Source organism: Theropithecus gelada, chromosome 4 (genome assembly GCF_003255815.1).
Source record: "Theropithecus gelada isolate Dixy chromosome 4, Tgel_1.0, whole genome shotgun sequence".
NCBI lineage: Eukaryota > Metazoa > Chordata > Mammalia > Primates > Cercopithecidae > Theropithecus > Theropithecus gelada.
In genome coordinates, this window is record NC_037671.1 from 95,607,731 (window position 1) to 95,679,819 (window position 72,089).

Sequence of the window (72,089 nt, forward strand, 5' to 3'; positions counted from 1 at the left end):
GACCCGCTTCAGGGATGACTTTCTTACTGCAAATAACCCTCATGACTTAAGGGAATAAACATATCCTTTTTGGAACAGTTTGCAAACGTCTCACATGTTGGTTCAGCCCTTTCTTAAAGTTGTCAGATGCTTCTAGTTTTTCTTCTTCATAAAATCTGGAAGAATTGTTTTTATATTTGCCACTTGTACAAGGCTTACTAATAAAATTAAGAAAAACTCATGAGTATCAAAATGCTAGACATGTAATAGTTTTATGAATAGCATAATTTATGTATATACAGAACATTACTCTTGCAGTCAGCTTATTAACGTTTTGAATAGCATTAAGGGAATTAAGTAGTACATAATTAATTTACATTTATTAGGAAGTAATGTTGATAGCATCATAGATAAGCGAGCTATAAATTTAATCAAGGAAAGCAGAGGAATTTGATGTAAATTTCTCTATGAACTACTAAATTATATATGAAGACATCAAATAAGTTTGTTACGATGGAAACAAAAGTTCACTATCCTATTTAAGAAGAATGTATCTGAAATAGAATGCTATTCACCCTTTCACATCACCATTCCAAATGGAGTATTTGGAAATTACATATGAATTATATAACTCTTTTAGCCTCACTCCATGGATGATGAGCAAATAATAGCACTAAGATTACTGGGAGAAAACACGAAATAAATAAAGACCCAAGCCTAGGGCATCTCAACCTCTTCCCAAACCCTAAACATTTTCTCCCTTTATGGAACTTCTCAAAATCAGTTTCTTGAACTATACCCTGGCATCACATTAGGGAGAGAGAGATCAGACCTTCACTGACGATTCAAATTCTACTACTTTTAAAACAAACTGTGTGGCTCAAGGGAGGCCCAGGTTAAAGTGGAGGAGGCTGACAAAGCCCTTAGAAACCAATCACTGGATAACGTGGCTTCATTGGTCAGATTCAACAAAAGCTGAAGTTGTCTCTGAGCGAGGTAATAAGGCCACCACGTTAGGATAGCTGAATGATTAGACAAAATTCTCTATTTTGGGCTTTCTAGAAATAGTGTCCCAAACCATATGACCCCAGGATGTATTCTAAGTACAACTAAGCACAGAAAAATGAGGGGAAAGAAAACTAAAAGTCGTTACAACATCGGACGTCAGCCTAGAAAGTGCACATTTATTTCATTTTGTCTTAATTTTGCAGCTAAGAAAACTTAAAGTCATATAGAGAAAAAGAGGAAATGTATTCATACTTAGATATCTCTGGCTTTACAACCTATACCTTCTTTCCACTACGCTACACTGTATTTTCTTATCTGGCTTAGACAATCCTTATCTGTTTCCAAAAATACGTGACTTGCATATCAGCATTCTGCCTTCTTCTGTAGATTATGGCAGAATTTGGCTGCGAATCTGGTTGGGTGGCATAGGTGGAACTTTCCTACAGCGGATAGGTCCAGGTGGACACAGGCCCAGGAAGCAGCATTCTTTTTTGGGTTACTTGCCTCTATGTTGTCTTGCTCACGGCTATATCTCCATTTCCTAGAGGAGTATATGATAGAATGCTCAAGCTGTTCCTTGAAAGGATAGATTAATCTTTTTCTCCAATTCCTTTACAGGTCTCACAGGTGCCAAGTTTATCTGCTTTCAAGACAGCCAGTGGCATAGCGAATGCTTTAACTGCGGGAAGTGCTCTGTCTCCTTGGTGGGTAAAGGCTTCCTGACCCAAAACAAGGAAATCTTCTGCCAAAAATGTGGCTCCGGGATGGACAGTGACATCTAGGAGACAGTCCTTTCCCACCTAAAATCCACTTTGCCTTTGTTGTCACTAAAGCCAGAATTCAGTTGCAGTCTTATTTTTGACTTAAGTTTTAGAAAATATTAATGTAGTTTAGAATGGAAAAGTTTTTGCACACAGTTTGATCGAACTGTATTCTAAGGGCACAAAAAGCACAGTAGAACAGAAATGAATATATGCTAAATCACAAAGACAACTCTCCTTGCAAAATACTGCACTCTGCTGTTAGAAACATAGGAAAATATCTCTTCATAATCAAATATATGACATATACCTAGGAGCTGTGGATGTAATTACTGAAGAATGAGGTTTTTCACACCTGAAGAGTAAAAGAAAAACTAAGAGCTCAAACTGAGAGGTATGCATGAGACTAGTGTTTGCATTCCTGGTTATACGTAATGTGATAAATTAGCTATGAATGGTAAAAGAACAAAAGTGATCAGAGTAAATTCATCAGCAATTATCACATTTAAGAATTGTTATGATTTAAAAATCATTCTTTTTTTGTTCACACATACTGACTTTAGAATTAAAAAACAAAGCTACAATTTGTCCTCATACACGTTTCCACAGCTTGCTAGCTCCGTGTTTACTCAATGGAATATGAGAATTGAAGACTTTATGGCTTTCATAATCTGCATAGGTATAAAGGGGATCATTTCTACCTAGGGATAGCCAAACCATGGATTTCAACACATTTTGTATTAAATGTGTTTTCAAAGTCCACAGTGATTTTTCTAAACGCTTACAGATTCCATGAAATAACAGTCATTCTTTCAAGTGGAGTTAACCAGGATAATCTTTGTCCCTAAAGGCAAACCTTTAAAATAAATAGATCATTAAATCATCACTTGTGGAAATGAGTTTTAGGGAAGGGATTGAGTGTTGGAACATGACTTTCATCCAGATATCTAAAGACATAATAGAATGCATAATTAGCTCTGTGCCTCATGCATTTTGCCTTCTAAAATTACATAGATGGTTAATGGGCAGACATAAAAGTGGGCTTTAAAGAAATCTAGTAATAATAAAAACTGAAAAAGAATAATTCACTGCTGATAATTCCGAACCTGCAAAGCAGCACAATAATGTGCACTGTAGGGGAGCCCTCCCCACTCTTCCCCTACACCTGTGCCACCCACCTTACCCCAAGTCAATCGTGCCCCCAGCTTCAATCTGCTGCATAACCAGGAGGTGCACTCCTAACCCTAAGCAACCGTCCTACAAGTCAGTCAGTGTTTATTGATCACACAGGAAGTAAACAGCCTTAGTTGGAAGTCCAGCACCAGGTTTATCTTTATACCAGACTTTAACTGATCGTGACCCTACCTTGCTGCCCCTGGATATTTTCCACATTACTTGGGACAAATGGAGAGCAACTTCTGCTCTCCATGATCAGTTATCACATTGGTTATAGCATCTCTTGGGTGGAGTAGAGGGAGGTCAGGAGAAGAAGCCCACATAGATATATAAGTGTCTTCTCTCAGATTATAGATTAGAGCATTAAAGGTTTTGATTAAAATCTAATTATAAGATACTGCTGATCACAATTACCAAAATAGCATCACAGGAGATTCAATTAAAATTGTCATGGAAACAATATTTGAAATAGTTTAAAATGCAAGAACATTCAGGGATGTTAACAATTTAGAGATACTAATAAATGTTCTGCTAGATAGACTATTTGAACACTATAAATGTATTTTGGGGTTAACAATGCCAAGATACGTTTTCATATTCTCATTGCAAAATACAGGCAAAACTAGCAATATTTTTTCTGCATTATATGAAATTTCACAGGTAAAACTAAATCTATGATACAGAAAATAATAGTACATTACACATAGTGAAAACTAAGCCACTTAGGTTTAGATAGATATATAACATGTAACATCTTCTCTGTTAACCAATTATAGATAAGTATACAACATGTAATGTTTTTTTAGTCATAAATAATTGGAAATGTTTAGGTATTTTACTGTGTGTGTGTGGGGGGGGGGGTGAGTATGCACATGATGAGACTTGTATTCTAGCCTTACAATTAAAATTCACAGAATCATTTCCTAAAGATTTTATTATCCTTTCATAAGTATAAATATATGTACTTTTACATATGAATAGTTCTGCATTTAGAAGGTATCCTACACATTAAACATCCATTAAACATGTACTATACTATGCCAAAAGTTAGAGCTTACACTGTTGTGGTTCTGGAGTGATAGGAGGATGGATCAGGGTATGGAAACGCAGAAGTGCGTGATGCAGAGATCCTTGCCTACAGGTTAAACAAAGCACCACTGTAGACACAGGACACATATACAAAACAACTAAGAAAAAAGACTTCGTTAGGTCTTTGTGTAATACACACAAAGATAAATGTAAAAATTATATAGTTGATTTATACAGTTTATGTGACAAAGAGAAAAACTCTCTTAATGGACTTATCCAAAGATGAAATGGACTGCCTCAGGAAACAGTGGGTTCCCAGTAATTCAAAGGTGACATCTGCATAGGCAGGAAAGAAGTTAAAAGCAAATCCCATGTGCCAATAACAACCAGATGGCTTGGAAGTAGCAGAGACTGTGCCAAAGAGCAGGAGAAAATAAGACTGCTAAAAGAGAAAGAGTCAGAGGAAGGGAGATATTAACTCTTAGGATAAAAAGTGTATATAACAGGCCATAGAAAGTTACCAACTGTTCTTAAGTAAAGGAAGAAAGTAATTATTGCAGTGTTTGAGGGAAATTATGCTATTGATTCTTTGTGGAATAGAACCAAAGAAAGCAAGGTTCCAAGGATTAACTTTCTTACTGCAGTAATAAGTTTGGTTAATGGCTACAAAAGTGAAAAGAAAGAGGAAAAAGGCATTGAAGGCCAAGAGTTATATTTGTTGGCAAAGTCAACAAGTCAAAATATTTTATTTTGTCATGTTGGGGATTAAAGATGACAAAAGAAGCAAAAATATATTTCTGCTTCAATAATAATGACTAGGATGCCCAAGGGTTCAATTTTAACTTGGCATTTTATATAAGTGTTAAATTGGGACAAACGAGCTCCACTGGTTAAGTAAAATGTGGTTATGTTACAATTCAGGCTTCAAAGCTCACATCGTTGCTATAACTTAAAAAAAAAGGAACACTAGATTGTTCATTGGAGTAAAATATTGGCCTACCATTATGAAAAATGCATAACACTAATCACAAATGGTTAAAAAAATCACTGCCAAATTTAATATCACAAATGAAAAGTCAATCCAAAAACACATTTGATGTTAGCAATACCATTTTTGAATTTAAGAAAAAAAATTTTTAATCTACTTGGCATATTGTTAATTGTTTTTTAAATAAGAAAATGGTTGTTTGGCCGGGCGCGGTGGCTCAAGCCTGTAATCCCAGCACTTTGGGAGGGCAAGGCGGGCGGATCACGAGGTCAGAAGATCTAGACCAGCCTGGCAAACACGGTGAAACCCCGTCTCTACTAAAAATACAAAAAAACTAGCCGGGCGAGGTGGCGGGCACCTGTAGTCCCAGCTACTGGGGAGGCTGAGGCAGGAGAATGGCGTGAACCCGGGAGGCGGAGCTTGCAGTGAGCCGAGATCGCGCCACTGCACTCCAGCCTGGGCGACAGAGCGAAACTCTATCTCAAGAGAAAAAGAAAATGATTGTTACAGTGTGTTCTAGATATATTTAATCAAGCACATAGCCTGTAATACATCTATAGATAGATGTTTATTATGATAATGATACAGTTTTTGCTAATTTTATACATTGGTTTTTAGAAGTCTCTTATACTGAATAAATTTACATTTTACATAGTCTATATTACTCATATTATTTTTAAAGATTTATTTTTTACATTAACTGTTTAGTAAACAAAATAGGTGTGGAATAAATTCTGTATTGTTTCTACTTCTATTACATAAAGGAACATGATGACTTTTACCTTCTATTACCCATCTGTTTTTACAACATTCAAGTTGTAACTATATATTCAGATACCATTTCAGGCATAAAACAGAATTGTCTGGCCCAAACAAAATCTCTCTTCTGTTAAACTAGGAGATCTATGGCTATGCTCTGACAGTAATAAAATGTTAAAATATTCTAAACTAAAAAACAAAACAAAACAAAAAAAACCTCTATTACTTCTGTGATTCTGAAAATATTTTATGAAAAAAAAATCCCACTTCAATTGAATTTTTCTACTTTGATGCAGGTAGTCTGTTGCTAATTTCTTATTTTTATATGTAAGGAATTGCTAAAACTCTTGGTGGCTTTAAACCCTTATTTATTCTATCTAAAGCAAAATTTATGTCTGTTACACAAATCTTCATGAAACTTTAATCCATATTATTAGTATCAGTTAGTTACTCTCCAGAATTAATCTTGGATGCTGAATTCTTTTAACGTCCAAACCTGTTCCACAAAGAATATTTGGAAGAACACCCTCATCAAACGTTTCTAGTTCACTTTTTAAATCACATGGTTTTGAAAAGTAAAGATCTTATGGGGACCCACAATATAAACCTTATGTCTTGGAGTAGTGTCTCTTCAATGAAAGAGTCAGAATATCACTAGAAATTACAGTTGTTAGGTATTACTTTTATCCTAAACCTCTTCTTCCAGGAGTATTAAGTCTTTAGATCTTCATTATCCTACCAGAAACATTGCAGGACTGACTGAAATGGGATCACCATTAAAAAATGTATGGGAACTTTGAGGTCCTCTTTTCAGGAAGAGGTAAAGGAGAACTGTCAAGACTTGGGAAAATACATCAGCAGGATAGATATGGCCTTATGACTTCTCAGAATTTACTGAATCTGTATTGTGTTATGTCAACATTTTAAAAAGGATATCAAGGAGAGAGGATATCAAGTCTTCATTTGAACCATCCATCTCAAAAGAATTTAGAAATGAGTCCATCCACTCAAGTCATCCATGTGGCTTCTTAGATGGTACCAAAAATGTATCATCCAGAGAGAATTAGAGAAGTTTTGTATGATAATTAAAACCATTCTAAATTTCTTTGGCTGATAAGCTTTAGACCAAATACTCTATTCAATATGGAGGAAATCAAAAAGGAGAGAAAAGAAACAAGAGATTCAGACTCAAAGTTGGAGTCTATAAAAGAAATAACAGAGTTTACATGTATTTGAAATGACTGGATTTTATATCACTGTGGTTGAGAAAGGGAACAGCTCGCTGTGATAGAATTATGATCTGTGTCACCGAGGAGCAAAGAGTATTTGGGTCAAATATTTTCCCACGAATGTTAACAAACTTATGGAGTGGATGTCCGTAAACGGTTCTCTAAATGAGGAACGTTAATGAGCTCAGCAGACATTCATCCAATGACTCAAACAGTGACATTAAATGCTATTCCTGCTGCACATAAAAACAAAAAGTTTTATATTTATGGAATTCCACACACTGAATCCTTAAGGCTTACTCCTTCTTTAACAAATGACATCGTATCCCTTGTTTGCCTCTGTAGCATCACTGATAAGTCTGCTTATTTGAGAGCTTCAACTGAACCTCTCAAACAGGAAATGAATGAAGGAGTATGGATAGAAGAAAAATGGAGAAAAAGAGTGTGGTGATAAAAATTTTGACATTTCTGAAATAAAATAAAAAATTAAATTTTTAAAACTTTCGTTTTCCCTATGTAATAAAAACTTTCCAAAACTACAAGATAGTTACAAGAGGCAAAATATATGAACAAAAAAGGAAAAGTTTGATAAAATTTTGGGCTTAAGGACTACAGTTAGTCTTCTCCCCTCCATGGAAATTACTCTCTTAGACACCACCAACTAATATGTAGCCACAAAAGTCAATGATTGCTTCTTCAACTTTCTGTCTGCTATGAGATAGGCACTTGCTATTGCTGGCTTCCTCAAGCTTCTTCAAAATCTTTCTGCCAGTGGCATCCATGACACCATTCTCTCCTATGTCTCCCAAATCTTTGCCTCTTTCACTGGCACACCATCTTCTATCAATTTCTTAAAAACAAATATTCCTAAATATTCTTGACCTCTTTGCTCTATATTTTCTCTATTGGTGAATTTGAATTTATCTAATTCCATGATTTCAATTGCTTTCTCTGGATAGCTGAGTTCCAAATATACATCTTCTGCCTTGAATTCTCTTCTGAGTTCCAGACCCAAGTTTCTCATTGCCTTTTGGACATCTCAAACCAATGTCATGCAGACACCTAAAAATACTTTATTATCCTTCCTCCAAATTCTACTTATTGTCCTCTGTTCCTCATCTTAGTTAATGCATCATCCAAATAGAGCTTTTTGAATTCAAGTCTTGGGCACATGAAAAGTAGTCATTAGGGAAATGCAAATTAAAATCGCAATGAGATACCATTTCACGCAGACTAGAATGGCTATAATAAGTAAGACAGACAGTAACAAGTATTGTTAAGGATGTAGAGGAACAGGAACTTTCATATATTGCTGGTAGTAATGAAAATGTTAGGAAATGATCCAGCTACTTTGGAAAACAGTTTGATAGTTTCTCAAAAAGCTAAACATAAAACTACCATAAAGCCCAGAAATTTCACCCATATCTACCCAAGAGAAATGAAAATATATGTCCACACAAATGTTCACAGCAGCATTATTCATAACAGCCCAAACTTGAAAAAACCCAAGTATTCAACTGATAAAGAGATGAAGGAAGTATGATACAGCCATATCATATATTATTATTCTACCATAAAAAGGAATGAAGTATTGATGCATGCTACAACATGAATGAACTTTGGAAATATTGTGCTAAGTGAAAGGAGTCAGACAAAAAGGCCACATACTATATGATTCCTTGTATACAAGATGCTCAGAACAGGCAAATTTACAGAGACAAAGTCGATTAGTGGTTTCCTGGGGTTAGGGGCATGAATGGTAATTAACTGCAAATGCTCATGAGGAAACTTTTTGGAGAGAATGAAAATATTCTAAAACTAATTTATCGTAATGATTGTACCCCTTGATAAAATTACTAAAAATCATTGAATTATAGACTTGAAATGAGTGAATTGTATGATATGTAAACTATAGCTCAATAAAGCTGGGTATTTTTTAATCTTGGCTTTTCCCTCTCACCAATTCCTTACATCTGAGTCCTGTAAGAAAAGCCACAATTTTTTCATTTTCCCTTGCAGACTTATTTTGTTTCCCCAAAATACCATTCACTTTAATTTTTATGTGCTCCTGCCCATGCTGTTTCCTCTGCTTAGGATTCTCTTCCTCTCTCGCCTGCCTGTCAAAATTTTAATCAACCTCTAAAGCCCAGATCAAAGTTGCCTCTTATGTGAAATCTTTACTAATATCCCTTAGCAAAATTTAATCATTTCCTGCAACTTATTTTTTATAATTCTGTGAGAAATTTAAACAACTTGGTTTATATTGCAGTTAGGAGTGATAGGCAACCTGGTTAAAAAAGATGGTTTTTGGAGTCAGAAAAGCTGGGTTCAGATCCCAGCTCTGTCACTAGCTTATTATATGGCATTGGTTAAGTTACCGAACTCTCAACTTTGGTTTCTCAATTTTCCAGTATAAACCTCAAAAAGTTTGATGTGAATATGAAATGAAATATATGCAAACTGCTTTACATCTACCTGGAACATATTCAACATATTATAAAGTTATTAAAGTGTCAATTATCTTCACCTTCCTTCTCACCCCCACTCCACCCTAGATCATGTGTTTATTCATCTTTGATAAACTCTGTGCTTAGTGAAGTGTCTGGCACTTGGTAGACAGCCAATAAATACTTTCTGAATTAAATTCTAGTTGTGAAAATATTATTGCTATAATATTCTCCCAGTGTCAGTTATCAACAGTCATCATTAATATGTAAATCCCTTTTGCTATTGGCCTCAATCATGTTGTATAGAGTTGCCCATGGAAGAAGCAGCTGGATGGCAAATTAATGCCTGTAGTTTCAAGTATCTTCATTGAAGTTTTTATTTTGATACCACTGTTTCCTCTGTCCATATACTATTAATCTATAGAATATGCCTTTCTCAACCAACAGACACAGGGTATCTGGAGACACTTAATTTTCAGGTGCTTTGGAAAATAACTGCCTGTATTTGAAGTTTCCTCTAGGGCCCTCACAGTAGATGTTTTAGGCATTGCATAGCTTTTTGTTAAGCCAGACCATCCTAAATATGTCTGCCAAATTTGGAGTCAATCTGTCCAAGTTTTGTGTCATTTGCGTACAGACAGCTAGAAATGCAGTTGTACTTACTTTGCTTAAATTGCAAAATGCGGGGGCGGAGCAAGATGGCCGAATAGGAGCAGCTCCAGTCTTCAACTCCCAGCGCCAGCGACACAGAAGACCGGTGATTTCGGCATTTTCAACTGAGGTACTGGGTTCATCTCACTGGGGAGTGCCGGACGATCGGTACTGGTCAGCTGCTGCAGCCCGACCAGCGAGAGCTGAAGCAGGGCGAGGCATTGCCTCACCTGAGAAGCGCAAGGGGGAAGGGAATCCCTTTTCCTAGCCAGGGGAACTGAGACACACAACACCTGGAGAATCGGGTAACTCCCACCCCAATACTGCGCTTTGAGCAAACAGGCACACCAGGAGATCATATCCCACACCTGGCCGGGAGGGTCCCACACCCACGGAGCCTCCCTCATTGCTATTACAGCAGTCTGTGATCTACCGGCAAGGCAGCAGCGAGGCTGGGGGAGGGGCGCCCGCCATTGCTGAGGCTTAAGTAGGTAAACAAAGCTGCTGGGAAGCTCGAACTGGGTGGAGCTCACAGCAGCTCAAGGAAACCTGCCTGTCTCTGTAGACTCCACCTCTGGGGGCAGGGCACAGAAAACAATAACAAAGCAGCAGACACCTCTGCAGACGCAAACGACTCTGTCTGACAGCTTTGAAGAGAGCAGTGGATCTCCCAACACGGAGGTTGAGATCTGAGAAGGGACAGACTCCCTGCTCAAGCGGGTCCCTGACCCCTGAGTAGCCTAACTGGGAGACATCCCCCACTAGGGGCAGTCTGACACCCCACACCTCACAGGGTGGAGTACACCCCTGAGAGGAAGCTTCCAAAGCAAGAATCAGACAGGTACACTTGCTGTTCAGAAATATTCTATCTTCTGCAGCCTCTGCTGCTGTTACCCAGGCAAACAGGGTCTGGAGTGGACCTCAAGCAATCTCCAACAGACCTACAGCTGAGGGTCCTGACTGTTAGAAGGAAAACTATCAAACAGGAAGGACACCTACACCAAAACCCCATCAGTACATCACCATCATCAAAGACCAGAGGCAGATAAAACCACAAAGATGGGGAAAAAGCAGGGCAGAAAAGCTGGAAATTCAAAAACCAAGAGCGCATCTCCCCCGGCAAAGGAGCGCAGCTCATCGCCAGCAACGGATCAAAGCTGGACGGAGAATGACTTTGACGAGATGAGAGAAGAAGGCTTCAGTCCATCAAATTTCTCAGAGCTAAAGGAGGAATTACGTACCCAGCGCAAAGAAACTAAAAATCTTGAAAAAAAAGTGGAAGAATTGACGGCTAGACTAATTAATGCAGAGAAGGTCATAAACGAAATGAAAGAGATGAAAACCATGACACGAGAAATACGTGACAAATGCACAAGCTTCAGTAACCGACTCGATCAACTGGAAGAAAGAGTATCAGCAATTGAGGATCAAATGAATGAAATGAAGCGAGAAGAGAAACCAAAAGAAAAAAGAAGAAAAAGAAATGAACAAAGCCTGCAAGAAGTATGGGATTATGTAAAAAGACCAAATCTACGTCTGATTGGGGTGCCTGAAAGTGAGGGGGAAAATGGAACCAAGTTGGAAAACACTCTTCAGGATATCATCCAGGAGAACTTCCCCAACCTAGTAGGGCAGGCCAACATTCAAATCCAGGAAATACAGAGAACGCCACAAAGATACTCCTCGAGAAGAGCAACTCCAAGGCACATAATTGCCAGATTCACCAAAGTTGAAATGAAGGAAAAAATCTTAAGGGCAGCCAGAGAGAAAGGTCGGGTTACCCACAAAGGGAAGCCCATCAGACTCACAGCAGATCTCTCGGCAGAAACTCTACAAGCCAGAAGAGAGTGGGGGCCAATATTCAACATTCTTAAAGAAAAGAATTTTAAACCCAGAATTTCATATCCAGCCAAACTAAGTTTCATAAGTGAAGGAGAAATAAAATCCTTTACAGATAAGCAAATGCTTAGAGATTTTGTCACCACTAGGCCTGCCTTACAAGAGACCCTGAAGGAAGCACTCAACATGGAAAGGAACAACCGGTACCAGCCATCTCAAAAACATGCCAAAATGTAAAGACCATCGAGGCTAGGAAGAAACTGCATCAACTAATGAGCAAAATAACCAGTTAATATCATAATGGCAGGATCAAGTTCACACATAACAATCTTAACCTTAAATGTAAATGGACTAAATGCTCCAATTAAGAGACACAGACTGGCAAACTGGATAAAGAGTCAAGACCCATCAGTCTGCTGTATTCAGGAGACCCATCTCACACGCAGAGACATACATAGGCTCAAAATAAAGGGATGGAGGAAGATTTACCAAGCAAATGGAGAACAAAAAAAAGCGGGGGTTGCAATACTAGTCTCTGATAAAACAGACTTTAAACCATCAAAGATCAAAAGAGACAAAGAAGGCCATTACATAATGGTAAAGGGATCAATTCAACAGGAAGAGCTAACTATCCTAAATATATATGCACCCAATACAGGAGCACCCAGATTCATCAAGCAAGTCCTTAGAGACTTACAAAGAGACTTAGACTCCCATACAATAATAATGGGAGACTTCAACACTCTATTGTCAACATTAGACAGATCAACGAGACAGAAAGTTAACAAGGATATCCAGGAATTGAACTCATCTCTGCAGCAAGCAGACCTAATAGACATCTATAGAACTCTCCACCCCAAATCTACAGAATATACATTCTTCTCAGCACCACATCGTACTTATTCCAAAATTGACCACGTAATTGGAAGTAAAGCACTCCTCAGCAAATGTACAAGAACAGAAATTATAACAAACTGTCTCTCAGACCACAGTGCAATCAAACTAGAACTCAGGACTAAGAAACTCAATCAAAACCGCTCAACTACATGGAAACTGAACAGCCTGCTCCTGAATGACTACTGGGTACATAACGAAATGAAGGCAGAAATAAAGATGTTCTTTGAAACCAATGAGAACAAAGATACAACATACCAGAATCTCTGGGACACATTTAAAGCAGTGTGTAGAGGGAAATTTATAGCACTAAATGCCCACAAGAGAAAGCAGGAAAGATCTAAAATTGACACTCTAACATCGCAATTAAAAGAACTAGAGAAGCAAGAGCAAACACATTCGAAAGCTAGCAGAAGGCTAGAAATAACTAAGATCAGAGCAGAACTGAAGGAGATAGAGACACAAAAAACCCTCCAAAAAATCAATGAATCCAGGAGTTGGTTTTTTGAAAAGATCAACAAAATTCACAGACCACTAGCAAGACTAATAAAGAAGAAAAGAGAGAAGAATCAAATCGACGCAATTAAAAATGAAAAAGGGGATATCACCACCGACCCCACAGAAATACAAACTACCATCAGAGAATACTATAAACACCTCTACGCAAATAAACTGGAAAATCTAGAAGAAATGGATAATTTCCTGGACACTTACACTCTTCCAAGACTAAACCAGGAAGAAGTTGAATCCCTGAATAGACCAATAGCAGGCTCTGAAATTGAGGCAACAATTAATAGCCTACCAACCAAAAAAAGTCCAGGACCAGATGGATTCACAGCTGAATTCTACCAGAGGTACAAGGAGGAGTTGGTACCATTCCTTCTGAAACTATTCCAATCAATAGAAAAAGAGGGAATCCTCCCTAACTCATTTTATGAGGCCAACATCATCCTGATACCAAAGCCTGGCAGAGATACAACAAAAAAAGAGAATTTTAGACCAATATCCCTGATGAACATCGATGCAAAAATCCTCAATAAAATACTGGCAAACCGGATTCAGCAACACATCAAAAAGCTTATCCACCATGATCAAGTGGGCTTCATCCCTGGGATGCAAGGCTGGTTCAACATTCGCAAATCAATAAACATAATCCAGCATATAAACAGAACCAAAGACAAGAACCACATGATTATTTCAATAGATGCAGAAAAGGCTTTTGACAAAATTCAACAGCCCTTCATGCTAAAAACGCTCAATAAATTCGGTATTGATGGAACGTACCTCAAAATCATAAGAGCTATTTATGACAAACCCACAGCCAATATCATACTGAATGGGCAAAAACTGGAAAAATTCCCTTTGAAAACTGGCACAAGACAGGGATGCCCTCTCTCACCACTCCTATTCAACATAGTGTTGGAAGTTCTGGCTAGGGCAATCAGGCAAGAGAAAGAAATCAAGCGTATTCAGTTAGGAAAAGAAGAAGTCAAATTGTCCCTCTTTGCAGATGACATGATTGTATATTTAGAAAACCCCATTGTCTCAGCCCAAAATCTCCTTAAGCTGATAAGCAACTTCAGCAAAGTCTCAGGATACAAAATTAATGTGCAAAAATCACAAGCATTCTTATACACCAGTAACAGACAAACAGAGAGCCAAATCATGAATGAACTTCCATTCACAATTGCTTCAAAGAGAATCAAATACCTAGGAATCCAACTTACAAGGGATGTAAAGGACCTCTTCAAGGAGAACTACAAACCACTGCTCAGTGAAATAAAAGAGGACACAAACAAATGGAAGAACATACCATGCTCATGGATAGGAAGAATCAATATCGTGAAAATGGCCATACTGCCCAAGGTAATTTATAGATTCAATGCCATCCCCATCAAGCTACCAATGAGTTTCTTCACAGAATTGGAAAAAACTGCTTTAAAGTTCATATGGAACCAAAAAAGAGCCCGCATCTCCAAGACAATCCTAAGTCAAAAGAACAAAGCTGGAGGCATCACGCTACCTGACTTCAAACTATACTACAAGGCTACAGTAACCAAAACAGCATGGTACTGGTACCAAAACAGAGATATAGACCAATGGAACAGAACAGAGTCCTCAGAAATAATACCACACATCTACAGCCATCTGATCTTTGACAAACCTGAGAAAAACAAGAAATGGGGAAAGGATTCCCTATTTAATAAATGGTGCTGGGAAAATTGGCTAGCCATAAGTAGAAAGCTGAAACTGGATCCTTTCCTTACTCCTTATACGAAAATTAATTCAAGATGGATTAGAGACTTAAATGTTAGACCTAATACCATAAAAATCCTAGAGGAAAATCTAGGTAGTACCATTCAGGACATAGGCATGGGCAAAGACTTCATGTCTAAAACACCAAAAGCAACGGCAGCAAAAGCCAAAATTGACAAATGGGATCTCATTAAACTAAAGAGCTTCTGCACAGCAAAAGAAACTACCATCAGAGTGAACAGGCAACCTACAGAATGGGAGAAAATTTTTGCAATCTACTCATCTGACAAAGGGCTAATATCCAGAACCTACAAAGAACTCCAACAAATTTACAAGAAAAAAACAAACAACCCCATCAAAAAGTGGGCAAAGGATATGAATAGACATTTCTCAAAAGAAGACATTCATACAGCCAACAAACACATGAAAAAATGCTCATCATCACTGGCCATCAGAGAAATGCAAATCAAAACCGCAATGAGATACCATCTCACACCAGTTAGAATGGCGATCATTCAAAAGTCAGGAAACAACAGGTGCTGGAGAGGATGTGGAGAATTAGGAACACTTTTACACTGTTGGTGGGATTGTAAACTAGTTCAACCATTATGGAAAACAGTATGGCGATTCCTCAAGGATCTAGAACTAGATGTACCATATGACCCAGCCATCCCATTACTGGGTATATACCCAAAGGATTATAAATTATGCTGCTATAAAGACACATGCACACGTATGTTTATTGCAGCACTATTCACAATAGCAAAGACTTGGAATCAACCCAAATGTCCATCAGTGACAGATTGGATTAAGAAAATGTGGCATATATACACCATGGAATACTATGCAGCCATAAAAAAGGATGAGTTTGTGTCCTTTGTAGGGACATGGATGCAGCTGGAATCCATCATTCTTAGCAAACTATCACAAGAACAGAAAACCAAACACCGCATGTTCTCACTCATAGGTGGGAACTGAACAATGAGATCACTTGGACTCGGGAAGGGGAACATCACACACCGGGGCCTATCATGGGGAGGGGGGCGGGGGGAGGGATTGCATTGGGAGTTATACCTGATGTAAATGACGAGTTGATGGGTGCAGCACACCAACAAGGCACAAGTATACATATGTAACAAACCTGCACGTTATGCACATGTACCCTACAACTTACAGTATAATAATAATAAATAAATTTAAAAAAAAAAAAAAAAAATTGCAAAATGCATTCTCTGTGTTTCTCAAAAAGGCAGCCAATTTTACTTTAACCTATGCTGAGTATGTGTAGCTGTGGACATATTAAATTATTTTATCATACCAGAACAGCATTTATAGGCTGCCTCAATCCTCCCATGGTACAGCATTTCATTTCTCTTGTTCTTCCTTATTAAGCATTTTTTCTTTTTTCTTTTTTTTTTTGACACTTTCACCTCTCCTGTTCCAGTGTTCTCCTTTTCTTAATGTGCACTAATTCCTAGTGGATATAAGTTTAGGATATTAACATAATTACTTTGGATGGAATTCTAGAAAATAAACATCTAGGCATTTCTTTATCCATTTACCTGGTCCTTAACTAACACCCACATTTTTCTTGCCTTATGCCCCAATATTAAACTCAATATATAGCTTCTAAGAACAGAAATACAAGTCCACAGCTAGAAAATGTTCAGAGACAGATATTAAAACTGTGAGAAATAAAAACACTCTGGGTATTGAAACTTTAATTCTCATTCTTGGGTTTTTCATAAAATCTTCTATTATCTCTCATAAGGAATATGTTTCTAGCTGCCAATATGAGGCTTTTGTCAGTTTGTGAGGAGAGTAATATCAAAACCCACAACTACTTTGATTCTCAAAAGAAATATTAAGGACCTTTAGTTTGTAATCATAATGTACAATAATTGTTGAAAATCTTCAACTAGTTATCTTCTTTGTGAATAATTGTTACCTTAAAGTGACAACAATCTCCCCTTCAAATACATCTGAAGCAAATGCAGGCAGGTATAGGTGGCTTTGTCTTAGCTTTCTTTACCTCCCCCAGTAAGAACCTCCAGCACTCACCGTGTCCCTAGGAATGTGACATGCACTTGCCTTCATTTTCTACAATAATCTAATAAACTTGTATTTTAAATTATTCTCATTGCACCGATGAGGAATTTGAGGTTAAAAGAGGGAAAATAATTGGCTCCAGTCATTACAATACGTGTAGATCTGATTCCAGAGTCTATGATATCCGTGACGCTAATAACACCTGGTGCCTCCACTTTCTGCAGAAAGCCTAGTGTTACCATTTCCCCTTTCCCACATACCCACTTCCTGCTGGTCCCAGGTCCTGTTTCACTTGTTAAATGTCTGTTAAGACTGTTTTCTCCTTTTCACTTCCATGGTTCAAGCTTCATTAGTTCTCATCTAGATGCTTTAAATTATCTCCTATCAAAATATGCTTTTGTGTCTCCATGGTCTCATCCTTTTATCTGTCCTACACCTTTCCTCCACCAGATCAATACTTCTTAATTAGCATCTGATTATTGCTTCATCTTGCTCAGCAGCCTTTACTGGCTCTCCATTAGGTCCCCTCCAAAATCTGGCCTCATCGTTCTTCCTAGGCTACTCTATCAGTATTTTTCCCCACTAGAATAGGTACCTTTGAGGATGGAATCTTTGTCTGCTCTATTCACCATCAAATATTCATTGCCTAGAACAAAACCTAGTACAGAGAAGGTGCTGAAATAAGTGTTGGGTGAAAGAATTAAGAAACATTCTGCTTTAGCCATATCTTATTATTTATTGCTCCCAAAATAAATACTGCATTTTCTTCAACTTTGTTCTTTTGCTCAAAATAGTCTCCTACCTGGGTAGCCCTCCCTATCATTGCCATTCATGCAATTAATTCCCTATTAAAATTTAGCCATTTATCACTCATAAGTCAACCTTTCCAAGGGGAAATATTCACTCCCCTCATATGTATTTTGTTTATGACAATTCTTGTCTCATATTCATTATATTTGCTTTGAATTATATAGTTAATTATCCTATAGTCATCTGAAACTATTGATTCAAAAATAGGGCACTGTCTCATTCAGCTTTGTATTTCCCATAATGTTGAGTATAAAATAAACTTAAATAAATGTTGAGTTTTAAAATTGAATTGAGTCACAGGACAAGTCACTTCTGAATTTCTTCCTCAAAACTGGTAAACATTGATACACATGTAAACAATCATGATAAAAGCATTAATAACACTGAACACCAAGGAACTCATGAATTTCATCCTTCCAGTAGCCTTATGCAGTAGATACTATCATTACCGGATAGGAAAACTGGAGCACAAAGAAGTTAAGTTCTCCAAGATACCACAGTTATTACAAGAAGGCCAGAGTTTTAAGTAAGAGCTTTGGCTTTAGGGCCCAGGCTCTTAACCTTGGACATTACGACCTCCAAAATTAGAAAGGAGAAACTTTAGAAACAGCCAAATATAAGCACATTGATCTGTATTACAGGCCTTTAAGTAGGCAAACATTTAGAAATGGAGCATGCTGAATTTATATTTTGTGTGTCCACATTTTTTAGCAACTTTTTTTTTTTTTTTTTTTTTTTTGAGACAGGATCTGGCTCCGTCACCCAGGCTGGAGTGAAGTGGTGCTATCTCAGCTCACTGCAACCTCTGCCTCCCGGGTTCAAGCGATCCTCCCACCTCAGCCTCCTGAGTAGCCAGGACCACAGGTGCATGCCACCATGGCTGGCTAATTTTTGTGTTTTTTGTAGAGATGGGGTTTCACCATGTTGACCAATCTTGTCTCCAACTCCTGGGCTCAAGCAACCCATCCTCCTTGGCCTCCCAAAATGCTGGAATTACAGGCTTGAGCCACTGTGCCCCACCATTTTAGCAACATTTTAAAAGGAGGCATAATATCTTTTTACATTAAAAGAATCAATCAATAAAATCAATGAAAGGATAAATTCCAGGAACTGTTTGTGGAAAAGTAGTTGTTTTACTAACAACAAAAAAAAGTGGCAGGATGCTTAGAAGTCATAGTTTTGTGAATATGCTGATTTTTTTTTTTTTTTTTTAAAAAGGAAAGGTATGGTTTATTCTTCGAATTATCCACTAGATGGCAGAAAATTGTTACTGTCCAAAGCACTATTACTGGATTGGTCCGGGCTCCTTTCTAAGCTCCAGAAGTTACGCAAATTGCTTTCACCTCTACCCCTGCAATGCTGGCCTTTTCACAAGTGGCATGTTAAAACACACCAGTATTTTTAAGCTGGGAAAGAAAAATCAGAGGTTTTCACAGTTATAAATATTAGGTATGAACATACTAATTATATGTTTGTATTATTCTGCTGTAACATAGAAGGAGCAGATGCACAGACATGTTGGGAGAAGGGCTGAGAGCCCACATAGAATGACCTATCCAGATGCCAGATACTAGAGTGAAGCTGAAAAGCCTCCAGTAGGACAGTTTCCTGTAACTTGTAAGTCATGGTTTTCTTCCCTTTGAGAACATTAGATTTGCCTGGGGACCCTACCCCAGGCCCAATTCTCTGGTGGTGGAACCTGGACATTGGCATTTTTTTTCAAGCTTTTTCAACTATAAAATAAGAGAATTAGACTACACAATCATAGTCTTTTCTTCAAGCTCTAACATTCTAGGATTGAAGTCTAACAGCATATTTATTACTATCAGCTTCATAAGCACAAGAACTAATTCTGTTCTGGATCCTTTATGAACATAAATTTAGTTAATTTACACACAATGAAAGACCTTAGGGAAAAACTAGATGCAGAAAGGTTTCATAACTTGCCCAAGGCTATGCTGTAAGAGAGAATGTCAAGACTTGAGATTTGACCCAGCACAGCCTGAATATATAACATCATGCCAAAATTCCCATAAATAGTTGAACAACTTATGAACAGTATCCATCTCTCCATCTATAACTAAAATTATACCTATACTTACCATAATGGTCTCTACCTTATTATTTAATCTTGTAGCTGCTGAGCTGGTTGAAAAATTGGCATAACATATCTGTGAACAGTGATGTAACAAAGACCAACTCTAAAACAATCAGTACATTTGGGAGTACTATTGTTTTTCTGGGTGAAATTGTACTTGAACTCAGAAACTCTGATATTTTGCCAAAAAAGAGGGTACTGAAAATGTACCTAATAGAATTTTCAAGAGAATTCTAATTGAGTAAATCTTATAAACATCTTTTGACATATATTTTGACTCCAGGGCTCATAGAGACTAATAAAACCAAGTTCTGTCCATAATCTCTCTGCTCTTTTTAGAGCCCCACCTTGTTTCTGCCATATGAATATATAGGTCCCTTGATCCAGCAGGAAGGGCTTCTGCAGAAACATATACAAGTTTCGTATAAATTCTTCTACACTCATCCTGTCAAACTGAATTCCCTGAAGCTTTTACTTGGAAAGTTAAAACTTTTTGCCAACACTGCTTGCTAAATGAAGAGCTAGGGGACCAGAAGTGAGTAGTGAGTATAATGTACAGTTGCCACGTAGTTCTGAGTGATTTGCCTTTCAGGAAAGTAATAACGTTCAGAGAACTGACTGACTCTAAGGGTGACCATTATATTATTTTTGAGCTTTTTATGATGGAAAATTTCAAACATATTCAAAAGTAGAGTGAGTGGTATAATACACACCCAAGTAGCCATCACCCAGATTCAAACATTATTATCTCCCACTCAATCTTTTTGCTATACTTCCACGTATTCCCTCCTACTCACACAAGCATTATTTTGAAGCAAATACAAGACATATTATTTAATCTATAAATATTTTGGTATGAATCTCTTAAAGTAAAAGACTCTTTTAAAGACGAGATAATCATTATCATTATATGATATTTAAAGTAATAATTATATTTGAAGAATGCATTTTATCCAGATCCCATTTATTATTGAATGCCCTGACCCTGGGGAGTGTGAGTGGCATTGAGGAATTAAATTTTATTTCCAGAAAGTGGTTTAGCAGGCAAATTTTAATCAAAAAGAGTATAAAGGGCCTCGTGACTGCATCAAAGTTTACCCCATTTTCCCTTAGCACTTTTTCCAAACTTTAGACTATGTTTTGTTCTTGTCCAATAGTTGTAATTTCCTTAGTAACAATTTAGTTTCAGAAAAAAGTTGTTTCTTCTGATTAAATATCAGCAGCATATACTGTGTGAAATACCGAAATATAGTGATTTAACAAGCCACGGAAGTTTCCTCTATGTCCCAAAGGCTGTAGATTGAGTGGTAATTTTTAACCTGTAGAGAAACTTTCATCATAACTAGGGACAATACAATGGAGGGAGACTGACTTTGGAGAAGGGCACAAAAAAAGGAGGTAACCACGACAACAGATACAACAGATATTTGGACTCGGACTTTCCCTCTCAAAGAAAATTGGATCAGCATTAAGTCTGTCTCCCCAAAGTTTTTAAATCTGTAGCCAATTGGTCCATGAAGTCCTGGAGGTAAGGGCCACAGCAAGTAATATTTCTCCTGTGGTATGTGTAGACTTTCTGAAATCAATAAGAGGCTTTTTCTAAACCATTGTCTCAACTAGCACTGGCAGCCACCCAGTAATTATCTGGGAAAGCCAGGCATAAATACTGGCCTCACCATGCATAGGGGTATAGAAGGGAAAGGAGATAATTTAAAATTGAAGACTATCTTGGAGATTCCTAAAGAGCCGTAATGGTTAATTTTATTATTGGAATGGGGCTTGGCACTTGGTTATAGCTCTCGTCCCTGGAGTGCACTTTCAGTAGCAGAAATCCAAACATGAGGAGAAGTCAGATACAGCAGACCACATGAAAGTGATATTTCCATCAGTCAAAAATTAACTGAAAATTATGCGCTGATCTAATTTAGCACAGTGAAAAGTTCTATCCTAAACAGTTGCACAATTTGATAGTAAACATCTGATGTTTTCTTTCAAAGGCCTATTTCAAATCCATCAATCTATCATTGTACTGATTCATGGTCAACTTTCTCTTTACTTCTTTAATTTAGGAGTCTGGTTTTCTGATCTTTGTCTGGCACTGTCCTTCTCTTTCCAAGTATGCTGTCAAAGCATTCTTAGCCATTCTAATTGTCTTGAGTAATGATTTCCATATATACTTCACACCAACATCTTCTCTTCTTTTGTCCAATAGCCACTCCCCTTCCTTGTTTTATGTCTGGATAACAGCCTAACACATCTTGCAGAGCCAATGATAGAAGTATTGCTTTCTTTCTTTCCTTTTTCTTTTTCTTTTTCTTTTTCTTTTTTTCTTTTTCTTTTTCTGAGATAGAGTCCCGCTCTGTCACCAAGGCTGGAGTGCAATGGCGCCATCTCGGCTTACTGCAACCTCCGCCTCCCAGGTTCAAGCAATTCTCTGCCTCAGCCTCCTGAGTAGCAGGGATTACAGGTGCCCACCACCAAGCCCAGCTAGTTTTTGGGTTTTTTTTTAGTAGAGACGGGGTTTCACCATGTTGGCCAGGCTGGTCTTGAACTCCAGACCTCGTGATACACGCGCCTCGGACTACCAAAGTGCTGGGATTACAGCCATGAGCCACCGCGCCAGGGCACTTATTTTTTTTAACCAAGATAGCTCTACTACCATTTTCCCTATGAATAGGTACAACCATATTCTTTTCCCCAGTACAAAACATCAAATCCTTTGTTCATTCTTTTCTCCCACGTTCAATTTTTTGACAAAATGACTTCATTTTGTGAGATGGGTCCTTTAACATACTTTTCATCCCAGAAATTCCCATGCAGATATTGCCTCATTCTTACGTATTTTTTGTTTTAATTGACATCTAAAATTGTATCTATTTATAGCATAGGGCATGATGTTTACAAATATATATACATTCTGGCATTGCTAAATAAAGCTAATTAACATATGCATTATCTCACATACTTATCATTTATTTGTGGTGAGAACACTTAAAATATACAATTTTCAAGTATATAATACATTTTTTAACTACAGTCACAAAGTTGTACAATAGATTTCTTGAATATATTCGTCCTTCTAACTGATATTTTGTGACCTTTGACCAACATCTCCTCCATCCCTCATTCTTCCTGCAAAGCATGTATTTTCTTCAAGATGACCTAAGCACTTATGAGCTCTCAGCATTTCATATATAGACCACTATAATCTGGCCAATTTATGACCCATTTCTTACCTCTTTCCTCACTAACGCCTCTGGAAGTATGTTCTATATGGTTCGCAGCATCCACATCTGCTCTCCTAAAGTTCATACTACAACTCCTTACTCAAATAAGGAGAGCAGTAAAGAGCATTGACTTTGGCGTCAGACAGAATTTGAATCTTGATTCTATCCCTTAGTAGCTATGTGACCTCGGGAAAGTTTTTCACCTCACTCAGCTTTATTTTCCTTAACCACATCACAGGTATGATAGTAATACAACTTTCCTCCTAGCATTGTTACGAAGATTAATGCATAAAACACTTACATAGTTCCTGGCATGTAAATGTTTAAATGTGGGGGCCCTTTGGGATAGAAAGTGAATTGAAAAATGAATAGAAGCCCAAAGACAAAAATGTCATTTTTCCTTCTTCTTTACTGCCCATCCACCTAACACACAGACACACCCACACACACAGTTATATATTAGATAAAAGTAGAGTCAACAAAGCAGACAGAGAAAATGGACATTGATTCAAGAGTTAAGAACTATAGTTACCCAGCAGCTGGAGCTGACAGAAGAGGTCATTTCCAAACTGATAAAAGTTAATCAAATGAATCAAATGAGAGTGAAAAAAAAATAATTAAATTTGTTAAGAGGTCACAAGTATGTTTCTTTCTTATATTTCTTACTGTCTTCTATATCACCACCGAACTTCCAGTTTTATTTATTTCATTAATGTTTTTATTTTTGTGGGTGCATAGTAGGTATATATATTTACAGGGTACATGAGATGTTTTGATACTGGCATGTGATGAATACTAAACACATCGTGGCAAATGGGGTATCCATTTAATCCATTCTTCATGCTCCATATTTCTATCCAGTTAGATTTGCCTTCCGGAAAATCACCTAATCATCATATGAAAATCTTCATATTGATAGATTAGTTATCAAGCATTAAACAAATTACTAAATAATTCCATAGGGCACTGTGCAGGTATGGTCGAAATAACACACATACTTGATCCATGGGAGATTACAATCTAAAATGGAAACAAACACAAATTGGAAAGTTAAAAGAGTGTACAGTGATCTCCTTTCTATTCTTGTCTTCATTTTTCTCCATCCTTTCTTCCACAGGTGACCACATTTTTAAGTTTTAAACTTCTTATGTATCTTTCCAGCATTCCATTATTCATTTAGAATAAAACAATTACAGATTTTTTCTCACAATTTCACACATAAAGTAGTGTAAGTTTTGCTGTTCTGCACATCAACTTTAAAAAATTAAATCTATTTTGAGATAATTGTAGAGTCACATGTAGTTGTAAGAAATAATACAGAGAGATCCCATGTATCTTTTACCCAGTTTCTTCCAATGGCAATAGCTTACAGAACTATAGTACAATATCACAACCAGGATAATAACATTGATAACATTCTGGCTTCACTGCAAAAATACTTCAAGCTGTTCATTTTATAGCCACACCCCCTTTCTAGCCACTCCCACTCCCTCCAAACCCCTGGCAACCAAAATTGTATTCCTATTTCTAAATTTCTGTCATTTCAAGAACATTATATAAATTAAATTCTGTACTATATAATCTTTTGAGACAGACTTTCATCACTCAACATGATTCTGTGAAGGTTATTTCAAGTCGATGCATATGTCAGTAGTTCCTTACTTTTTATTGCTGAGTAGTATTCTATGATAGTAAGGTAGTAATGTACCACGGTTAAGTTTTCACCCAGTGGGTGGTTTCTAATTTTTGTCTGTTATAAATGAAGCCACCACAAACTTTCAGGTACAAGTTTCTGGGTGAACATAAGTTTTCATTTCCCTGGGATAAATGCCCAGGGATGTAATTGTTTGGTCATAAGATAGTGATGTTTACTTTTATGAGAAAATATCAAACTATTTTCCACAGTGGCTTTACCATTTAACATTCCCATAAGCAATGCTTGAGGAATTCAGTTTCTCTATATCTTTACCAGCATTTGGTGTTTTCATTAGTTTTGATTTTATCTTTTATGTTGATAGTTGTACAGTGATATCTTATAGTGGTTTTTATTTGCATTTCTCTAATGGCTAATGATGTTGAACAAATTTTCAAGCATTATTTACCACCTATATATCCTTTTTGGTAAAATGTCTCTGTGTCTTTTTCCTATTTTATATTTGGATTGCTTATTTTTGTTATTTTTTGTTTGTTTGTTTGTTACTGCTGACTTTTAAGAGTTCTTTATATATTTTAGATACTAGTCCTTGTGAGATATGTGGCTTACAAACATTTTCTTTCAGTTTGTAGCTTATCTTTTCATCCACTGACGTCGTCTTTCAAAAAGAGAATTTTAAAATTTTGACTGAGTCCAATTTATCCCCAAATGTGGATCAAAGTTTAGGATTCCTACTTAGTATATGTTCTCTGACACCAGAGCTCCAGGAGGGGCGAGTGGAGGGATGGAAGTCTAGTTTCACGCTCAGCCTTTGCTCATAGGGTTGGGAGTAAGGCCATCATTTTTTTTCTGTGGTGTTTTGCTGGAGTAGTTACTGTCTAAAAGTTTTCTGTCATGCTAGCCTGCCCATTTTCTGGCCCGTTCGCTAGAGAGAGCAGGTTTTTGTTGAGGGTTTTGTTTGTTTTGTTTTGTTTTGTTTTGTCTGCTCTCATCGGTGTTTCCAGGACGCCAGCTTTTTTAGCAACAAGTCTTGGGTATATAAGGCAGAAAGAAAACCCACGGCACTTACCGCCTTGTTTTTCTTGGGTCCTGAGATTTGTAGCTGGTCTGCTACCTTCTCTCTACCTTTCAGAGTCTTCTTACATTTTGTTTTGTTTTTAACACATATATAATGTCCAAGATTTTTATTTGTAATTAGAGAGAGGAATAGAGGAAATTACTTCTACTCTACCTTCCTGGAAACTGTGCCTTATTTTTTCACTTAATTAAGAGAGTTACCTATGCCACCATATAGAGACTTTCCCATTTTTACAGCTACACAGTATTCCATTACATGGATGTACCATAATTCATTTAGCCAGTCCCCGATTTTTGGACACTTAAAGAATCATATGCAATTATTAACAATTCTACAAGTAATAAGATTATACAAATGTCATTTTGCCCACATGTAGTATATCTGTTGGACGAATTCCCCAAAAGCAGGATTAGTGGATCAACAGAGATACATGCATTTGTTTTTGTTAATTGTTGCTAAACTGCCCTCCCTAGGAATGGTAGCAATTTATACTTCAACAAGGCAAATATGAGGGTATCTATTTTCCCATACAATGTGTTTGTTATCAATCATTTCCCCAAATTTATAGATGAAAAATGTATCTCAAGTTATTTTAATTTGCTTTATTTTGAGAGGAATCTAGCATCTATACATATATTTTTTTTTCAGAGCCATCTGGGTTTCCTTTTCTCTGAATTGATTGCACACATCCTTTGAACAATATTCTATCAGTTAGTTGGGCTTTATATTCATTTCTAGGATAGCTTTTTAAATTAAGGATAAATTATTATTTAAATATATTAAAATACATGCATTTTAAATAGCAGTTTGATGGGTTTTGACAAATATATTCACTCGTATAGCCACCAACACGGCCAACACATAGGATACTTCCATCGCCCAAATGTTCCCTTGTGCCCACTTGTAATCAACTGCCCCTTCCCAAAACATTCTCAAATATAACCTACTTAACAAAAAGCTGACTTCATTCAGAAGGACTAGGCAATGCATTGTTTTTTTGCAGCCTAATTACCCCTCTCCTTTCGTTCTAATTTGTAAGTAAGGCAGAAGGGTGAATATATGACTACCTTGCCATCTTAAATTATGAGCTGTTAGAGGACAGGAAATGTGGCTTTAATGTCTTTTATACTGCATTTAGCATTTGCAAGTGTTTAACGGACTTTATTGTGAATTAGCATTTGCTTCTAACTTGAAACTAGTGATCATTAAAAATGAAGAAATAATTGACTCATAGTTTATAATACAAAACAGCCTCTTCTCATCTGATGTTTTATTCCTGACTAAACAATTGTGAGTAAATACACATATTCTTCTGAAGAAAAAAGGATGACAGCAATAGTATACAGACCTTTTCAGCAAAATTACAGTGAGCAATACGTCCTCATATTGAAGTGCTCTGCTGCAGAACTGACGTGTTATCACTGAGCCCCAGCCAGCTTCGCAGGGCTGAAGAGGAAAGCCATTTCAATTACTGCAATTTGACTTATTTTTTCCTTGCTTTTATCAGTGTGGGAAGAATGAAAGTCATAGAATCTGGAGATAGATGGAGGTCATCTGATTTAATTTTCAATTTATTACTCTAGGTAGCATGGAGATCTTTAACCTTTTGTATCAGCCATTCCAGCAAATAAATGTGAATCCACTATAAAATGTCAAGTTCCCAACACCAACATTTTAGACAGGTTGAATGGGGCTGTTGCTAAATAAGTAGCATTCCTCTAAAATTAAAATCAAACAGAAAATCCTTTTTCATTGGACGTATCTAAATATGATTAAGAGTAGGTGCTACCTAAGACCATATTTATGGTGAAGTTCTACATAAATGTGGCTTTCACCATTCAAAATAACAATTTGCATATTCAAGTAAATCCCCTTGTAATGAACTTGACAAACATGTTCACTCATGCAGCCACCAACAAAATAAGGACTTAGAATATTTTAGAGAAAACGCTTCCCCAAGCAGCAGAATGCTTTACTTGTGCTAGCCACAAAACTAACATAAGCCCTAAATAACCTAATAAATGGATGCCTTAATCCCATTTCAATGCCTCTCACCCTCACCCAGTAGACTCTTTCAGAGAGTTTTCCTAAATGCAAAAAGAGGCCTTGTCAAAAAACTGCTGCATTCATATTTTCTGTACTTATAAACTATAAACTAATAAACTGAAGTCCTTCCAAACTCTAATTTTGCTCCAGGTCAGGTAATTTTTCTCTAGAAAGTTTCACAATTATTAAATTTCTTGTTTAGTCTCTAAACAATTTTACATATAGTTTTTGGGTACAATATCAATGAAACCTTTCCAAGCCATTCTTGTTCAATGACAATATGGGAAGCAATGGTAAGCAATAGGTTCACATTTAAGTTTATGGTCACAGTTCCACTTTGGGGCATAAGTTCATTGATGTGCAAATATGATCCAATCTTGAAAATACTACAGTTTGCGGGGGGGATTTGAAGAGAGATATCCCAAACAAAACAGACTTATGAAGAACTCAGATGAATAATACCTATTGAATTAAACTACACAGAAAAATATTAATCAATAATTAATAATTAGGAGTAACTTATATATATTTTATATTTTAATCCAGTCCTGACCCCTCAGGCTTGTTCTTCATTTGGGTCGAAAGAGTGTCTAAACAGAGAAAACAGAAAAATCTTACAGAAAATGCAACAAATGTGAATATGCCAAAACCTAAAATCTAAGAGGCAGAATCATCCTATGAATGTAGTGAACTTTATAAAAACACTAACAATGAAAAAATAGTATTTGTAGATTGTTTTTTAGAAGTTGTATACTGATTACAACAAAGTTCTCTTCAAAATTATTAATTTTTCATTATTCATTTCATTTTGTCTGTATTAAATAGAATGAAATTCCTTGTCAGGAGAATATATTTATTTTTTGAAATCAGCCAGAAGTTATCAAATGCAGGTCACGTGACTAAAGTACATGACAAAACTGGTTAATGCCATTTTTAAAAATTCAAATACAAAGGGGGCAATTTGGCATCAAAATAAATAATGATGGTAAAATATTACAACCTATGGAATAAAATAAAAAATCATGAGTCTAAACTGATATAAACACATAATACATACAAACACGCACAATGAGAGAGAAAAGAAAGTCCTTCCTTGCAATGGAATATCAATTAATAGCTGCAGAAACTATGAGAGAAAATTGTCATTTTGCAACATCATAGTAATAATTCATCAAGGCAAGAGTCAACAGTGAATGTCCCACAGATTGTTTTTTAATTACAAAGACAAAAATGGTAACTTTCCAGAAGAAAAATTTGGTAGACAGCACCTTCAATGAGTGATGAAGGTTGAAATCATCAGTAATGGAGCCAACTGAATCTCAAACCACCTGCTATAAACCACCAAGAAGGACACAGCAACATTTGTTTGGCATTCTTGGTAAAAAGGCATAATCTAATTTCTAATTATGAGTTAACATCAGACAAACCCAAACTGAGGAGCACTCTACCAAATAACTAGCCTGCACTTTTTAAAATGTCAAGATATGACTCACAAAGGAAGACTGAGGAACAGTCCCAGATTTTAAAAATATAACTAAATTCAATACACGATCCTGGAATGGATCCTGGACTGGGAAAAAAATTAGCTATACAGAATATCATTGGGACAATTGATAAAATCTGAATATGGACCATGGATAATAGTAATGTTTCAATGTTAACTTCTCTGATTTTATCATTGCATCGTGGTTATGCAGGAGAATATCCTTGTTCCTGGAAAAAACACGTTGATGTCTTTAGTACAAATGAGCATGATGTCTAAAATTTACTCTCAAGTGTTTCAGAGAAAAATACAAACATATACTTAGAAAGCATAAGTTAAAATAAGAGAGTAAATGGGGTCAATATTTAAGCAATTTGTGTATCTGGGTAAAAGTACATATAACAGAAATTTTGTGTGCTGTTCTCACTTTTTTGTAAGTTTGAAATAATACAAAAATAACACGTAAGAAATAAAAGAGAATATAGTCATTAAACTTTCTTAGGACACCATAGGAAGTATATAAAAAAAATTTTTTAAAGGTTTAGAATCATGGAAACATAGCAGGAATCATACAACTCTGTGCTAAATAATCCTTAGCAAGAAGAGCTCAAGAGATTGCATGCCTTTAGGCTGTGAACAACCTAGGCACATGCTGGCTCCATCCTCTTGCCAGAGAGTGGTCCCATCTCTAGTGGTACCATGTGCCATAGTACTCTCTTTAGTTTGTATCTTAGTCACATGGTTTGGAGCACTCAGTTCCCTATTTGTACAGCTAGTTAAACGTAAGTGTGTTTATTTGGGAAATAATCATTTGTCCTCTTGATAATATAAAACAATTATTTACCCAGTGTTCACAGCTAGGGCCCTTTTCAAATAGAGCTATAAACAGCTAGCAAAAAATAAATAAATAAATAGCCTGCAACTCTTGAGGAATACATCAATTTCATAAAATGAGAGACATTGCAAAAAATACTAATAGAGTTAGTCAAACAGTGTATATAGATATATATATGCAGTATATATATGCAGTATATATATGTATATATGCAGTATAGATATGCAGTGTATGTATATATGCAGTATATATATATGCATGTATGTGGCTGCAAATACAGTCAGAATAGCAGTACTTTGCTGAGTATTTTAGTCAAGATGAAAATTTCTTAGACATAAGAATTCCCTTTTAATAAGTGGTTATTGCCTCTAAGTATTTTCTTCATATCTTACTTGTTTTGCCCCCAAAATATCATTCAATTCTCAAACTAGAGGAAGACTGCTCTCTCCAGTAGTAGCTTTAAATCTCACATACCAAATCTCAAAACATAAGAAGTAATTTAACTGAGTCTAAAATTATTCCCCTGCTAAATGGGGTAATACTAGTATTTATGGCATAGGATCATAAATATTTAAAATGTTAAATGCTTTTTAAAGGGCATAGCATAGTATTTGGAGCATAATCAGAACTCATACAAGAAACACAGATCACAAATGATGATCATTTTTTAATTGATACATAATAGTTGTATCTATGAGGTACATGAGGGTTTTCTTTAGATATGTGCACACAATACATAAAGATCAAATTAGGGTAACTGGGATATCCACCACCTCAACCAATTATTTTGTGTGTGTATTGGGAACATTCCAGGTTGTCTCTTCTATCTATTTTCAAATATACAAAAAATTATTGTTAACTATAGTTTCTCTACAGTGCTATTGAACACTAGAACTTATTCCTTGTAGCTTACTGTATTTTTGTACCTCTTAACCAAGTGTTCTTCATCCGTGCTACCCTTCCCAGCCTCTGTAACTACCATTCTACTCTCTACCTTTATGTAATGCATTTCTTTTAGTTCCTATATATGAGTGAGAACATGCAAATAAACTGAGCTTGGCTTATTTTACTTAACATAATGACCTCCAGTTCGATCCATGTTGCAGCAAATTTCTTATTGAGCTTTTCTTCAGTTTTCTCGAAGTGATACATGCAAACAACCATTCCCTTACATGTCGAGCAGTTTCTTATTGAGCTTTTCTTCAGTTTTCTCAAAGTGATACATGTAAACAACCATTCCCTTACATGTCGAGCAGTATATGCATTGAAAATAATTTAAGAATAATTATTCAGTTCTTATGCTCAGCTACAATGGCCATTAATTGCCTGGGAGCAGTCTGATGCTGATGTGGAAAAGTGCATCTGTTCTCCTATGCGCACTGTTTCTATTTATAGTGGCTACTAAACAAGGCTGTGGGAACAGAGACCACAGCACAGCAGCCACCTTCCAGTGGCTGTACGCCTTTACTTCTTGCTATAAGAAATGCCTTTGTCACACCTGAGATCAAAAAACGTATTTTATTCCATTATTTGTGATTATTTTCTATTGAAAGGTCACAAAATTTCTAATTATATAAAGACTTATTTTGACCTCCGGGACTTTTTAAACACACACATACACACACATGTAGTTTTGTAGACAGATGAAATTACTCATTACCTTTTTGAAGGAGTTAAAATAGAAAGCATTTTCTGACTGTGAAGCTCGGCACTTTCCTATTCTTCCTTAAAGTGGCATGTTAATAGGAAAAGCTATCAAAAAGAGCTATTTCTGTTTGAGCATAGAAAATAATCTCTAGACATGCAATGTCATTTCAGATTGATTTCTCTCTCGGTGTTTCTTTGCATATGTTGTTATCACTTTTTAGGAAAGCATACAGAAAAAGAATATGTAACAGGACAAAACACTCTCCCATGAGGCTTTGAAACAGATCTTACATAATTAAATACCAAGAATCATAATTCGTCTTTTTGTTGTCACACATTCTACTTATCTGAGAAGGCAAAATGGAAAATCAGAAGAGAACAGATCTCAGGGACCCTGCTTTTTCATGTGTGCTATTTGTTTTATGGTGTGTTTTGTTTTGTTTTGTTTTTTCCGTCCTCTCTGAAGTCTTATTTATTTACATGTGCAAACACTCTCAAATCTCTTCCAGTTTTCTCATTCCCAGACAAGCTTCTAGAAAGAAGACTCTGCCCCCAGTGGCTCAGTTTGCTTTCGTCATGTTTGGCAGCACCTCTGCTTTCTGCCCTCTGACTCCTGAGCTCCTCGGACCACCAACGTGGTGATCACCCACTTAGTTGCTAAAGTCAAAGGACCTGTCTACATCCCGTTCCAGTTTGGGCATGCGAAACACTCCTGGAAATTGTTACTTCCCAATGTTCTCCACTTGCCCTTCTCCCAAATCTCTGATTTGTTATTCTTAATTTCCTTGGAAGCCTTCCTTTTCCTTAAATATTGGTGTTTCTATTTTTTTCTTCTCTCTCCTCACTCTACATACTCCTCTTAGATGTAGAATGAATTCATTCCCACAGCTTCAAATTCCGCCTGGGTCCCAATGAATCCTATTTGTAGCACAACTTCTGTCCTGTCAATCTTCTTTATCAGACAAATCCACTTAGATAGCCAGTACCTCAAATGCCACATTCCAGAATAGAGCTTAGTATCTTACCACCACCCAGGCTGTGCCTTCTCCTGCGCTTCCTCCAATGGATGAAGCAACCTATAGTAATAATAGTAGCTCACATTTATTCAGTATTTATTCTGCACCAGGTAGTTTGTTACTTTTCCTTTTTTTCCAACTTTTGTTTTAGGTTCAGGGGGTACATGTGCAGGTTTGTTACATGGTAAGTTGTGTGCCACTGGGGTTTGGTGTATGAGTAATCCCGTTACTGAGGTAGTGAATCTAGTACACGGCAGCTAGTCTTTCAACCCTTGCCTCCCCACTGCCCTCCCTCCTCTAGTAGTCCCCGGTGTCTCTTGTTCTCATCTTTATGTCCATGTGTACTCAAGAATCATCTATGACAAGCTCACAGCCAGCATCATACTGAATGGGAGAAGCTGGAAGCATTCCCCTTGAGAAGCGGAAAAAGACAAGAACGTGTACTCTCACCACTTCTGTATGGTTTTCATATGTGCTCTTGCATGTAATGTTCACCACAACTCTAAAAAGGAGGTACAATTGTTATCCCCATTCTGTAAATGAGAACGGGAAGCACAGTGTGATTACAGAACCTTGCCAAAGCCACACATAGGGTAACAGACAGTCCAAGGGACTTCAGATCCAGATTCTTAACCACTTTCCCAGACTGTCTCTCTTCCATCTCCTGCCCTCTTTCTCTGATTGATAACCTGTTTCTTAACCTGATCCTCTCTGCAACAGCCTTAGTTTAGTTTTCATTATTTGTTGTCTTGATTGATTTATAAAGGCACCTTTTAAAATTATTTATGATAGCTACTAAATAATGGAGCTATACTATAAAGTATATTCTCCATTTTACTGTGGGAATGATCTTCAAAACACCAATCTGATCACATTAAACCACAGACCCTCACTATGACACAGCAGGTCTTTCAAGATTAGATTCCTGTCTACTTACCCAGTCTCCTCTTTCTTTCTTTTGTATTCAAAGATTTTTTAATCATACCAATTAAAATATATATATTAGATTGAAGCATAGTAAATCACTGATATTCAACCAATTTCAGTCTACTAAACAGCAATTTCATATTCGGCTTATTATTGCTGAAGTTTATAATGGAAAACAGTAGCTCTTTCCTTTGTCCCTCTTTAGCACCAAATATACTCTCCAGATACAACCATTTTTTATTATTTCAGTTGGTTCTGGATATTTCCTCCATATTTCTCATACTATGCTAAAAGAGTTTAGGTTTGGCTCTGACAAGTTCAATGCCATGCCTCAAATAAGAGAAACAGGGTTTTTTTGTTTGTTTGTTTTTGGTTTTTTTGGGTTTTTTTTGTTTTTTTGTCTTACATAAAATACTTGCAGTATAAAGAGCCAGACTTCTCCCTGTTCACATTCCACTGCCACTAAAATGTGGCCTCTGTCCTCACGGTCTGAGGTAGAATCTATGTTTTAGACATCAAGATGGAGAAAAGGGCAAAGGCACATGGGCATGCTGTTCTTTGAAGGATTCTAGTTGCTGTCATTTGAAACGTGTACATACAACTCATGAGCCAAAACTTCATCCCAGCCGGGAGGGTAGAGAAGTATTGCTTGCACTGGCCAGCCACGTGCCAAAGCCTCCTGTTGGACAAGGGGAGACAGCCTCTAGGAGACCTGTAGAAGTCTCTGCTACATAGATTTATACTTCTCTATCTAGATTTATCAATACTTCAGACTTTATCTTTAAATTTACATATATGACACACATGCATTTAACTCCTATACTCCCACCTCCTCTCTCTTATTTCTTAAATATAGTAAAAGCTACTTTCAGTTGAATCAATATAATCTGATTCAGAAAATATAACTCGCTGCAAAGAAAAAGTTATCAAAGCATTATTTTTTTTTTTAACTGTGAAAATATTTTATTTAGTCATTTTTGTTTACAATTCAAACTCTGGTAATTCAAAATTAACATCTTTGCCCATGAGTTTCTTATAGACACCAGATTTTTTTTTTTCTTTTTTTTTTTTTTTTTGAGACAGAGTCTGGCTCTGTAGCCCAGGCGGGAGTGCGGTGGTGCAATCTCAGCTCACTGCAAGCTCCGCCTCCCAGGTTCACACCATTCTCCTGCCTCAGCCTCCCCAGTAGCTGGGACTACAGGTGCTCGCCACCATGTCCGGCTAATTTTTTGTATTTTTAGTAGAGACGGTTTCACTGTGTTAGCCAGGATGGTCTCCATGTCCTGACCTCATGATCTGCCCACCTCAGCCTCCCAAAGTGCTGGGACTACAGGCGTCTGCCACCACTCCTGGCTAATGTTTTGTGTTTTTAGGAGAGACAGGGTTTCTCTATGCCAGCCAAGATGCAGAAAAAATTTTAACCTTGTGTTCCACATTGTTCTGCTGTGCTTTGTCCAAATGAACCTTTACGAGCAGGCTACCATCCAGTTTCACGCGGATTCTCTTGCCCACAATTTCCTTGGGAAGACCAAGTCCTCAAGGATTGCGTCGTGCTCAGCTGTCACAGCACGGCTCCTGGGATGCTTTTGCTTATTTTTTGTATGACTTTTTCGAGTTGGCTTAGGCAGAATTCTCCTCTGAGCAATAAAGACAACATGCTTCCCACTGAACTTTTTCTCCAATTTGCTACTAGCTGGACTTGGATTTTCTGGAAAGATTTCGGTTGAGGAGCGGGAACAAAGATTATGATAGCTTTCCGACCATCTCCAACTTCAATTTCCTTGGCTGCCATAATATTAAGCTCCCTGAGCTGAACCTTGAAGTCTGAGTTCATCTCCAGCTCCAGAAGAGCCTGGGAGATGCTGGACTCGAACTAGTCCAGCTTCTCGTCATTGAGCTTCACGATCTTGGCGCCCGAAATGAACATGGCCTTCTCCTTGCTGAGCACCGGTTTAGGAAGAGGATCAAGACATTATTTTCTATAGAGCTTTTTGTTTACTATTGTGTCAATTTTTTAAAAATTCTTTTTTTTTTTTTTTGCTTGCATAATTTTCATTTAAATATCGTTAATACTTTCCTTCATCTCTAAGTTACCACTGACAATTTCATCCATTCCCTTGAGTCTACTTTTTTTCTGGATGGAGTTCTGCATCATGGAGACCTTCATTCTCCTGCTCTGAACAAGGATGGTTGCTCTGCAGGCCCTCTGAACGGTTTTCGGCCAGGTACTTCTTTTGCTATTCTCCTTTGTTAGAGACATGGTTCCCTAGATACTATGTTTGCCTCCTTTTCTTTTTTTAAATCTTGGTCACTAGAGACTGTCAAAAATTGCCAATACCGACTATGTTTCAAGTTGTCATGGTGGGGTATTGGGAAACGTTATCAATTAGCAATAATCGCACCCAGGATAAACCTCACTGGCTACCATACTCCCCCTGTGCAAAGCTTATGCTTTCCTCTTACTTGATTCATTCCCGTATTTTGCTGGAACATATCCTCCATTAATTGCTTAACAAAGGTTCCATGAGGAGGTCTTCATCTGCCCTTTTCACTGTTAAGTATCAAGTTCTCAGTAAGAAACATAAAGATAGACAGATGATAGATGATAGACCAATAGACAGACAGAGGGTGGCTGGCTGGCTGGCTGGCTGGCTGGCTGGCTGGCTGGATAGATAGATAAATAGGTAGATAGATACATAGATACATAGATACATAGATACATAGAGTGAGTTTTTCCTCATAATTTTGAAAACCATCTTCTACTCTCTCGTTGTTCTTAGACTTTCTTTGAGATGTTTGGCACTATTCTGATTCCTAGTCCTTTACATGTGTCTTTTTTTCTGACACTCAGAAGGTATTTACATCTGTGTTCTGAAATTGTCTTTACGTCTGTGCTCTGCAGTTTCACTATGAAGTGCCCTCGTGTGGGTCGTTTCCATTCTTGGCACTGGCAACTTGGTAAGGCTTCTATATCTGGATATTAATACACTTCGATTGTAAAATATTTTATTGTATTTTATTTTTATCATTTCCTTCCTTCCATTTTCATTATTTTTTCTTTCTTTTTGGAGCTTAGTCAGATGTGGAACTTTCTATATTTATCTTCTAAGTATCTTCTTTTTTCTAATACTTTCCACCTCTGTTTTATTTATTTATTTTTTTCTTTTTTGAAACAGAGTCTTGCTCTACTGCCAGGCTGGCATGCAGTAGCGTGATCTCAGTTCACTGAAACCTCTGCCTCCAGGTTCAAGTGATTCTCCTGCCTCAGCTTCTCGAGTAGCTGGGACTACAGGCACCTGCCACCACACCTGGATAATTTTTTGTATTTTTAGCAGAATCGGGTTTCACCATGTTAGCCAGAATGGTCTTGATCTCTTGACCTCATGATCTGCCAGCCTCAGCCTCCCAAAGTGCTGGGATTACAGACGTGAGCCACAGCACCCGGCCTTCTACCTCTGTTTTTCTGTCTCCCAGGCTGGAGTGCAGTGGTGTGATCTTGGCTCACGGCAACCTCCATCTCCACCTCCATGATCTCATGCCTCAGCCTCCCGAGTAGCTGGGACTGCAGGCATGCACCACCACACCACACCCGACTAATTTTTTTTTTTTTTTTTTTTTTTTTTAGTAGAGATGGGGTTTCGCCATGTTGGAGAGGCTAGTTTCAAACTCCTGACCTCAGGTGATCCACCCACCTTAGCCTCCCAAAGTGCTGGGATTATAGGTGTGAGCTGCCATGCCTGGCCTTCACCTCTGTTTTTATTATATTTTGAGAAATTTTCTTGACTTTATGTTCCAAATCTTCCCTTTTTTATTCTAGCCACCTGATTTTTTAACTTACCTGTATGTTAATTTTTAAAGTTGCTTTCTGGGACTTTTTAACAGTTACAATATGTTCTCACAAACCTTAAAGTTTTAGTTGGAGCTGTGAAATTCTTATTTGGGAGAGATTAATTCTGATTTACACATTTTTTTGGTCTGGGCACTTTCTCTGTATGTTTATTTTACTTGTTTGTTTTTAATTTATGAGGCTTACTTTTATGCCAAGAGATCTTTGGTTTGAGTACATATTAAAAATGAAAACTTAAAAAGCTAACAGGCAGCTTTCTAATATAGATGAAGTATGTCAACTCACATGTTTCACTTTGGATTGACAGGTGGGGAGAGCCACATTTTCACTGGTGATTTCTAAACATCAATATATGAAGAACTTTTCCCTGAAGCCATTCTATTTTCCAGAAGAGTTCTCCAGTCTCCTGACTGGACTATGTGCAACAAAGGCTTGATGGGATTATAGGAATAGAGAACAAACATCCTTGAGTGCAGCTTTTCAGTCAATATTCCTAAATTTTCCCTTAATCTCAAGTATTCACTATTTAATTCCTATACAGAAAGAACCTACAATCTTTTGTCTGAAAGCTACACATCTAGTTATTGGTTCAACTAGTTATTGGATAGAAATAAGAGCTGAGATTCCAGTTCCATATTCAGACATGTAAGGCATTCCTTTGTTGGTACCATTTTTAGTTCTGGACTTTACTTCCTATATTCTGAAATATATGCCATCCTGACCCTTTGTGCATTTGAGGGGACAAAAACAAAGCCCTTCATATTCTGTGTAAGCTTCTATTCCGATAAGTACATAGTTTGTATCCTATCCAGAACTGATATCTAACTGACATTCACCAGGTTAGCCATGACAGTTCATGAAACAGAAATCCTATTGTCCTTCTTGGTTATTAGCTACCTCTCCAGAATCCCTTGCACACCCCCTGCCACCTCATTCTCTCCCTGGGAAACCCCCTTTCCACATGCACCCACACGAACTCTTTACAGGAAGCAGATGGTGCACAGAAAATGTGATCATTGAAAGATTTAATGAAGAGACCATTTACAGCGGCATGAAGAGGGTTAAGGGAAACCAACCAACAAGGGATGGGACAAGACACCAGAATCATCAAGATGAGAAAGCTATTACCTCCTCTAAGCCTGAAGAGGCAAGAAAGGAAACTGTTGGTGCAACCAAGCAGAGCTATAGCTATAGAATAGATTACCCTACAGAAACTGTGGTCCTAGGTAGAGGATAGCAGGCACACAAAACCATGGCTCAGCAGGGAAAGAACCAGTAGAATAATGATCCTGATACCCCTGATGCCTCCTTTAGCTAAACCATCAGGTAGTCAAAAAGCAAGGGAGTCCTCTCAGCTCTAAAAGTTTAGTGGAGAGTACATCTAGAGAAGCCAAGGGTGACAGAGACTGTGCAGCCCACCACTGGCTCAGCAGAGGGTCCCCAGGAAACTCTTCTGCATGACAACAGGCAGTTCTTTCTGATTGCTTGGGCCCCACATCGTACTTATTTTTAAATATTTTAAATAACATTTCTGCTTCTATGAACTTCCTAAATTCACAAACTGTAACAATCTTTCATCTACTAACATCCCCTCTCTCATTCCCTTTTTCTCTGTGTATTTACACCGACTGTACATGGGAGTAGGACAGAAGGGGAAATGATTTATTTCATTTTAATGGAGTCTCAGGAGGGAGGAGCAATAATTGCCTATGAACAACCTGGCATCTTATCCAAACACAACTATTTCCCTTGATTCAACTGCCTCATCCATTTGTAGGTCTTTATAAATGCTATGCCATCTCATACCTCCAAGGCATTTTTTCGTCTAACTAGAATAACCTTCATTTACCTGGATAACTCCAAATATTTCTGTAGGCCAGCTCAAAAATCACCTCTCCTAGGGAACCCTGCCTGGCCCTTCCCTAGTCCATCCTAAGTGCCCTCCTGTGTGCGTTTATAGCACTGTGTGCTTACCACTATCGCCAAACTTTTCCCATTTTGCTGCAATTGTCTAAGTCTACTCTTCAATGACACTATTAGCAGGAATAGCATATCTGTGTTCAGCGGTTCTCAATCTTATCAGACCAAGCCCTCCTATTTATAAATATATTTAGTCCTTTTACTCTCCTAAAATGAAATCCATAGTTAATATATCCTACATAAAAACATGCTCAAAATATCAAGAGGCCTGATGTCTTTTGCAGCAAGAGTGTAGCACAGATTCTTAGCATTCACCTTCTTGGACCAGAAGCCAGGGCTGCATCTCTGAGGCCAAATGCAGTGCCCAGGGAAGATCAAGCACAGTTTGCCCTGGCTTCAGGAGGAGGACTCACCAGCACCCTGTGCATGTTCAGCATGCAGTACCTTGAACAGAAGAATTTTCTTTGCTGGCAACCAAACATGTATCCTGCAGAGGTGTTTGGAGGAGTTACTGTAGTACTGTGTTACATATATGATTTATCCACAGATGCTAAGTAATTGTCTCCAAGGGAGTAAAAATCTGGAATGCCAATGGATCTCAAAATCTTTTGGGGCAGTCTGGGATTCCCCACCAGGAGATGCAGATTTGGAACCAGCTTATGGAAGACATCAGTGGAGACATTTGAGACAGAATGCAAAGAGATGAATCCTGATTATTCAGGTTAAGGAGTAGACCAACTGCCAAAAGTTATTGACACAATGAAAACCAACCACAATGACAAAAGAATCATCAAGTGTACGTAGAACTCAAAAAAAAAAAATCTCCCTTTGATAGCTCTGGTGTCAGGTCAGTTGCCAGTTTAACAGCGGACAGTGAACTTTACCAGGGGTCAGGAAATGTGGGGCCCTGGTGCCTTTTGGCATCACATGATCCCATGTATCACAGACCTGAAGCCAAGCAACTGTATGTATTTTGGACAATGCTCATATATACCTAAATCGCACTGAGCCACTGAAAATTAATTAGACCTTTCTCCAAGTTCAGAATATTCAAAAAGTTAAGATAATTAGTGATGTTAAAGCTGAAGATATTCAGATTGAAAGCTATAGCGTTCATCTAAGTATTAAAGTTAGAAATGTTTGTCTGAAATGCCTTTGCATATTTTCGGGGTTTGATCAGTCTTTTGGAGATAGTCTGCCCCAGTGAGTTTTTTGTTTGTGCTTCAAATGAAAAAAGAACTAGGTCAAAACCCCATTAATATCCTATCAGTTACCATGCATCATTAAGAACAGCTTCCACTGGGGATAATTTTTTTAGGAAAAAAGGTCCACCTTTTTAGAAAAACAATACTATTAATGTGATTAAGAATATGTAAAAATTTTTAAGAATCTTAAAAAGATTGAAAGCTTATTACCCTCAAAAAATACATGCATTTCAAACCTACATCTGTATGAAGAAGGTGTTAATTTCAAGTGTTGTATAAACAATATCACTATAGCAGCATTTAAATATTATCAACCACAATATGCACTGTAGTTATAGTCTTTTGAAATATGTTTTATGTATTTCTGTAGATATTATAAATCAGCATTCTGTTCTCGAATAAATTGACAAAATGCCCTCAGCATAGTACAAGAGCAATAAGAAAATTATGTATAATAAATGAGACTAAATCATTGACGAAGACAAGTCTTAAATTAGTCAGATGTTTGCAACTATATGAATAATCACATTGAATATAGTAGCTCATAACACAGTTATAGGTATGTGACCTAAGAGACTCAAATACTGTATCGCAAATAGCCTTTTCAGAAGGATGAATAACCTCGGTAAGTTCTGAACAAAGCCAAGGGTAATCTTATTGTGATTTACATAGTATATTTGCATTCTTGAAAAACTCAGCATATTTGAGTTAAATGGAGTTAGACTCTGGACTCAAATAACTACAAAAACAAATCTTTCATCTATTGTCTCTAGACACATTTTAACCTTTTTGAAATTACAAAATTCATCTTACAGTCAATGGCTTCTTACAGTCTCTTTCAATCAGGTTGCAGCCAAGATGAGGAAACTTGATCAGAGTTGTTCGTATTCTCATCACTTCAATTGGGTTATCTGCTTTGCAGGTATTGCATGTGTTGAGTTTAATTGCTATATAAAATGTCATTTAAAGACATTATACTATGAATCAACATCAATACAAATAATTATTCACAAGCATGGAAGCAGGACAGTGGACATCATTTTGAAATTACAAAGCATTCGTCACTGGAAGAATAACAATCATTCAATATTTTTCCCAGAGGAACTTCGAACGGCTAGAGCAATTTTTTTTTTTTTTTTTGAGACAGAGTCTCGCTCTGTCACCCAAGCTGGAGTACAGTGGCACAATCTTGGCTCACTGCAAGCTCTGCCTCCCGAGTTCACGCCATTCTCCTCCCTCAGCCTCCCGAGTAGCTGGGACTACAGGCACCCGCCACCACGCCTGGCTAATATTTTTTGTACTTTTAGTAGAGATGGGGTTTCACCGTGTTAGCCAGGATGGTCTTGATCACCTGACCTCGTGATCTGCCCACCTCGGCCTCCCAAAGTGCTGGGATTACAGGCGCGAGCCACCGTGCCCGGCCAAGCACATTTTTTTTATTAAAAAAAGAAGACAACACGAATAAATGTCGTCTTACATTTTCATCATGAAATATATGCAAAGATTAACTATCATATGCCATTCAGTGCAACAGAAGGCAGAAAAATTTGTAGATCCATCTGAGTAACAAAAAGGAGGAGAATTTGTAGATCGCTCAGAGTAGTTAAAAGAAATTTCAGAAGAGCAAGAGCTGTTGAGACTGACACGTGTGTTGTGCAGAACTATACTGAAGGAATTGTGTCATAGTATAATTTGTGGTGTTCTTCCTTCTCAGTTATATATATAATTATAGTACATCTTAAAATCAATGGTATCTTAGATTGAGTGAAATATGGCATTTAAATATCTTGCAAAATATTTCAAAATCCTGTGGAACCTGGAACAATTCTTCATTGTGAAGGACTATCCTACAAATTGTAAGATATCTAGAATGCTTGGCTCCTGGCCACCAAATATCATGATAGCAAAAAGAAAAATCAAATAAATTGCAAAACACAACTGGGGATGGAAGTGGGAGTTGGGTACTGCTTCTGTTAGAAATTAGTAGCGTAGAGCTTTTCCCAGGAACTAGTACATAATAGGTGTTCAATAAGTGCTTTTTGAAGGATGATTAACTAATTACTAAACATTAAAATTTCCCAATAGGTTAAATATTGTTTGCTCAGTCATTGACCATTGTTTGAAAAGTGGATCACTTGATTATTTATATTGTGGGCTTTAGTTTTCTAGTGTAAAATTTTTGCCCTCTATTTAATTGTGCATTATTTTAGCAACTGAGATCATGGTATGATTCATTTTATTATTCATTCACACACACATTCAATAACTACTTATTAACAGTTTACCATGAACCAGACATTGTACTAAGTACTGTAAAAACAATGTAAAATCATGTATATATAGACTGTTCCCTTGCTTAGCTTACAATGTCAAAGGCAGGAAATTTATAAAGCAATTACAATAAAATGAGATAAGTATTCTGAAAGAGAGGAGGGGGTAGAAATGAGATTCATTTGAGTTTTAGTCATACTAATTCATTTTGCCAGTGGTAGATACATTCTTATTTTGGATGCAGATAGCACTGTCACTTCGGTGTCTCTGGAGGCTACTATAAAAATCCCATTTCTGTGAGTCTTTAGCTCAGTAGAGAAAATGATTGGCAGCACGACTGTGGGTATGGCATTTTCACTTTATATTGATAATAATGAGGGATGCTTTAAATGACAAATATTGAAATGAGAATGTCTATTCAAGCTTTTAGCCCGCATTTGTTTTCTCAAAAACTCTACAATTTCAGTCTCAAAATGGGCCCAGCAGAAGTGCTCAGCAGTGTGCTTTGAAGAGCTGTCCAGCAAAACATGTCCTAAACATTCTTCAAATTGAACACAAAGTGACCAACTAGATGCAGTCCCAAAAATGCCATTCCTACTGAGAGAGACTGAATTCTCGAGTAAACCACCATAATTTGGGCAGATCTTCAGAGAGAAAATGCTGAGAGTGGATGGAGAAGTGATGCAGGAACCAAGGCGGAAGAGGGATGAAGCTGGGAATCTTGTGTAGGATACCCTAATGCCAGGGCTAGTTCCAGCTCCAATTGGCTTCTGTGAAAGGGGTGAGTCGGGGAACTGAGGGACAGCCCACTCTTGCTGCAGACCTGTGGAATCCTAGCTACAGAGGACTCTGTATCCCCCATGGACATGGACTTCTAGCGGGGGATCTCCCTAGGGAGCAGTCAGAGACAGGCCATTGGACGGATGGAGCCTGGGAGCTTTTGCACACTGGACTCTCCTGCAGAGAGTGAGGACAGAGGCCCATCCCCCAGGGCTCGCCATTCCCCTCCAGGAGGTGCAGGCCCCAGCTGACCTCTAAGCCAGCAGAGGCGGGGCCAGCTTCACCACAGGACTGGAGGCATCTGCTTTGCAAGCTCTTCTGCCTGCTGTTCCCTCATAGGGTCTATGCCTAGCTTCCCTGCAGGAGTGGGTGCACAGTGCAGCCCCTGCAGCACACCCTTAGTGAGTCACTGCACCTAAGTACTTTCCTGAGGACCCTGGAACACACTGGATCTCTCACCACTACCAGAACCCAGACCCAAACCAACATCCCGTTGCCCCCAGGGCTGTAGCGGGCAGCTCAAGAGTACAAAGCCAAGATCTGTGGCTGGCACTTAAGTGGAGAAGGAGCCCCCATCCTCAGAACACTGAGAAGGGTGAGATGCATGGGTTCCTGGGACAGAGAGGGAACAGAATGTGCCTTCCTCCTCAAGGCCATTTCAGAGACTGTGTTCACATCTCCCTACCACAGCCTCTGCCCAAGGGGGGGCCCACCACATGGAACACCTAACAAAAAATGTGGGTGTAGCAGCAGTCATCAGAGGGGCTCCCCCAAGGCCCAGGAGTGGACTGGTGAGGGGGCTGTCTCTCTCCCCTGCCACCACAGAGCATGCCTGTGAATACAAGGTAGTACAAAAGAGTCACGTGACTGGGTGCCAGCTTAGCTACTAGCCATTATTCTTAAGTGTGATCTACTGGATTCCAACTCAACCCACAACACCAAAAATTTGTCCCACTAAATATATACACCTGTGAAACCAAGAGCAAGAATTGACCCAAATATAAAGTTCCTTTACAGAGCCCTGGGCATCTAGAAGCATCCAGAAATGAAGCTAACTGAATATACTCAACTTAAACCACAGTTAAAGGAACACCAATTCTCCCAGATGAGAAAGAATCAGCACAAGAAACTTCAGGCAATCTAAAAAGCCAGAGTGTCCCCTTTCCTCTAAATGAGCCCACTAGCTCCCCAGCAATGGTTCTTAACCATTCTAAAATGGCTGAAATGACAGGCATAAAATTCAAAAGCTGGATGGCAAGGAAAGTCATCAAGATTCAGGAGAAAGTTGAAACCCAATCAAAAGAATCCACAGAATCCAGTAAGGTGACCCAAGGGCTGAAAGACAAGATAGCCATCATTTTTTATTTTTTCTTTGAGACAGGGTCTCACTCTGTCACCAAGGCTGGAGTGTGGTCACACAATCAGGGCTTACTGCATCCTCAACCTGCCAGGTTCAGGTACACGTGACCATACCCAGTTGGTTTTTTGTATTTTTTTATAGAGAAAGGATTTTGCCATGTTACCCAGGCTGCAAAATAACAACCTTAAGAAAGAACCAAACTGAACTTCTAGAGCTGAAAAACTCACTATAATAATTTTGTAATACAATTGGAAGTATTAACAATGGAATAGACCATGCTGAAGAAAGAATCTAGAGCTTGAAGACTGGTTCTTTGAGTCAACTCAGTCAGACAAAAATAATGAGAAAGGAATTAAGAAAAATGATCAAAACCTCTGAGAAATGTAAGATTATGTAAAGAGACCAAATCTATGACCCTTTAGCATTCCTGAGCAAGGAGAGAGAATAAGCAACTTGGAAAATGTACTTGAGGATACAGTTTGTGAAAATTTCCCTCATCTCACTAAGAGATTGACAGGCAAATTCAAGAAATACAGAGAACCCCAGCTAGATATTATACAAGAGGACCAATCCCCAAGGCGCATAGTCATCAGATTCACTGAAGTCAACACAAAAGAAAAAATCTTAAAGGCAACTAGAGAGAAAGATTAAGTTATGTACAGGTAGACCCATTAGGCTAGTACCAGACCTCTCAGCAGAAACGTTACAAGCCAAAAGATATTGGGGGCCTATTTTCTGTGTCCTTAGAGAAAAGAAATTCCAACCAAGAATTTCATATCTGGCTAAACTAAACTTCATAAGTGAAAGAGAAATGAAATCCTTCCCAAATAAGCAAATGCTGAGGGAATATGTTTCAACTAGACCAGCCTTATAAGAGGTTCTAAAGGGAGTACTAAACACGAAATCAAAAGAACACCTGCTACCACAAAAATACACTTATGCACATAGCCCACAGGCACTATAAAGCAACTAGACAATTAAGTCTACATAACAGCCAGTTAACAACACGGTGACAGGATCAAAATCACATATATCAATAGTAACCTTGAATGTAAATTGGCTAAACATCCCATTTAGAAGATGCAGAGTGGCAATCTTGGTAAACAGAAATGACTCAGCCATCTGTTGTTCAAGAGACTCATCTCACATGTAATCGCACCCACATGCTCAAAATCAAGGATAGAAAAAGGTCTACCATGCAAATGGAAAACAAAAGACAGCCGCAGTCACTATTCTTACATTGGAAAAAAAAGAAAAAGAAAAACAAGCTTTAAACCAATAAAAATTAAGGACAATGAAGGGCATTACATAATTATAATGGGTCCAATCCAACAAGAAGCCTTAACTATCCTAAATATATATGCACCTAACAATTGAATACCCAGATTCATAAAACAAGTTCTTCTTGACGTAAAAAAAAAGGCTTAGCCAAAAATACAATAATAGCGGGAGACTTCAACACCCCATTGATAGCATTAGACAGATCATCAAGGCAGAAAACTAACAAAGAAATTCTGGATTTAAATCCTAGCATTTGACTAATTGAACCTAATAGACATCTATAGAACACTCCACCCAACAACCACAGAACATACATCCTCATCTGCACACAGAATGTATTCTAAAATCAACCACCTGTCTGATCATGAAGAAAATCTCAATAAATTAAAAAACTTGAAATCATAGCAAGCATACTTGTGGACCACAGTAAAATAAAAATAGAATTCAATATCAAGATTTCTCAAAACTACACAAATACATAGAAATTGAACAATTTGATTTTAAATAGCTTGTGTATGAGCATTGAAATTAAGTCAGAAATCAAAAAATTCTTTGAAATTAATGAAAATAGGGATGCAATTTAACAAAATCCCTAGGATGCACCCAAAGCAATGGTAAGAGGAAAATTTACACCCCTGAAGACTTTCAGCAAGAAGTTAGAAAGATCTCAAATTAACAAACTAACTTTGAGCTTAAACAAACCAGAAAAAAAAAAAAAAAAAAAAAGAGAGAGAGAGAAAACCAACCCCAAAGCACAAGAAAATAAATAACTAAAATTAGAGAAAAACATAACAAAGTTAAGATGGGAAAATGCATACAAAAGATCTATAAGGTTGAGTACGGTGGCTCATGCCTGTAATCCCAGGACTTTGGGTGGCTGAGGTAGGAGGATGGCTTAAAACTAGGAGTTTGAGACCAGCCTGGGCAACATAGCAAGACTCCAACACTATGAAAAGAAAAAATAAATTTAAATTAAAAAGATCAGTAAAGTCATAAATAGGTTCTTCAGAAATATAAACAGGACTGACAGACTGCTAGCTGGATTAACAAAGACAAAAAAAAAAAAAGAGAGAGAAGATCCAAATAAGTACGATCAGAAATGACAAAAATGGCATTACAGTTGACCCCTCAGAAATACAAAAGATCCTCAGAGAATACTATTCAACTTTTTGCACACAAATTAGAAAACCTAGAGAAAATGGATAAATTCCTGGAAACACAAAACCTTGTAAGATTGAATGAGGAAGAGATTGAAACTCTGAATAGACCAATATCAAGCTCTGAAATTGAATCGGTAATAAAGAACCTACCAACCAAAAAAAGCCTTGGGCCAGATGGATTCACAGCCTAATTCTACCAGATTTACAAAGAATAATTGTTATTGATCCTACTCAATCTGTTCCAAAAAAAATGCGGAGGAGAAACTCCTCCCTAACTCCTTCTTTGAAGCCAGTATCAGCTAAATACCAACATCTGGCAGAGACACAACACAGTAAGAAAACTTCAGGAAAATATACCTGAGGAACATAGATTAAAAATTACCTCAACAAAAGACTAGCAAAGCAAATCCAACAGTACATCAAAAAGTTAGTTCACCATGATCAAGTAAACTATATTCCTGGGATGCAAGGTTTGTTCGATATACACAAATCAATAAATGTGATTCACCACATAAACAGAATTAAAAGCAAAAATCATGTGATCATCTCGATAGATGCAGAAAAAGCTTTCAGTAAAATCCAATATCTCTTTCTAGAAAAAAAACTCTCAACAAACGAGGCATCGAAGGAACATACCTCAAAATAATAAGAGCTGTCTACGACAAACTCACAGCCAAAGTCATACTGAAAAGGCAAAACCTAGAACCATTCCCCTTGAGAACTAAAAGAAACCAAGAATACCCACTTTGACCACTCCTATTCATCACAATACTGGAAGTCCTAGAGAGAACAATTAGACAAGAGAAAGAAATAAAAAGTATCCAAATAGGAAAAGGATAAGTCAAACGATCTCTCTTTGCTGATGATATTATTCTATACTTAGAAAACCCCAAAGACTCTGCCAAAAGGTTACCAGAACTGATAAACGATTTTAGCAAGGTTTCAAGATACAAACTCAATGTGCAAAAATCAGTAGCATCTCTGTAGAATGATAAAATCCAGGCTGAGAGTCAAATCCAGAACACGGTCTCTCTCTCTCTCTCTCTCTCTTTTTTTTTTTTTTTTTGAGATGGAGTCTCCCTCTGTAGCCCAGGCTGGAGGGCAGTGGCCTGATCTCGGCTCACTGCAGGCTCCGCCTCCCAGGTTCACGCCATGCTCCTGCTTTAGCCTCCCGCATAGCTGGGACTACAGGAGCCCGCCACCATGCCAGGCTAATTTTTTTGTATTTTTTAGTGGAGATGGGGTTTCACCATGTTAGCCAAGATGGTCTCGATCTCCTGACTTTGTGATCCACCCGCCTTGGCCTCCCAAAGTTCTGGGACTACAGGCATGAGCCACAGGCCCAGAACACTGTCTCTTTTACAATAGCCACAAACAAAATGAAATGCCTAGGAATACAGCTAACCAAGGAGGTGAAAGATCCATATAGGGAGAACTACAAAACACTACTAAAAAAAATGGCATGTGACACAAATAAATGGGAAAACGTGCAATGCTCATGGATTGAAAAAATAAATACCATTAAAATGGTCATACTGCCCAAAGCATTTCACAGACTCAGTGCTCTTCCTATCAAACTGCCAATGAAATTCTTCACAGAATTAGAAAAACTTTTAAAATTAATGTGGAACCAAAAAGAGCTCAAATAGGCAAGGCAATCCTAAGCAAACAGAGCAAAGCTGGCGGCATCACATTACCCAACTTCAAACTATACTACAAAGCTACAGTAACCAAAAGAGCAAGGTACTATTACAAAAACAGACACAGACCAATGAAACAAAATAGAGAGCCTAGAAATAAAGTCACACATCTACAACCATCTGATCTTCAACACAGTCAACAAAAACAAGCAATGGGGAAAGGATTCCCTATTAAATAAATGGTGCTGTGATAGCTGCCTAGCCATATGAAGAAGAATGAAACTAGACCCTTACATTTCACCATATACAAAAATTAAAGCAAGATAGATTAAATACTTAAATGTAAGACCTTGAACTACAAAAATCTTAGGTGAAAACATAGAAATACTACTCTTGACATTGGTCTTGGCAAAGGATTTTTGGCTAATTCTCCAAAAGCAATTGCAACAACAGCAAAAAAAAAAAAATGCAGTTGACAAATACTACCTAATTAAACTCAAGAACTGAAATTTGAGAAACTAGTTCATGAGAAACTAACTAGTTCATGAGAAATTTCAGTTCTTTAATTTAATTAGGTCCCATTTGCTAATTTTTTTTTTTTTTTTTTTGCAATTGCTTTTGGGGAATTAGTTCCTCAAATTTCGGTTCTTTAATTAGGTCCCATTTGTCAATTTCATTTTTTGTTGTAAAGAACCTAATTAAACTAAAGAACTTAAATTTAACATTTATTCTGCATGGCAAAATAAACCATCAACAGAATAAACAGACAACCTACAGAATGGGAGAAAATATTTACAAACTATGCAAAGGTCTAATAATATCCAGAATCTATAAGGAACTTAAACAAATCAACAAGAAAAAAAATCACTAAAAAAATGTGTAGAGAACATGAACAGACACTTCTCAGAGAAGACATACAATAGCCAAAAAACACATTACAAAATGCTCATCATCACTAATCATCAGAGAAATGCAAATCAAAACCACAATGAAATACCATCTCATACCAGTCAAAATAGCTATATTAAAAAGCTGAAAAACAACGAATGCTTATACACTGTTGTTGGGAATGTAAATTCAACTGCTGTGAAAAGAAATTTGGAAGTTTCTCAAAGAACTTAAAACACAGGCAGTAATCCCATTACTGGACATGTACCTAAAGGAAAATAGGTCATTATACCAAAAAGAACCATGCACTCATATGTTCATCATCACACTATTCACAGTAGAAAGACATAGAATCAACCTAGGTGACCAACAATGGTGGATTGAATAAAGAAAATGTGCATATATACTATGAAACACTATGCAACCATAGAAATAATGAAATCATGTCCTTTGCAGCAATATGAATGGAACTGGAGGCCATAATCTTAAGTGAATTAACTCAGGAAGAGAAAACCAAATACCACATGTTCTTTCTTATAAGTGGGAGCCAAACATTGAGCACACACGGTCATAAACATGGGAATAATAAACACCATGGACTACTAGAGAAGGGAGGGTTGGGGGCATGGGTTGAAAAACTACCTATTGGGTACCATACTTATGAACTGGGTCCAATATACCTATGTAACAATCCTACATGTGTACCCCTGTATCTAAAATAAAAGCTGAAATTTAAAACTATATATATGTGTATATATATATACACACACACACATATATATAAAATTTACCATTTTAACAATTTTTAAGTGTAGAGTTCAGTAACATTAAGTACATTCACATTGTTGTGCCCATCACCACCATTCATCTTGAGAACTTTCTCATCTTCCCAAACAGAAAACTCCATTAACCAATAACTCCCTATTCCTCCTTCCCCCAGCCCCTGAGAACCACTATTCTACTTTCTGTTTCCATGAATTTGACTACTTTAGGTACTTCATACAAGTGGAACCACACAATATTTGTCTTTTTTTGGCTGGCTTATTTCAGTTAGCATGTTTTCAAGGGTCATCCATGGTATACTATGTGTCAGAACTTTATTCTTTTTGATGACTGGATATATCATTGTATGTATAAACCACATTTTGTCATTTATTTATCTGTTGGTGGTCATTTGGACTGTCCCCCTTTTTGGTTATTATGAATAATGCTGCTATTGCTGCCAAATGCCAGGTATTTGGCCTAGGTCCTGTTACTACCTGCACAGAAAGCCAATAACTGAAACAAGGAGAATTGTAAGAGAAGAAAGGCATTATGATGTGTGATGTCAGCCAGAGATATGGAAGAGCAGTCTCAAATCTGTCTGTCTCCCCTGACTAAAGTTGGAGCTTTATTAATATATAGCATGGAAAGAAAACAGTAGGGTTAAGGAACAGGAGTTGGTCAACAGGCATCAGGTGGCCAAATGAGGGGGGCTAGTATCTCTTTTTAATCACATGTGGAAAATGAAAATTAGGGAGAGGTAAGAAAGACAAGCCAATCAACAGGCAGCAGGTATATCTCACTGTCTGGTGTGGTGATCTGGAAAGCCTCAGTTCCCCAATACCACCCAGGAGGCCTGGCCATCAAAGGAACTCAGATAAGACATATTTAAGTTTCTCAAATTTCAGTTCTGTGGAAAAATTGGACCAGTTTCACGATGAACATTGGTGTAATAACTGTTTCTTAATCATTTTAAAAATTCACTTTTCTTCTTAAAAAAATTAAACACAGAAAGAGTTTACACTTGCCGTCTATTCTGTTAAGTGTAATATAAAATGGAAGAATAATCCAAACTTCTCACTTCCCCAATTTAATGAACAAATTGGTGATATAACTGTTAACTGATATTGTTACTTTTAGACATATTTGAATGTACTTTTTAAAATGTTACTAATGTTATTGAATTGCAAAAAGAAAGTATTTTACAGATTATCACTTTTAAACATTAGATAGATTCTTTCTTTCTTTTCTTTCTTTCACATACACAAACATTTATCCCAAATGTCAGCATTTTGAAAAGAAAAAGCTGAAAAAACGGTGACATGAGAAATAGAAATTAAATTAATAAGTGGAGTAGGTTTGTCCATGCCCTCTTGTTGATTGAATTGAGTTGTGTCTAAAGAGATTGCCCTAAAAGTAACCAAAATCTAGTTTCCATGTTTTAATATTTTTATCATTCTATCATAATGTTCTCTTTTCACAGAAATGAGAGAAAATAAACTAATCAAAACCAAAGTCCTAGGTCAAAAGGCATGATTATTAATCTTTCAGTGATCTCAGACACATCCATTTCTTTAAGTAAAGAGGCAAATGCACCCTTTTAAGGTATAATCTTTGAGAAACATATCTCAATTTTTGAGAAACATCTCAATCAATCTTTGAGAAATACATTTCTAATACAGTTGGAAATTTTCTTCTTCTTTGAAATAACTGGGTAATTTAACACCGTGAATTAAATATTTTGTGCCCCAATCACTAGTGTATTTTGTGATTTTTATTTCTCCAAATTTCTGATTCATTTCTGACCACTGAAATCTTTTCCTGTTGATATGTGAACATTAATATCTGACCTTTACCTTCAGTATCATTTTTTTTCTTGCCTTATCCCCATCCCCACACCAAATCTTTTGTTCCATATTACTGAAAAGATGACTTTACAAGTTCAGTGCTTGTAAGGGTGTTACCAAGAGCATCCAAAATAAACCTAGTGGGTAGCATTTACAGATAAACCACATCATCATGAATATGGATGTGAAAATAATTGAGTTTGAAAACTTAGAAATTCACAAGTGCTACAGTTAAATCTTTTAAAAAAATATTTAGTATTTTACTGTTTCTGCCTTTTAATGAGCTAAATACTGTCCAATTCTTCTATGCCTTTCAATAAGCTAAATACTCTCCAATTCTTCCATAGTGACATTTCTCGTACATTTAAAAATGACAGTTGAAAAATCTCTACACAGGATAACCTGGTCCATTACTATAAAACTCACAAACACTAGTGCATCTATATAGTCTCAGAATTAAAAGTTTGTGACAAGGGTTACTTAAAAGACAATTTTGTTCTTCTCTTCTTTACCACTTGACTGATAAAACAGGTAACTGGAAATGTGGTTCTGATTATATTACTATTCTACTTTCTGTTTCCATGGATTTGACTACTTTAGGTACTTCATACAAGTGGAACTACACAACATTTGTCTTTTTTTGGCTGGCTTATTTCAGTTAGCATGTTTTCAAGGGTCATCCATGGTATACTCTTTTATACCTGACAGATACCTCTTCTATTTCCAGTACAAAGTGAGGACAATCCTATGAGGTGCTTTCATAGGTTTGAAGTTATAAAGTCACTAGACTTTAAAACTTTTGTTGATAAGACAACCAAGAGCTCAAGGAGTCAGTACACTTGCCCTATAAAAACCCAGCAAGCTTGTGGCTAAATATTCTTTCAAAATTGACTTTGCTTAATTAACCTCTCTTTAAGTCCTTATTCTACTCTCATATAAGCACATTATCCCAAAATAAAGGATTTTGGCTTGAATTCAGTGGACTAATATAAATATTCTGTAATCCAGACACACCAAAAGTAACAGGGACTAGAAAACAAACAAAAAAACATTTTTCATCTCTGAAATTGCATAAATTGGTGGTGATCTACATTTATCACTATTTTAAGGTTATGATTTTTATACTTAGAAACATGATTACAAAGCTAAGTAGTTAAATCATAAATTTCTTTTTACCCCTTTCTACACAAATGTCAAAGTTCTTATTATGAATCACAGAGCAATCTATGATGTTTTTCCACGTAAAATTGTATTTACTTCTTTCAATTTCAAGCTGGTTATCTGTTCCAGCTATAGGGTTGCTTCAAGCCCGTATTTTATTGCCTCTCAGAGTTGAACCCACTTGCCTTTTCCTTACTTTGTGGTGCTAGATCTAAATTCTATAAACTCCTTTATTTCTTTGCCAGCTGATTTGATGCTAGGCTCTGCCAATAGAAGGTGTCTGAGGGAAAAGCCTCAATTTGAGGAGAAAGAGATCATTTTTCAGTAGTATCTGCCCTGTAACTTCAAGAAATTAGGAATCTTTTAGGAATGCTGTGGAATTCTCTGGCTCTCAAACTGTGATTTGAGCCAAGCTTATTTTCTTTCTCTAAGTACTCAAGTGCACTCTAATAGAGTCTATCACACACTGCGGTCAATGTTGTTTGTCATCATTGCTACTATAATATTAATCTCCTAACTGGACTCTTACAAGTACTTTATCTCCAAGTCAATGTTTTATCAAACATTTCTGTAGCCTTCAGTCTACATCAAATAAAAACGATATAAAAGGACTGGGCTCAGGCAGTGGTGGATCAATCTCCTTTTACACTGACTACTTCATTGCCTCCTGTCCTTCAATCTAGTCCTGTAACCTCATGTGTAGTTTCTTATTACCAGTTGACTGAGGAAGAAAAACTTAATCCTGGTTTTAAAATGGGAAAGATAACTACAGAATTGGACCTAATGGGCAGTGGCAAAAGAAAAAAATTATAGAATTTCAATGGGACATTTGATTGTCCATTGAATTGAAAGAAAGCCAAAAGTAAAGATCTACACCAGTGCATAAGTTGTTGCTAATTGTTTAAATGGATGAATTCGAGACTTTGAAAGAACAGGGTTGGAATATCAGTAACAAAAAGTCTGGGAAAATGTTATGTGAATAGACCACTCAGAATGGCCTCAAAGAGAAAAAATGGCTGTGTCTCATTTAAAAAAATATTCACCAAAGGGCATCCACTGCAAAAGAAGCAATCACTAACTAAGTGAACAAAATAACACATTCTGTGACTGTCAGTCACTCGTTTCCCCAGATACCCCAGAGCATGCTTAATAGGCCTAAGAAAAAAATAGCCACACTGCAAGAAATAGACACTATACGTGGTCTTAACAACAGAGACGTGTTTTTGCCAAAGGTGACCTGGCTACAATTGCTGTTGAATGTTGAATCCAACAACAGAGATCAACACTGAGCCCTCAATATGTCACCTTTCCTTGGGAGGAACAGCCAGCCATTTGGTGGCATGTTGATTACATTGGGCCCCTTTTATTATGAAGAGATAGAGATTCATCCTCACTGGAATAGACAAACATTTTGGAGATGGATTTTCTTTCCCTGTCCACAATGTTTCTGCCAATACCACCACCTGTGAATTCACAGAATGCCTTATTCACCATCATGTTATTTGGCAAAGCATTGCTTCAAATTATTATAAGGTAAAGAACTGCAGCAATGGGTTTATGCTCAAGGACTTAACTGGTCATACAACATACTTCATCTTCCAGAAGTGATTGGACTGAAAGAAAGATGGATTGACTTATTAAAAATAGCTTCAGTTGGAAGGCCACACCCTCTTTGTCTTACAGGAGGAAATTACATGGTGTTTTCCCCCCTACATTCAAAATATGTGGAGAATCAAGGAGGAAAAGTAGAATGAACCTTCTCACTAATATGCCACAGAACATCAGCACTGCAGGTTTTGGGGGAATGGTTCCACTGGGAACACAAAAATGAATCCACTGATATCAAAGCTGAGACTTTTACCTGGCCATTTAGCATGTCTTATGCCACAGAAGCAATAAACAAAAAGGGGAATTACCCTAATGACTGAAGTGGATGAACTGAACTACCAGGAAGAAATTGAGTTTCTCTTGGACTTCACCCCTTCTACTTTTTCCCTTTGCTAATTTTAACCTGTATCCTTTGTCTGTAGTACAATGTAACTGTAAACACCACAGTTTTTTTGAGTTCTGTGATTCCTTCTAGTGAATTATCAAGCTTGAGAGTGATTTCAGGGTCCTTTGACTCAGTCCTGTCGTTCAATGTTGATTAGATGTGGTGTAGTGAGCATCTGTCCCTGTGCTATCTATTACCATACAAAAGATTCTTATAACTTTTCTCCCTTAAGTATCTTATATGCTATAGTTTTATTTTTATTATTTTGTAGATGTTCTTTGTACCCCTTATACCACTATAGAAAGTTCCCTTCTATTCCTAGTTTGCTAAGAATCACATTATAATTGTTAAATTTTAGAAATTTTTTTCTCCATCTGCCAAAAGGAGCATGCTTTCTTTTGCCTTAATCTGAGAGTCTAGCCCTTTGGTTTCAGTTAGCTATTATAGTAATAATGCTTCAAAAAGATCCTAACTCAATGTCTTCAAACAACCATCTTTTATATCGTTCACACATTTGTAGGGCTGCTTGAATGGCTCTTCCAAACTCATCTAGACTTGGCTCCCGACTGTGGGATTGATTTAAGTGTGTTCCACGTTGCTGTAATGTTTCTGGGACCAACAACCTGCACAGGGCATAATTTTCTCCTGGCAATGATAGAAGCACAAGAAGGTAAGAGGAAACACACAGTGCCTCTTAAGATTTGGCATAGGAACTGGGCATATTTTATTCTTGTTCATATTCTATTGGCCAAAGTTACACATCCAACGGGCCATGGAAATATATTCCACTTCTATTTTGAGAAACCACAAAATCCCACATTAAAAGGTATGGATATAGGGAAGGATGAGAAATCTGGAACAATAATTCCATGAATCAAAAGATTCTTAGCTGTATGTAACAGTAACATTTTCAACTCACTCCTATTCCTTGCATCTTATTCCAGCAATCCATTAAGCCCAAGCTCATTAATAAACACATTGTATTCAGGTACCTATTTCATATAAGAAAAGTTGCTCTCTAGTTGTCACTATTTGTATATAAGCTATCTTTTCTCTCTCGTTGATTTTTTTTTTTTTTTTTGAGACGGAGTCTCGCTGTCTCTCGTTGATTTTAAGATATTTTTCTGTCATTGATATTTTCTAGTTTAATAATGACTAATAATTTTCTGAAATTTATGGCAGGCAAAAAACTAAAGATCCAGAAATCTCAGAGAACACTAAGCAGGATAAATACAAAAATATCTACACCTAAGCATATTACATGCAAATTCAACAACCAAAGATCAAGAAACAAGATAGAAAAGAACCCAAACAAGAAAATTACCTAATCTATAAAGGAATAAACATAAGAATTACATTCAGATTAATCTTCAGAAATCATGCAAGCAAAAAAAGAGTGAAATGAAATATTTAATGTGTTGAAAGAAAAAATCATTTACCTAGAATACTGAATCTATAAAATTACTCTTCAAAAGTAAAGAAAAAATAACTTTCTCAGAGAAGCAAAAATTGAGAAAATTTGTCAACAGTATACCTGCCTTGCAATAAATCTTATAAGTTCTTCAGAGAGAAGAAAAATTATATAGGTCAAATTTGTATCTACATAAAGAAAGGGTGAGTGTCAGATAAAAATAATTGAAAATAAAATATTTTTATTTTTAATTGATCTAACATAAAAATTTTCTCAAAATAACAATGACAACAATATATTCAGTGATTATAGCTTGAAGATACATGAAATTAATGACAATTATATTATAAGGGATGGAGGGAAGTACATGCATTACTCATAAATGTTATAGTTTTATTTCAAAGTGGACTTAGATTTGTTGTAAATTTATAACTTATATGCTAAGACAGGAGAAAAAATAGAATCATAAAATGTTAAATTAAAACTGGAGATTAAAGGAAAAGACTGGAAGATGAAAAAACAAAGAGTAGATCACTTAATAGAAAACAGTAACAAGTAAGATAATATTAAACCAACTATATCAATACTCACTTTAAATGTGAATGATGTAAATATACCAATTAAAAGACAAAGGCTATGTTAAAATAGATTTTAAAAGAACAAGATCCAACTGTATGTTGTCTATAAGAAAACCACTTAAAATACAAAGGCATGGATTAAAAAGTAAGGGATGGAGAAAGACATACCTTACTATACATTTATCAAGAGAAATCTGGAATAGTTACATCAATTTCAGATAGAGTAAACTTCCAGAGTGAAGAAGATCAAGAGGGATAAGAAGGGAGATTGCATAATGATAAAATATCAGTTATTCAGAACACATAATCATCCTTAATGTGTAGCATCTAACAACATTGCATCAAAATATATAAGGCAAAAAATAATAGAACTTGAAGGAGAAATAGATGAATCACTATTATAACTGGATTTCCACATCTGTCTATCAATAATTGACAAATACAGTAGGTAAAAAATCAGTGAGGATTCAGCTGAACTGAATCCATCAACTGGATATAATTAACATTTATAGAATGTTTCATCAAATAACAGCAAAATACACATTCTTCTCAAAGTCACATAGAATAGTCATCAAGATAGACCACATGTTGGACCATAAAACACACTTTAACGAACTTTAAAGAATAAAAGTACATTTAACATGGTTTTTGTAGGATGTATGTATCTTTTGATACATACAAATCTAGTATTAAGCATCCACAAACTAGGGAAAAAGGAGTTTTAAATTAATAATGAGTTACGCTGAATTTAAAGATGAACGAAAACCAATTATATGTTTACCTCTTGGAGAGTACAGCTGTCATTTTTCAGAAAGTAAAGTTGTATACAAATAGAATAGAGAATTTGATTTGATAAGAAATGCTATACTTGAGAACAGAGAAAATCTTTTATTTGCATGTTATAACCAGTAACTGCCATTTATCAAATGAAAAATGTGGAAAGGAGCACAAAAAAAAACCTAGTATACATCAGTTTTTAAAATGAAAGTTACACGTTTTGTATAAAAGTCCCAACTGAGCAGTGTTAAATTGGCCTTTTTATTTATCACTTGTGGTTTGATTATACCATTTGGTGGTATTATGAAACTACTGAAATTTGGTTTTATTTTTCCTGAAACTTTAAAAATACATAAAAAATAGAAACAAGCATTTCTTTCACATTTATCATGGCACCTGAATTATCAAATTCCCCACAATAGTTTGGCGAAATTCATAACCATCTTTAATCAACTGAAAAGCTTCCTGTGTAAGTTCAAATCTTTTGTACAGAAATATTTTGCAACTAGTTCTTAGCTAAATAGAAGAGATATTCCTCATCATTTTCACCCTAGACTCAGACATCTTTCTAGGAACAGTTCACAAAATATCACAAAAAAGAGTTTGCTTTGATATATAAGTTGGTCTTACAATTTGTTGAAGCTGCTCCATAGATATTTAAAGATTTGGGGATTATAAATTTCATGATAGCAGAATTTCTTATCTATGATACCTATACTTACAAAAAGTTACTCTGGAAATTTTTCATAATTGAATAGTTTGTCTTCTTTTATATTCATCATAAAATCCATAAGCTACTGATATTCATAATTTCCTTTCTGAAGAAAAAACTACCTGAATAGTTGGATTTTTTAGGCCAGCAGTACACTGATAGTCTCTAGTAAATGAAACATGTATTTCTCCATCTTCTATTCCTCAAGAAACAGTAGCTGTTTTTCAAGGCAAACCATCATACTCAAAAAAGGTCAAAAATTTTTTAAAAAATAAAAATTTAAGATATATAATAGATAGACCACAAATATCACCAAATATTTTGAATAGCATTCAAGCTATCTTGACTGACAGATTTCTTCAGACTTCAAGCATAGGCCTCTGATTTTTGTTTTAATTCTCACGGGGCTCTGGCCCCTTCACTTCCAGCAGCCAAGATTGCTGAGTTTACCCTGATCTGCTATCACTCAACTGCCACCCCTATCAAGGTGCTGCCACTCATCTCCATGACTCGCTCCTCTATATCTCCCCATTCCAGCTCAGAGCGTCAGCAAAGCAGCAGTGACACAGCATGGTAGGGGCCCCCAACTCCTGCTTTCTCCTTAGCTCCCTCTTCCTTGCTGGAGTCACAGGAAGCCCTTTATTTCTATAATCCGCTTAAATATACTGATAGGGTTTGGCTGTGTCTTCACCAAAATCTCATCTTGAATTGTAGCTCCTGTAATTCACACATATTGTGGAGGGGACAAAGTGGGAGGTAATTGAATCATGGGGACGGGTCTTTCTCATGCTATTCTTATGATAGTGAATAAGTCTCCTGAGACCTGATGATATTAAAAAGGGCAGTTCCCCTGCACACGCTCTCTTGCCTGCGGCCATGTAAGACATGTCTTGCTTCCCCTTCACCCTTCACCATGATTGTGACACCTCCCCAGCCATGTGGAACTGTGAGTCCATTAAACCTCTCTTCTTTATAAATTACCCAGTCTCAGGAATGTCTTTTTAGCAGCGTGAGAACAGACTAATACATATATTTATTTTATAGCTTCATTCATATTATTCAATAATTTCAAAACTCTCTGTTTCTTTCTTTGGTTCATTTCCTCATGCAATTTGCTGTTTTATATCGGGAGCTCATCTTTCATGGAGGTAAAACATTCCTGAGTCTTTTTCACTCATGTAAGCACATGGTATGTGCAATATAAACGGTTCTGCAGACCTGAAACTTCATGACTGAGGGAAAGACAAGAGAAGCTGGGTATAGCTAGACAGAAGTATAGATAAAGTCAAAGACAAAGTACAGTGGCTGTCTTAGTCAGTTTTGGCTGCTATGACAAAATACTAGACCAGTTAATTTATAAACAACAGAACTATTGTTCACAATTCTGGAGGCTAGAAAGTTTATGATCAAGGTGCCAGGAGATTCAGCATCTGGTGAGGGTCCATTCCTCACAGATGGCACCTTCTTTTGTCCTCACTTGTTGAAAAGGGCAGTCTGCCTCGAGCCTATTTTGTGAGGGCACTAATCTTAACATTCATGAGGGCTCTGTCCTCACAGCCTAATCACTTCAAATTCTGCCACACTGGGAATTAAGTTTCAACACATAAATTTTAGAGGATCACATACATTCAGACCATGGCTATAATACAAAAAACTTTTATAGAAGAATGAGATTTCAAAGGAAAATGGGGAGTACACGTTGTTGTTTATAACTTAATAAATAAATCACTGTAATTTAAAAGCAATTTGAGGACAGAAAGTATTAGCCTGAGCACAGTTTGGTGACAATTATTTTGGCAGCTGTATCCAATACGAATTATAGCAGGGAGAAGGGTAGCTGTAGAAAGTCCAACAAGAAGATAATGGACATGGTCTAAATGAAATATGATGAATGCAAGATAATTTGGTAGCATGGGTAGGAAAGAGGAGAAATCAGAGCATGGAGTATTATTTCACAAATATTTTTTGTGTGTCTAAAACATGCCAGATTCTCTATTGAGTGCTGAGAATACTATGTTAAACAAAAATCACCATGGTCTTTGTACTCATAATGCTTACCAGCAAGATGAAGAACATGAAAGAAGGCTTCCCTGAGAAACTCATTTATCTAAAGGATAAATTGGAGTTAGCCAAGAGCAGCTTGGAGGTGGGTTGAACATGTGAAAAATACTAATTTTAATCAGGTTAACTCTGTAAAGTCTTGGCTATATTACTATCATTCATGTTCCAGTACCTCATCATTCACTCATGCAACAAATATTTATTGAACAGTTTACTCTGTACCAGTCATAATTCCAAGTGCTGGAGATACAATGAAAAAAATCTTAAAATATGGTGGAGGAGAGAGAAAAGTAAATTTACCATTTAAACATATTATGATAAGTGCTGTAGTTCCAGGAAAGAAATAGCATTAACAGTAGTAACAGTATCTCTAATTACAAAATTAATACTATTATCACCAAGTTCCTGAGAATCATCTTCACAGTAGATTTTTCCATTACATTAAACATCATATACAAGAAAATACAGTTATAGGGATGTAAAAGATGTTTAGAGCAGTTTGCGCTAATCCCTGGTGGGAGTCCATAGGCACAGTAACTGCATGGGCACTATCGTCTCAGCACAAAGAGGCCCAGGTAGGGCGAGAAGTGTCAGTTCTTGTTTCATTTTTGAGACTAACTCCTGCTGCCTTCATTTCAAATACAGAATAAAATCACATAAGAAGCCCTTTAATAAACAGCAGGAGCAAAAGTAAGGGCAGGGGGCGGAGACTAAAAACTCATGTAAATCTGATGTTACCCAAGGCACTACATTTAAGCTGCTTATCCTCTGAGAGAAGCAGTTGTTTTGCCAGCAATATTCCTTGTCATGGTGAGTGGCCATCCTGAATAACCACAGGCCTTGGGAATGATCGATGGTAGGAGGCTGGAGACTATATAAATCCATCCTCTTGGTCATCACCAGAACTCAACAGAGAATTTTTGCATCTTTATAACACTTACTTGGCTATCTCCTACCGCCAAAATTGGATACATAATGTCTCACCTTCTATTTATTTAGCACTAACACATTTAAAATGCCAACTGCAGAATTCTCAGGAAACTGTAGTGCTCATGGAATTCTGCCAACAGTCTAAGAAGGTTCTAAAGGGCTTGGCTGAGAAAAAGAATCGTCTGAGTGTAATTCCATCCAGCATGAAAGGTCACACGAGTCAAGATCTGTTGCCAAAATGTTGCTACTGAGGATTAATTAATATCAATTGAGCATCCAAGAGTGTCTGGCATTTTACCAAGGCTGCCTTTCTGAGTCCTCCCCTGCTAAAACAGTTGTTGAGATTAAAGCTAGCAGTGCCAATGGACGCTCATCTCTCTGGCCATAATAGAATGGAAAAGAGCTGATGTGTACAGGGACAAGCCCTTCTCTACTTTCAGGCTGACAAAATCAGTTTTGTAGCCTTTTATCTAGGACCAGTTTCACTTTTCCACTCAGAGATAAATAAACAAAATAAAGAAAACTTTTTGAGTTCTAACAATATGTCAGACCCTGGGTTGGGTACATTTTATATGTTTAATCATAGAGCCTTCACAATAGCCCCACAAAGCAATATTATCCTCATTTTACACGTAAGGGAACTGATACTTTAAGTATTGGCCTAAGTCACAAATCATGAATTATCTACCTCCACTACCAATGCTATGCTCCTTCCATGCCTCACATGTCTTACTGAATCTAAGTAATGCATTTTTTACTGTGGAAAACCGTATTATACATAAAATATTTTCTAGCACTGGAGGCCACTCTGATCCTGTTGACTAGCTTTGGCTGGGCCACATCTCTTCCACATATAAAACGTTAAGGATCATTAGTAAGTAATGAGAATTGGTTTAACCCTAATCAATTTACCTAGAATCAGTTGAATTCCTATCAGTAGAGTGAAACTTGAAGCATAAAATGGAGCATAAGTCCCACAGCTTCATATCATACTGTGGTTTACTGGAAACGGACAAATGCAGAATTTAGTTTTTGGTGGACAACGAAGCAATTTGAATTACCTCTCTTTTTCTACATCTCTCTTCCTCTAGGTTTGGTTTGCTTAATGTTACATCCTGTAGAACATGAAGAATTTTCCATGTTTTTCTCCATTTCTTCAAAGACACGATTCCAAAACCCACAGTTATGATTACATAGATACTTTGGAGGGCATAATTGGTATTCTGTGAGTTGCATTAGATTTCTTGCATACATATTTTTCAAAATGTAAAAATATTATAACATTTTTTGAAGAAGCATGAAATACTCAAATAGAAAACATAGTGATTACAATGGTATAATGACTCTGCCATAATACTAATTAATGTCAGATCCTAACTTGCGGTTAGTTATGCCTATCAACCTTACCCAGGGACTATGTTTTATTTTGTTGTCATTTAAACTCATTTTCCTTTTTTTCCAGCACACAGACCAATGCTCTGGGCTGTAAAGAGATTGGGCATTCAATGAAACAAATGTATTGAGCTCCTGCTTTTACCCTCTTAATTGTGCAACCAACCCCTGGTGATTTCATATCTTCCCTATTAAAACTGACTGTTTTCTGGACTTTCTTAGTTACTGGATATAACTATAGAAAGTCAGCTTATAATTTTCTCCAGGATTTAAGATTCCTTCATTATTCAAATAAACAAACCAAAGGACTCCCAAATCTAACCATGCTCCCGAGAGTGTAAAGATAGCACTGGCATTAACCCAGTATGCAGATGCAAAATGCTATGCCTACTTTATAAATATTACATTGGACCTGGTCATGGCTCTGTGAACTAGGTCGTTAGTTCACCTCACTTACAGAGTAGACACTGATTAAGGGCACTTATCAGAAAATTTTGGCTGCACAGGGACTCAAAGAGAGATGAAAACCTGACTGATGGAAGAGGAAACCTAGGAAAGAGATTGACCCCTGGAAGAAAACAGCTCACCTTTCAGATGGCATGAGGTATACACAGGCTCACAGTCATAGGCAACCCCAATTATGTGTGTAAACCATCTCTAGTCAATGGAGCCTTCAAATGCCTCTTCTATAATATGCACTGTGTTGAGCACGTTGTGCATATTATGTACTTTAATTTATATATAACTGTTGTGGGTTTTCTAGCTAAGGAAGAATGGGTTTAGGTAGGAGACACAAATTTCCCCAGTTTACATGGCTTGAGAATTAAGACTCAAACCTTGATTTGTTCAAGTTCAAGGCTCAAGTTCTTGCCATGATCTGTTTATGGCATCTAGTGTTTACCTGGAGAAATTCTCCTGATCCTTCCACATGGCCTCTGTATTAGTCTATTCTCACACTGCTACAAAGAACTGGTTGAGAATGAGTAAATTATGAAGGAAAGAGATTTAACTGACTCACAGTTCTGCAGGGCTGGGGAGGCCTCAGGAAACTTACAATCATGTGGAAGGGGGAAGCAAACACGTCTTTCTTCACATGGTGGCAGGAAGGAGAAGGATGAGAGCCAGATCTCGTCATCAGATCTCGTGAGAACTTATTCACTATCATGATAATAGCATGGGAAAAACCACCCCCATGATTCAAATACCTCCCACTGAGTCCTTCCCACCACATGTGGGGATTATGGGAAGTACAATTCAAGATAAGATTGGGTGGGGACACAGCCAAACCATATCAGCCTCTTTCTTATTTTTCAAGTTTAGTCCATGTATGCTTGATCAGGTGTTTTATTTTATTTGTTTTTATTTATTTTCTATTGTTAAATGATACAATTCACTTTCATTTAATTCTCCCAACAATATATGATGATAAATAGGATACTATTATCCCCATTTTACAGGTGAGGAAACTGAGGCACACATCAGTTAGATGAATGGTCTAAACCACATACATGGCTAGTAAATAGAACCAGAGAATGGCATTGGCTGATATTTGTACCTGGGAAATCTAGTTCCAGAGCCTGCGTTCTTCACCACTATGCTCCTCTGACTCCCCTGCTCTATAGATAAGGACAGTGCAGCTCACAGAGGTGAGGTGGTCTGCTCAAGGCCACATGGACAAGGTGGCAGAATCAGGCCTGGAAGCTAGATCTTTACACACTGAGCCATTATATTTCTATTATATTCCATTGTCTATTATATTATATTTCTATTATATTCCATTCACATGTCTTCTTTAGATTTCCTAATTCTGTTAGTGACTTCATTGTGCTCTCAGCTACTCTGGCTGAAACCCTTGTCATTTTTTTCCTACTTTCTCTATCCAACCAATTGCCCAGTCCTATTGATTTAATTTTACCACATCTCTCTCATCTAGTCCTACCTATTATTTCTTTACTGCTGCTGCCATATCTCTCAGTCTTATCTAATTTTAGACTCTCCCACTTCCATTTCCTGATCCCCAGAGCCAACCACTTTCTTCTCTTTTAAATTGTTCTTTTGGCGTACATCCGTACTTCTAAATAGCACATGTATATTGCTACTGCTTGAGTTGTAAATTTGAGGTGTTAACTATTGATTTCTCACAATAGAAGACAAAGCTTCAGTTCTGTTTCTCCCTACCTTTCACCATATACTTCATAGTCTTCATTCTTCAACTATAAATATGCTATAATTTTAGTTGGATCAGTGTTTACGTTATTATGATTAAGTAAATGCTTTCCCTTATTGATTCATGTAGCATAATGTGATGTCTTTCCTTTCTCTACTCAACGGTTTCCCCTGAAGTCTCATTTGCTTAATTTTCTATCAGGAATTCAACCACAAATTCTCCCTGGGTTGTCAATATCTTCTCAATACATTCAAGCACGTTTCAATCTCACCTAAGTGACATCTCTCACTAGAACTTCAGATCTGCTCTGTGAAGATTGTCCCCTCCCTTTCTGGCCAACTGCACTACTGTCGTATTAAGCTCTCACTTTGCCATCATCTCAGTGATTCCCTTTTCCTAATTCTTGGTTTGGATCTCTGTTTTCCAGACCCTCTGTTTCTTCTTTCTAGCTATAACTCCTCCTTTTGCCTAAAGTAGCATCCTGAGAAAAAATGTTTAAAACATAAACTTTTGAGACATTTTTATTCTACCCTCATGTTTGATTGATAGTATGTATGAGTATAGAATTCAAGGTTAGGAGGCAATATCTTCCAGTCTCCAGCTTTGCTATTGTCAGTGACAATTTTATTCTTGATCATTTGTATGAATATACTTCCCCTCCTCCTACTGTTTTTCTTTCTCTCTGGAAGGTTTTTTCCCTTGTCTCCAGTGTTCTGAAATTTCATAATGATGTGATTTGGTGTGGGTCTATTTTCATCATTTGGATGAGCACTCAGAAAGCTATTTGTATGTGAAAACTTATGTCTATTAATAATGAGATTTAAATATATATACACACACGTACGTACACAGATATGTATATTAATAATGAGATTTAAATATACATATACATACACATATGTATGTACACAGATATGTATATATTTTTTAAAAATTGTGCCCCCTCACTTTCTGCTTTCTCTTTTTAAATTTTCTAATATTTGGATGTTAAACTGCCTGGACTGTGTTTTTCCTCTGTATTATGGGAGATTTTCTTAATTTTACTTCTGGCCATTCTTGGCATTTTTTTCATTTCTGCTATATTTTTAATTTTTGAAATTTTTTGACCATAGCACTTGTTCCTACTTCTTAGAGGCAATCTCTTATTTTGTCTCTCAGAAGATATTAATGATTGATTTCTCTGAGGCATTCTTCCCCATGTATAGTCTGTTTCTCCTAGTTTTCATTTTGGTCTCTATCTTCAATATCAGAGCTTTTGTTCAAATTTGTGATGATACTAGGGTGTCAGAATTTTTTTTTTTTTTTTTTTTTTTTTTTTTGAGACAGCATCTCACTCTGTTGCCCAGGCTGGAATACAGTGGTGCAATCTCAGTTCACTCCAACCTCTGCCTCCTCAGTTCAAGTGATTATCATGCCTCAGCCACCCGAGTACCTGGGACTACAGGTGTGCACCACCACACCTGTATAATTTTGGTATTTTTAGTAGAGACAGTGTTTCAGCCATATTGGCCAAGCTGGTCTCAAACTCCTGGCCTCAAGTCATTTGCCCGCCTCAGCCTCCCAAAGTGCTATGTCAGCTGATATTTAAGAATGGCCCCCAAATGGGCAGTTTGGAAACCTTGAATGAATAGTTGACACTGTCAGTGAGGAACCTGAATAAAGGGTAATTTCAGAAGGCCAGATGAGGTTTGGGGGAAGACAGCTGATGACATCAATGTCTTCAAAATTTTTCCTTTTGCTAGTCATATTCCAGCCAGGGAATAATCTCCAATTTTTACCTGAATGATATAAGCCTCCCTAACAGCATTATAGTAAATGAGAGGAGAAAGAAGACTGAACATCTCAGATTCACAGTAAATTTTCACTTAATGGCCCATTTTCAACCAGTAATCTTGCCATCAAATCTGCCTGCCACTCTCCATTCCAAAGACCCTCTGCTTTACCATTCTCAGAGAATAAATCTCTGTTCTTCTGCATGGTTAAGGAGGGGGATGCAATAAAAGAAAGAATAGAGGGGACCATCTTCTTTCTAAACAAACTTTCAATTCATTCTTCTGTTTATAGCCCCAAATTCACCCATGTACTTGGTGCCAAGAATTCTGCCATATAACTTGAATTATTTTTCACTCTTCATTCATCCCAGATCGTTAATCTTTTGTTTATCCACCTACTTTCACAGCTTCCAAATCTTTATTATCAATTTCTTTTCACTCCCCTTGTCCTTGTTGGTTCATACTTTTTAAGAATGTTTGATGCAACCCAATTTAATTTTTGCCACCAAAGAAACCTAAAAGTGGGGGAAGGGAGGCTATTTCCTCTAAAAATTATAGTCTACAGTCTGTATTGAAAAAACTGAAGATTGTGTAAATCCTCGGAATAAACTATGATTGGTTCATACTTTAAACATGGTTCAGGGAAATTTGTGAATACTTGGTCATCTTTCTGAAGTGCCCCTTTACTGTCATTTTAGTGTGCTTTGAGGAGGGTACAGAGGTTGTATTCATGGGTTTAACTTGCATATTTTACAAGATGCTGGCCTTCATTTATTTCTGTCTAGTGAATTACAATAGTCTCCTAACTTCCTGATCACGTCAATCCTCTGCTCAGAAGCAATCAGCTTTCTGTGGAATAAAGCTATTCTTTTCCATTAACTAGAGAAGTTACTCTCAACCTATTTGCTGTCCTCGTCACTATTCACGATCCCCTCTCAGTACAATGAGTCATTTGCCTACGACTTAAAGGATGTGATGCTTTACATATGGCCTTACTCTAACATTTCAATTTATTACATATGATTCCCTGTACCCTGTGCTTTAGCCAAAATTGGCTATTTTTTGTTTCCTTAATCTGCCATATGTTTCCTTTTCTGTGACTTTGCATATGCCTCTTCTGACAAGTGGAATGTCTACTTCTAGCATGCAAATTTTACTGAACCTCCAAAGCCCAAGTCAACTATACCTCCTCAATGAAGCATTCTCTCGCCTCCAGCACCATAATGTTTTGTATTTCACATATGGTGTTTTGCACATCTCATTTGATTTGTTACTGAAGATATTGCTTGTGTCATTATTTCTTTCCTGTACTGTGTTACTAGCTCCTTGAGAGCAAGAATTATGTCTTATTGTTATATATTAGCCAATCCAATAAACACATGGATTAATTTAGTTGAATTTAACCTATTCAAAATATTATAAACAAGCATATATAATTTCTAAAACCTTAAAATGTTTTTCCTAGTTCTTATATTTTAATAATTTGTTTGCAAAGACAACAAGATTTGAAACAAATAAAGAAGTAAGACCCCACTCACTTCTTCATCTCTGCCAGTTTAATTGATTCACAGCAATTGTGTAATTCTAAGCATGGTCTGAAATTTTGCTCCAAACTGTACATCTATGTGGAAAAGATTCATTATCCAGAAGTGCAATTTTTCCCATAAAATATATTGATCAAAATTTCTGTGTAGCTTACTGTTGAGAATTTATACATTACTCACTAAAGCAATTTCTTCAGATCAGAGAACATTGCTGGCTTGAGGGGTTTATGGGTACTATTACAGCAACTTCAGAAGGATGACCAAGTATTCACAAATTTCCCTGAACCATGTTTAAAAGCTCATTCATCATTTAAAATATTGTGTGCCCGCAGGAGGAAAGGGCAGTAGGCCGTCTCGCATGCTTTGGCAGAAATAGCTACAGTGTGTCAAAAGAAATCCAGTTAATTTTGACTCAACTCCCCCTCAGTTCTTACTTTCAGGACAATATTTTAATAACTTATTTCTGATTACCACAGTCAGTCCATATTATTCTATTTAACATAAATGGCTCTTATTTATGAAGCATTTATTTTGTGCTAAACACTTTATGTACATTTTCTTACTGAATAGTTACAAAATCCCTTTGAGTGTTATTCTTCTCGTTTTTACAGACATGAACTGAAGCTTAACAGGCAGCTAATTAAATTGTCTAGGTTCTTTGAGCATTATTTTTAGATGCTAGTTACCAATTTGTCTATATAACTTTACTAAAAAGTTTTTCTACTTTGACCTTTATCCAATAATCAATGGAAAAAGAATTTTTGAATAAAAGATTTGTTTGTTACCCAGGGTAAACAGTTAAAAGGAAAAATTACCTATGTAGATAGTCTCTGAAGTGTATATTCTTTCCACAGTACTTGTGTGTTTGGTTCCATTTGTCATCATTTGTCATCTGTGTGCACCCAAAAGTGATGAAAACTGGGTTCTTTGGGGTTTTCTGTCTTCCTTCCTTACACTTACTGACAAAGGCCAGTGTACCTCAAGCCATCTGTACATCCGGCGGAATAGCCCTATAATTCACATAAGTTTTGATCAGCTCATCACAGTCTGTCTAAGCTCTCTGCTTTCTACAAGATGCATTTTAAGAGTGTATGTTGCAATGGGAATCATTTTTTTCCCTCAAGACTAAAGCTTAAGGGACTCGAACTTGATTTTTTATTCATTATGCACACAGCACTGTGCTTTGTGGTTTAAAAGCTATCTTGTTTCATGTTAACCACAATCATTTGTTTACAAAGTTTGAGTCCCTTTCTTTATACCACGCCACCTATTCAGCAACATATTTGGAGGTTATATTCATGATTGACCAGTCATCATGAAATAAATGACAAACATAACAAACAGCATGTATTCACTCACAAATTATTCATTGAACGCCTAATGTTCACATAGGATAAGTACTGAACTCATAAGTAATGCATATGTGAATAAAATGAATATTAATGTACCGCATGTGGGCAGATAATCTTGATATTCCCTAGCATATGTACAACATATACAATCAATAACCTCTATTCTAACTTTCACCTGAAACAAATATAATTCTTCTATAAACAACAAACAAATCATCCTTGGCAATTTTGTCAGGTACCAGTGTTTGATACCATTTTCTCTCTCAGATTGCCTTGTAATGGATTCTTTCTCCATCAAAGTTCCCCTTAAAGGTATGTTCAAGGATGTGTGAAGGCATAAGAACATGCGGAGGTTGGCGGCAGGGAAGGAACAAGAAAGTTTGATCAAATAGGACAAAATTCAAGATTCCTCCTTCATGATATCTTCATGTGATGCTTAATTTTATGTTTTAACTTGAAAGGTGTTGTAGATGAGATTAACACTTAAATCAGTGGACTTTAAGTAAAGCAGATTGTCCTCTATGATGTGGGTGGGCTTTATCCAATCAGTTGAAGGCCTGAAGACATCATGAAAAAGGGACTTTGAATTTTCGCCTATTTCATCCAACTTTCTTGCTCCTTCCCTAAAATTGCCCCCAAACATTTCTCCACCCTCTCATATACTTTAAGGGCAACTTTAATGGACAAAGAACTCACTACCAGGCAATCTTCGACAGAAAATAGGGTAGCTTCATACCCAGTCCTCAGTAATTGTTCTTAAATACCTGTGCCTGGGAAAAAAAAAAAAAATTGCCTAGAGTGCTTTCTAAATATGTAGTTCCAGATCTCCATACCTTGGAGACATGGTGTGTGTGGCAAGACACAGGAGTCTACATTTAAGAAGCATTCCCAAGGAAATTCTAATGCATACAGTTCTGGGGAAAACCACAATTTGAGAAACCCCGTTTTAGAAATAGGGAAAGGGTTTTTTTTTTCTTGCTTTATTAATAAAGTCACAGGGATTTAAGCCAACTAGAGATTAGAACCACCCTAGTTTCATCTACCTCCTGCAGAATCTACTGCATTGGTGGAAAGATTCATCAAGGAGTGTAGACATTAGGCACTACAGGAACTGGCTCAAGGAAGAAGTATTGGTTTTGATGAGGATGTGATATTCAGGGAAAGGCTGGAAGAGAGATTTCACAGGCTTGCTTGGAGAATACCCAGCCAAGTGCCTGGGAATGCTGGGATGCTGCAGTCTTTTCAAATGCACATTCCAGGTGCCAGTGATCACTTCAATCATTCAAATAACTAAATTCTTCTTTCCAAATTATTTCCTTGATTGGTATGTACATTTATAGGTTATAGATTCCATGACAAAGACTGAGCCAGAGCAAAATAATAATCTTCCTC

At 36.9% G+C, this 72,089-nt stretch overlaps 1 protein-coding gene, 1 non-coding gene and 1 pseudogene across 5 annotated transcripts in view; 1 reads left to right on the forward strand and 2 right to left on the reverse strand.

Annotated features, from left to right (window-relative positions):
* The window catches only part of FHL5 (four and a half LIM domains 5), a 52,954-nt gene extending 50,390 nt beyond the window's left edge, over positions 1–2,564 (forward strand). For all 4 annotated transcript variants that reach the window (XM_025382578.1, XM_025382579.1, XM_025382577.1 and 1 more), the window contains one exon: positions 1,606–2,564. In XM_025382578.1, coding sequence (XP_025238363.1) covers positions 1,606–1,769 — 164 coding nt within the window. In that variant the 3' untranslated portion in view covers positions 1,770–2,564. The remainder of the gene's footprint in view (positions 1–1,605) is intronic.
* A 32,303-nt stretch (positions 2,565–34,867) lies between these two features.
* On the reverse strand, positions 34,868–35,813 carry LOC112623456 (annotated as a pseudogene).
* Positions 35,814–36,194: 381 nt separating this feature from the next.
* Positions 36,195–36,333, reverse strand: LOC112624054. Its single transcript, XR_003119359.1, has one exon. It is a non-coding gene; the product is annotated as a U4 spliceosomal RNA (small nuclear RNA).
* Positions 36,334–72,089: the final 35,756 nt, after the last annotated feature.